Source organism: Triticum aestivum, chromosome 3B, assembly GCF_018294505.1.
Source record: "Triticum aestivum cultivar Chinese Spring chromosome 3B, IWGSC CS RefSeq v2.1, whole genome shotgun sequence".
Lineage (NCBI taxonomy): Eukaryota > Viridiplantae > Streptophyta > Magnoliopsida > Poales > Poaceae > Triticum > Triticum aestivum.
In genome coordinates, this window is record NC_057801.1 from 554,245,648 (window position 1) to 554,317,736 (window position 72,089).

Genomic DNA, 72,089 nt, shown 5'->3' on the forward strand with positions numbered 1-72,089 from the left:
AGCACCATCTCATCTCCAAACCCTAGTTCATCTCTTGTATCCAATTTTTGTCTCCTGGTCCGGATTGGTGCTAGTAGGTTGCTAGTAGTGTTGATTACTCCTTGTAGTTGATGCTAGTTGGTTTATTTGGTGGAAGATCATATGTTCAGATCCTTTATGCACTTTATTACCCCTCTGATTATGAACATGAATATTCTTTGTGAGTAATTACGTTTGTTCCTGAGGACAAGGGAGAAGTCTTGTTATTAGTAGTCATGTGAATTTGGTATTTTCGTTCGATATTTTGATGAGGTGTATGTTGTCTAGCCTCTAGTGGTGTTATGTGAACGTCGACTACATAACACTTCACCATTATTTGGGCCTATAGAAAGGCATTGGGAAGTAATAAGTAGATGATGGGTTGCTAGAGTGATAGAAGCTTAAACCCTAGTTTATGCGTTGCTTCGTAAGGGGCTGATTTGGATCCATATGTTTCATGCTATGGTTAGGTTTACCTTAATACTTTTGTTGTAGTTGCGGATGCTTGCAATAGAGGTTAATCATAAGTGGGATGCTTGTCCAAGTAAGGGCAGTACCCAAGCACCGGTCCACCCACATATCAAATTATCAAAGTACCAAACGCGAATCATATGAGCGTGATGAAAACTAGCTTGACGATATTCCCATGTGTCCTCGGGAGCGCTTTTCCTATCATAAGAGTTTGTTCAGGCTTTCCCTTTGCTACAAAAAGGATTGGGCCACCTTTCCGCACCTTATTTACTTTTGTTACTTGTTGCTCGTTACAATTTATCTTATCACAAAACTATCTGTTACCACTTATTTCAGTACTTGCAGAGAATACCTTGCTGAAAATCGCTTATCATTTCCTTCTGCTCCTCGTTGGGTTCGACACTCTTACTTATCGAAAGGACTACGATAGATCCCCTATACTTGTGGGTCATCAAGGGGCGAGGCCACCCCCAAAAGGAGACGTCCAAGGCATCCCGGCAAGGCCTGCCAGGACTCGCGGAGGCCAGATTACCTCACCGACTACTCCACCTCTACCCACATTGTCCATCAGTGTGGTGTCAAGCCGCGGAGTGATTAAGTGGCAACCATTTGCCACATGGCAGCCACTTCCTACCAAGGAAACCCTCAAATGACACCCTTCCAATGACGTGTCAAGCGAGCAGTCGTCGAGCTGGCAAGATAGCTTGGCAAGCCTTGTCGGGCTGCCGATGACGTGACACTAATCGGCGTATTAAATGCGCATTGTCAGCCTGCAGAGTTAGGTATGATAGCACTATTCGCTATCATATCAGTGTCTAATGACTGAAATGCCATTGTGGTGACCCCTTAACCTATAAAAGGAGGCCCATGGCAACCGTAGACGGGGTTGGTTCACGAGGTTGGAAAGCTAGATCACTCACACCCCCATACGCGCGTAGTCGCTGCCGCCCTGAGGCAACCCTTGCTGGGCAAGTGTACTACGCACCACCACCACCTTTCCACCATCAATCCACCAAAGTAGGAGTAGGGTTTTACGCCTCACGGCGGCCTGAACCTGGGTAAAACTGTCTGCGTGATCTCTGTCGCGCTGCCCCACGTTGGTCTGCTCTTTGTGCAACGCGACCCCCCTCCCCCCCGCCGAACCAGCAAGGGGTCGTCCTGGTCCCATAGGTGGTTGTGGTTTCTCGCGTCATAGACGTGTAGCTAGAATTAAGCATTTGCTGTCTTCAGGCATGTTAATGGCCCGTTAAGGTGCGGGCTCATAAACGAACGGTTACCAATTTGGCCCGTTCACGGCCCATATTGCAGTCCAATTTTGGCCCACGAAAGGCCTATGGATCGTACATCCCATAGGAGGTCCGTTAATCCTATGACCCCTAGATGGACCATGGTCACTACAACAGGCAGCAGGCCCATGGTTACCAAGGTCCATATCTGGCCCATGGTTATGGTGGCCACTAGCAAAGGGAGCAGAACGAAGACTAAGGAAATAAATAAGCAAGCAACTAGCGCTCGTCTATTACCGCGGTTGCACATATTACATCCACTGGGCATCAAAGTTCGCCACCAGTGCAAATATAGGGAACACCCTACACTATACAAAAATTGCTTCCTATTTTCTTCAGTAGATCGCTGCCCGTTAAGAACAATTGTTGTATCGGAACAAAACAAATTATAGCCATATAACAAAAGGAGGGTTGGCATAAAAGTTAACATTGTGGTAGATAAATGCACCATCAGAACTTCAGAAGCTCAGTTCATTTGACTGGACGGTTATGTTTTCATGATGTAGTGTCTGATGGAGCACCATAACCTTTGCCTTCATTTCTCCTAGGCTCCTGAACAACATAGCAAATGTATGATATCTGGTTCCAAAACCATGCATATCTTGATGACATCGAACAATGGTTGTCCTTGTTTCACAAAGGGTCTCTGTTCGGGATTGGACTTGTGTCTGGAGCGCAGATATATCATTCTTTTGAGCTTGCAGATCTTGATCATGAGGCAGTTTAGACGAGGTTGCCTTAGCAACCAACCTAGTATCACACAGGAAGGTGCTTTTGGCACTGTTGGTGGATGAAAGGACCACGATGTCGCCTAGAGGGGGGGGTGAATAGGCGTTTTAAAATCTTTTACGGATTTGGCTATATCCTAATGCGGAAATAAACTAAGCGCATACTTTTCAAGCACAAATCCTAAATATACTAGGCTCACTAAGTGCACCAACAACTTAGCATAAACAAGATGAGAACAACAGGATATGAGTAAGCACAAGTAAGTCACACAAACTTACTCAGTGTATATCACGAGGTATGGAAATGAATAATACACACAACCACAAGTAAGCAATACAAGCTTACACAAATTGTATCACAATATATGGAATTTAATGATACAAGCAAACTCAAGTAAGTTACACAAACTTACTTGAGCAATATCACAATATATGGAAGTTTATAACACAAGTTAGCAATTCACACTAATCACAATGTATATCAATAGTAGCAAGTATGAATTGCGGAATATGAAGTGTAGGCCTAAATAATCTCTACAAGGAAATGGCCAACACAATATAATCAACCACCACAATATAATGAGGACAACAAGATATAGTGAATGCACGGTCAAATGACCAAAGTCAACCACAAGTAAGGAGTTAGGGTTAGGGATAACCAAAGTCACGGAGACGAGGATGTATCCCGATGTTCACTTCCTTGGAGGGAAGCTAGTCACCGTTAGAGAGGTGGATGTTACCACGAAGGCACACCAACGCCACGAAGGCTCACCCTATTCTCCTTGAGATATCACCACGAAGGCAATTCTCAACCACTAGTGGTAGACCTTGAGGCGGCCTCCAAACCTTCACAAACTTTCCGGGGGACAAATCACAAGTTGATTCCTCACCGGAGCACTCCTACCGCCTAGGAGTCTCCAACCTCCAAGAGTAACAAGATCAAGGGGGAAATGCTCAAGACTTGCTCAAATCACGAATTGCTTTGGTCACAAGAGGGAGAGGGAGAGGATCTATCTTTTGATTGGAACAACTCTCAAGAACACTCACTAATCTCTCCGGGATCTAAGATTTGGTGTAGGAGAAGTGAGAGGGAGCCACTTGTGTTCTTGGGACGATTTGGGATGAAGTGCTCAACCCTCCCCCGGAGTGGGAGAGGGATATTTATACCCCCAAAGAAAATAGAGCCGTTTCCCGCAGTTGTTGACCTGCCCGGATGATCTGGACGCATACCCGGATGATCCGGGCAATGCCCGGATGATCCGGGAAGGTCAATATACAATGTGGTGAAGTAGATACCCGGATGTCCGGGGACATAGCCGGATGATCCGGGCAATTCCCGGATGATCCGGGTGGGTAGCCGGATGATCCGGCTAGCGGAATAAGCTTCTGTGATGAATTTTACGAATAACCCGGATGATCCGGGCAGGAACCCGGATGATCCGGGCAAAGCCCGGATGATATGGGAGAGGACCCGGATGATCCGGCCAAACCAAACTGCTGCAGCCTAGAAACTGAAACAGGCACAACTTTTACATCCGGACTCCGATTTTGATGATCTTGGGCTCGTTTTGAAGCTATGAAAAAAACCCAGGTCCTCACATAGAGAACCACCCAAGATGAACCAAAATGGAGGATGCAAAATATGCAAAGGTTTTATCATGTATTTGGGTAACCTATTTGGCTTTGGATTTTCTTTGGTATATAGGATATGAGTGGAATTGTGTAGAGAAGATGTTGACTTGAGCAAATCTATCACGAACCCCTTTGATCCCCTCTTAATAGTGCGGGATCCCTATAACTCAAGAATCATAAAAGGTCTACACTACATAGCTATCAATAATCCATTCTTGAGTGTATGTGTTCCTTCGGTGTTCATCACTCCACAACACTAACGTCGAAGGAACTAATACCTTTGACTCGAGCCTTTCACTTGAGCTTGAAGTTGAAGTTTCTTCTTGGATCAAGTTGAATGGCAAGACATTGGTGAAGTCTTCAAGTAGCTCCCCCATACACAATGTGGGAAGCTTTGCTTTGTATTTATCTTCATGTGTCCATCATGTGATCATCCACAAGCTTCAAGCATGTAATCCTTCGGGATAGTTATCTTGAACTTGCCCTTGTCAACCATGATCATCAACACTTGATGTCATCCTCTCATAGACACTTGAAATATCTCTCTCGATGCGAGCCCATGAGAATCTCCTCTCAAAAACATAGGCAACACATAGTATGGGTTAGTACACAAAGCGCAATTGACAAATTCTTACCATACCACAAGATCTCACGTGGCACATGATTTGCGCTTGTGTGTTGACCATCTTTGAATTCAATCTTCGATCTTCATCTTGGTCAACCTTAATCTTTGCTCCATGATTAATCTTGATGCACAACTACATGTATATGGCATTCATTCCGAATCCATTCAATATCCTTCTTGCATCACCCATGGAACAAACCTTCCTATATAACTTGATGTCATTGTTTCTTCATAGGAATTGTCATTCATTATCAAGTCTCAATGCATATATAGATGTTGATGGATTTCATCCACCAATTCATCCAATATTCTTCATGCATTGCAAATGGAACTTTCCTTCAAATGTATATCTCAGTGCAAACATTAGTCCATTAGGATTGTCATTTAATTACCAAAACCACACATGGGGACTACATGTACTTTCAATCTCCCCCATTTTGGTAATTGATGACAATCTCAACAAGAGGGTTTATATAATGAATTTTTAAACAAGCATGAAATTTATCCAAGGATAAATTGTATACTTGGGATGGTTGTACTATCATCAATACACTACACAAGCATTTGATGATAGTACACCCATAGTATATAGAGCAAACTCCCCCATAATATATGAATTTGTGAATGAACTTTGAATGTCATTGCATATATTGGTTGACATAAACTAGGAGAAGATTTCTCTATATACAAGACTCATCCATGCAATAAGAATATATAACAAGGGTAGATATGCATGAGTGACAACAAGAACTAGAAAAGATATTTATCTTAAACCCTCTAAACTTCTCCCCCATTGGCAACAAATGCCAAAATGGAAGACAAAACATCTAGCAGACCAATATAGTATGAGTTCCTCCTTGATGTGTGCATATAACAAAATGTGAGTGAAAACAAATGCACATATTCAATGATGAACAATTAAAGGAGCTCGAAATCTATAGAATGCAACCAGATACGAAGATATGAACTTTTTCATGTATAAAAATTTCTAAGTGGCCTATAATAATCATGATATGTATCCACAAAGAAACTCGTATACACAAAAAGAAAGGTTGCAATTGATAAGAACATGATATCCACAAGTGAATCCACTATTATACAACTTGAGCCTAGTCATAATAGCAAGGCACATGGCACAAAACACATGGCACAAATTGATCTCATTTGCATAACACAAAGTGAAGCAAGCAATCAAAAGATCCGATGAGCCAAAAGAATAAAAGAATATTACGATTTGGGTAAAGGAGTGTTCTAAGGAAAATAGAGAAGCTCCCCATGATTTGTGCACAATTGAATTTTTTTATTTGGATACAAGTGCACAAAATAGGATCATCACTCCCCCAAAATCAATAGGAACACACAACAATTGCAAGCAAACATAGATAAGAAAAGAAGCCTAGCATTTGCAACAAACATATGGTTGAGCAACATGTACATGAGGCAACCTAAGAATAGGCACAACCAAAATGATGTGTGTGAGACACGTCAAAGCACTTGAGAAGACTAGTATAAGGATGAGAATTAAGCATCAACATAGCCTTGAGTAAATGAGATACAAGGTGCAAGACATGTCCTTCCCACACACATGAAGTTAAGAAGGTCACACACACATCAAGAAAATGGGTTCACAAGCTCACTAATAGCAAACTAAAAATCAAAGCTTGTGACAACCCATGATGAAGATAGGAAATAATAGGCTTGTCAAGACAAGCATGAGAACAACAATCTTCACCAAACATGAGTGCACTAAGATGGAAAGAGGTAAGACATGCACTCATTCAACAAATGCTTCCATGGAGCCACCAAAAAGATATAAAAAGTGAATGAAATGGTGGACATGAAAGAATAGGGATATCAACTAGAGATGTAACTTCTCTCACGTGTATAAGATACTAGGTAGATGATATCCACAAAGAAGGATGTACACATAAAATAGTTACAAAAGGAAGGAATAAGATATCAAAACGGGAGTCATAAAATATACCAATGAGATCTTTGCTTGAAAGCATGGCACATGGCTTAATATAATCTTATTGTATATTAATGAACTCCAAACACACAACCATCAAAGACATCACAACTAGCAACAAGAGATCATTGTTGGGATGCTTTGAGAAAGGAAACAAGTATCACAGGAACGAGTCAAGAAATTCATGCCATGATGGAACCTACACAAGGTTAACCCCATTTCTATATATATGCATGAAGTAAATACTTGTTACCGAGATAGCATTGGTATGAAGTTGTAGATCAAATAAAATGTCCAAGCTTGGCTCTAATTTCCTCATAGTGCCACCACCTTCATGAATAAGCCAAGCACCCAATGCTTCTCAAATGTACCTAAAACATTTTAAGTACAATATGGTCCCCAAACTTATTGGGTCCGACGTAGTTAGCATAACTACAACACATAGGGTAAAACCACTTAAATATGTGCCTATTGATATGAATTTGAATTTCATGCACATCATAGCTATTAAGAATTTGATGGATTTACCATATATATATTGGATCAAATAAGGCAAACAAGGCATGTGAATTTACACATAGTAAATATGCATGCATAAGCCTACCAAAATCCAGGGAGATATAAATTGGACAAATGACCACATAACTGTTAATACTTCCAATAACAACACTAGTCATTCATGTTGTCCAAAATGAATCAAAGTGACAAATCAACATATGATAGCACACAAAGTTCAACATATGAACCAAGGAAAAAAACAATGAGCATATAAGATATGCATTGCACACATACTCATAGGAATATCCCACTCAAGTAGATATAGGACACTATAAACAATGAGATAACAAACTCTCATATAGAGCAATAAGATGAATTCGAACAAAATGGTATTTCGGGTTATCATTGGGTGTAGAAACCAAATAAGTACATGATCATCTATACTAACACAAGCATAACATGAGAGTTTAGGAATAACCACAATGCTTGGATAGCATAATATTAACATTCCGACTAGATAGATAATCATGAAAAGCAATAATTGGAATAGCTTTAATCAAATGATTTTCCAAATATGGTTTTAAAGATAACCATGGGCAAAACCGCACAAGAATGCCATACGTAAACAAGACATTGCATGCCACGGAGATATAAGATAATCTCAAATATAAATTCTAGGTGGCATCCCTCAATTGTTCATATTAACAAGGATTGTGATATGCACAAAGCATATCACTCCCCCATAATATGATGATCCATGTATTATCCACAAGAAGCAAATGAAACCCAACTAAGGATAATTAATGGATGAGAATTTGAGTTTCAAATGAGCTTTACATACCACATAGTACCTTGATAATATAGCACTAACAATACTAGGTGGTATCCCACATACATACACCTTTAAGGTTTGTGATATCCGTAAAACATAGCACTCCCCCATAATGTGATGATCCAGCCAAGGAAGATTCAACTAATGAAGCAATAAAGGCTTGAAACCACACACGCACAAATATATGAAGTGCATTGTGACCTACACATGCTAGATAACACAAATCAAGCATACTAGGAAGCACAACTAAAAAAGCACATGCTAGGTACAAAACCTAAACATGCAAGGGACACAGTAACTTTCAATGTAAACAATGCAAGTACAAGTTACCGCAAAGAGGAGCATTGGATTGATAGATATGATGATAATCCACTTGACTTGGCATTAACCATAACATATGGTGAAAATAGTTTTTCTTCATGAAGTAGCCAAGTCTCCAATGCCCTCCACACACCTATTGATCAAGTTTGAGCTTGATGGTCCCCAACCAAGTTGGGTCCTAAGAAGTTAGTAACAATAGGCTTGGCAACCCAAATGGTCTTGTCCACTTTCAAACTTCTCTGGGAACCCACAAACTTGGCAAACACATTGCCAACAATATCCTTCTTTAGCAAATAATGATTATTGACTATAGGAGGCTTAGATATGTTACCGTTGGAACAAGATGAAGCTATGTGTCCCTTCTTACGGCAAATATAGCAACATGTGCTCCCCTTTCTCTTCTTCTTTACCTTTTCAACTTGGAGAGCATTATCTTGGTTAGGCATGGGAAGAGGCCTTTCATTATCTTGATATTGAACTTGAGGCCACTTCCCTTGATGCTTCACACTTGAAGCCTTCTTCTTCAATGGACAAGATCTCACATGGTGTCCAACATTCTTGCACTTGAAGCAAATAATGTTGGCCGAATTCTTGACTTGATCTCGTCCCTTCTTCTTGTTCTTGGACTTCTTCTTGTTGGAGATGAAATCAAGTCCAATTTTGTCTTGAGGGTCCTTTTGCACACTCAAGATATTATCACAATATTTTTCCAAGTCTTTCTTCAAACTGGTGACTTGGGCCTTGAGCTCTTTATTTTCCTCTACAAGGTTAGTATTAACAAAAGAACTAGAGGAAGTAGAAACTTCATTGTTAGAGCAACAAGGCATGGTGAGCAATTCATCACAAGATGTACCAATATCATGTAGAGAGGAATTGCAAGGACTAGCACATGGCAATAAGGCACTTCGAGTAGAAGATGTGCTAATATCCACATGAGACTCACACGATTTTACCTTGGTCCACATAGCCTTATGAGCTAACTTTAGCCCATCATGAGAGATTATAAGATCCTCATGAGTGCCCGAGAGCTTTTCATAACTTTCTTCCAATTTCCCATAGTTGCTAGTTAGCAAATCAAGTTGAGTCCTTAGGTCAACATTTTCTTTTAATATCGATGCTTCACACAAGATAGAGTTAGTAGCACAAGCATCATTATCAATATGAGAGGAGCATGTAGAAGCTAGAGACTCCGCATGAGTAGCTTGAAGTTCCTCATGAGACTTAGAGAGTTTGATGAGCTCTCCTTTGACCTTCTTGTAGTCAAGGTCAAGGGGCTCAAAATCCTCTTTAAGTTTACAATGCGTAACTTCAATCTCTTCTTTTAAAGACCTCAAGTCACTAAGACATTGATGAGCCATAGCAAGTTCATGTTCAAGTTGTTCACTTTTTGCTTGCTCGTAAAGAAATAAGTCATTACGTTTTTGAAAGCAAGCAAGAACATCTTGGAACCTTTTATAAGTGTTATTTTTAGCTCTACGAAGAGTTTTCCCAATCTCATAGAGATTTTGAGTCAAGACTTCATCATCTTCCTCATTACAACTATCATCATTGTCACTAAGAGAAGATGATACCTCGTCATTACCTCTTGCCATGAGGCACATGTGAACACAAGGGGTTGATGATGATTCTTTTGGAGAAGAGGGTTCTTCATCAACCAAGCATGCCTCATTTTTCTTGATTTCCTCTACATGGTTAGTTTCACAAATAGAACTAGAGGGAATCACGATATTTCTATCATGGCAACATGGGAGATCAAGCATATCATCACAAATGAGCTTAACACCATCATTACAGGATATTTCTTCACTCACCATGTCATTACCTTGTGGTATGCCACATGTTGGTGAAGTGAAAGATGTTGGGGTATGCAAGTAATCGGAGGTGGAAGCAATAGAGAGCTCTTCATGATTTAAAAATGTGGAGAACTCCTCCATTAACTCCCCAAAAAGAATATTGTCTTCATGAAGATTGGACCCACCATATATATCTTCAATTTTGGTCCAAGCATCATGAGCCAACGAACAAGACGAGATTGACTTGAACACCTCGAAGGTTATAGCTTGGTGAATGAAACTTAAAGCTTCACAATCAAGATGCATATCATCAAGTGATGGAGATTGTCCATCCTTTAGATTTGAATTCCCTACAACCACAATCCGCAAAGCATTTGGACCCATGGCCCGAAAGTGACAAAGCATGCGTAATCTCCACATAATGTAATTTGTGCCATTAAAACAAAATGTGTCATCGTGCACTAGTTCACTAGTCGACATCGTTACTCTCTAGGCGGTTAAGCCTAATAAGGAGAGACCTAGCTCTGATACCAATTGAAAGGACCACGATGTCGCCTAGAGGGGGGTGAATAGGCGTTTTAAAATCTTTTACGGATTTGGCTATATCCTAATGCGGAAATAAACTAAGCGGATACTTTTCAAGCACAAATCCTAAATATACTAGGCTCACTAAGTGCACCAACAACTTAGCATAAACAAGATGAGAACAACAGGATATGAGTAAGCACAAGTAAGTCACACAAACTTACTCAGTGTATATCACGAGGTATGGAAATGAATAATACACACAACCACAAGTAAGCAATACAAGCTTACACAAATTGTATCACAATATATGGAATTTAATGATACAAGCAAACTCAAGTAAGTTACACAAACTTACTTGAGCAATATCACAATATATGGAAGTTTATAACACAAGTTAGCAATTCACACTAATCACAATGTATATCAATAGTAGCAAGTATGAATTGCGGAATATGAAGTGTAGGCCTAAATAATCTCTACAAGGAAATGGCCAACACAATATAATCAACCACCACAATATAATGAGGACAACAAGATATAGTGAATGCACGGTCAAATGACCAAAGTCAACCACAAGTAAGGAGTTAGGGTTAGGGATAACCAAAGTCACGGAGACGAGGATGTATCCCGATGTTCACTTCCTTGGAGGGAAGCTAGTCACCGTTAGAGAGGTGGATGTTACCACGAAGGCACACCAACGCCACGAAGGCTCACCCTATTCTCCTTGAGATATCACCACGAAGGCAATTCTCAACCACTAGTGGTAGACCTTGAGGCGGCCTCCAAACCTTCACAAACTTTCCGGGGGACAAATCACAAGTTGATTCCTCACCGGAGCACTCCTACCGCCTAGGAGTCTCCAACCTCCAAGAGTAACAAGATCAAGGGGGAAATGCTCAAGACTTGCTCAAATCACGAATTGCTTTGGTCACAAGAGGGAGAGGGAGAGGATCTATCTTTTGATTGGAACAACTCTCAAGAACACTCACTAATCTCTCCGGGATCTAAGATTTGGTGTAGGAGAAGTGAGAGGGAGCCACTTGTGTTCTTGGGACGATTTGGGATGAAGTGCTCAACCCTCCCCCGGAGTGGGAGAGGGATATTTATACCCCCAAAGAAAATAGAGCCGTTTCCCGCAGTTGTTGACCTGCCCGGATGATCTGGACGCATACCCGGATGATCCGGGCAATGCCCGGATGATCCGGGAAGGTCAATATACAATGTGGTGAAGTAGATACCCGGATGTCCGGGGACATAGCCGGATGATCCGGGCAATTCCCGGATGATCCGGGTGGGTAGCCGGATGATCCGGCTAGCGGAATAAGCTTCTGTGATGAATTTTACGAATAACCCGGATGATCCGGGCAGGAACCCGGATGATCCGGGCAAAGCCCGGATGATATGGGAGAGGACCCGGATGATCCGGCCAAACCAAACTGCTGCAGCCTAGAAACTGAAACAGGCACAACTTTTACATCCGGACTCCGATTTTGATGATCTTGGGCTCGTTTTGAAGCTATGAAAAAAACCCAGGTCCTCACATAGAGAACCACCCAAGATGAACCAAAATGGAGGATGCAAAATATGCAAAGGTTTTATCATGTATTTGGGTAACCTATTTGGCTTTGGATTTTCTTTGGTATATAGGATATGAGTGGAATTGTGTAGAGAAGATGTTGACTTGAGCAAATCTATCACGAACCCCTTTGATCCCCTCTTAATAGTGCGGGATCCCTATAACTCAAGAATCATAAAAGGTCTACACTACATAGCTATCAATAATCCATTCTTGAGTGTATGTGTTCCTTCGGTGTTCATCACTCCACAACACTAACGTCGAAGGAACTAATACCTTTGACTCGAGCCTTTCACTTGAGCTTGAAGTTGAAGTTTCTTCTTGGATCAAGTTGAATGGCAAGACATTGGTGAAGTCTTCAAGTAGCTCCCCCATACACAATGTGGGAAGCTTTGCTTTGTATTTATCTTCATGTGTCCATCATGTGATCATCCACAAGCTTCAAGCATGTAATCCTTCGGGATAGTTATCTTGAACTTGCCCTTGTCAACCATGATCATCAACACTTGATGTCATCCTCTCATAGACACTTGAAATATCTCTCTCGATGCGAGCCCATGAGAATCTCCTCTCAAAAACATAGGCAACACATAGTATGGGTTAGTACACAAAGCGCAATTGACAAATTCTTACCATACCACAAGATCTCACGTGGCACATGATTTGCGCTTGTGTGTTGACCATCTTTGAATTCAATCTTCGATCTTCATCTTGGTCAACCTTAATCTTTGCTCCATGATTAATCTTGATGCACAACTACATGTATATGGCATTCATTCCGAATCCATTCAATATCCTTCTTGCATCACCCATGGAACAAACCTTCCTATATAACTTGATGTCATTGTTTCTTCATAGGAATTGTCATTCATTATCAAGTCTCAATGCATATATAGATGTTGATGGATTTCATCCACCAATTCATCCAATATTCTTCATGCATTGCAAATGGAACTTTCCTTCAAATGTATATCTCAGTGCAAACATTAGTCCATTAGGATTGTCATTTAATTACCAAAACCACACATGGGGACTACATGTACTTTCAGTGGAGAGATACTAACCCACTACAGCAAGAAGTGACATTGCAGTTATGGTTGCCTCGTCAGCTTCAGGAGGTGGTGGTTCCACCATCTGTTCCAGAGCTTGCTGAAAAGTTGAGTTTGTACATTAGTAGTACCATAACAATACTTATTAATGAGGTAGCAAAATCAAACAAAATAGCTTTGGTCTATATACATAACTTATTTTGGTGAACCCACATAAAATATTAGTTGTATTTTACTATAAAGTACATAATAAAACCAGGTTTCAAACATATGACCATGTACCATGGCTAATGTATTGTGTATTTCTTCACATTGTATTGATAGCTAAGGATAAAGAGACAAAGTTTATAGTACAGTAAGCATAGTATTACATCATTCATATCACAAAACAACTGAGAATAGACAAACATGCAATTGTAACATTGAGTGGGCAAGTCCAACATGGAACTAGATTATAAAGAGCAAAGAAACATCACTCCTCTCTTTTAAACCTTGTAAGGTGCAATGATACGTTAAGACAACTGTGCATGAAATTGAAAAGAGTAATAGACATTGGCTGCAAAACGTGCAGTTCAATGCATAAGTCAGAGTAACAAGTAGTTCAAAGGCATGAGGATTAAGGAATTACAACAACGGCTTTGACTAGTGTAGTCATGCCCTTCGTGCTGGTGCGACAGTCCTTGAAGATTTCCACCGCATTTGGTTCAGTACTTTTTGGTCCTTGCTTGCTTTCCTCTGCATTTGGAAGAAGTCAATATAGATTTGATAACATGGCACTATGAAAAGAGTGAAACAACATCTAGTTACAAGAGCCTCGCAGTGTGCAATATAGCTACGAGATCATGTCGTCTGTTGAAATTTTACTTTTTAACGGTTAGCCTTGTTCTTTGAACAATTCACCTAGAAGAAGATAGATTTGTATGGCACGTGTGTAAATAGGAGTTCAACATGTGATCTAATCCCAATATATATAACATACTTGATACTTTGGATCAGACTAGTGTTTAATAAGGGCTCTCCAGTCTTCATCCGTTATATTTTCCACTGTAGATGTTTAGGCAAGTTCACTGTTAGCCTTGCCTTCGAAGTGATTTCTCCTCAGGTTATACCGATACTGACACAGAACGGACTTGAAAACATGAGTGCATGCTTGTCTGGTTGCATCATCTTGGCGATACAACTTGAACCTCATCTATTGAAGATAATGGATGTCTCATTACCAGCAACCTAGAAAGTATGGGACAGAGTAAGACGACATTACTAATTTCCATAAATGACCATACTTACAGATAAATGGTCGAGGAAGGTGTTAAACTGGATTTTGTCTTTATCATTACCGTATTGAATCCATGTTGGGAGGATACGTGCATGACATCTAATGACAACGGCTGCCTCTGATACTAACTTGGCTGACTATGTAGCATCACGCGGCATTTTTAAACCTGCCTCAAAATGGTGTCCGTTCTTCCTCCTCTAGATTTACTTAACCTGTCGAGCATTATCCCTGATGTTTGTTTCCTCTTGCGCCTAGGTGCTAGTTCAAAACGAACATGGGAAGTGTTAGTGTACATCAAACCGTGAGACTACATATAAAGAAGAATGCAACTATAACTTGACTCGATCAACTACCTTCTTGTTGTTGAAGCTCACAAGGTTCATCTGATCTTGCCAAATCCTCTTGTGTCAAGAGTGGTTCGGAAGTAGTGTCAGATGGCAAGGGAACTTGGGAACTTGCCGCTAGCTGAGTTGACAAACGAGTAACTCGTGTAGATGTTGGTATAGTGGAAGAAAGGTGCTGCAACCACTAGGGTTGTTGTTGCTTGTTTGGTGGCAACTATTCGTTTGTCTTTGGTATGTTTTGCAGCTGGTGTAGCAGGGGATACCATGTTTGTACGTTTATCCGGTGAACTTCGACCTTCTACTGCACCATCAGTACCAGCAGAATCTGCAGAGCTATTTTGCTTCTGTTTTCGTGCCTCCCGAGTACTAACACCATCCCCTATCATTCTGTGTTCCTTCCTCTTTTTGCCATCTCAAGTCAAGCCCACAAGAAAATAAAATAAAATAATAGTTCTTCCGAACTAATTGATGTGTGATACAAACGAACTGAACTTTGGTGTTAGGTAACCGCGTGATAGGAGGATGTAATATGTACGAGAAACAAGACGACATGAGATAATCATACTTGTGATGTGTAAACTAAGCAGAAGGCATTTCAATAAATTAGAAGCAATGCAATGGAAGGTAGACACCATATGAAAGATTCTACAAATATCACTCTGCCAAGTTAAAAGTGTCTCATATCATAAGTGACACTTAAACAAATGTGAAGCGATACAAGCAATAAATCATATGCAAGATGCAAACAACATCACACCACCAAGTTAAAGGTGTCTCGTCATAAGTGATTGATGAAGGATAGACACAAACAATACTTCAATGTTAGAAAATGTAATAGACAAATCTAGTATATGCAAAAAAGAAAGACATGCCATATTCACATGTATAATGTGTAAACTAAGCAGATGCAATTTAATCAAATTATAAGCAATACAAGCTAGACGTTGTATGCAACATGCAAGCCAATATCACACTGCCAAGCTAGAGAAAGCAAAAGGCATGCTGGAGTAGAATTGTTGGGCCCATCATATTTACTTGGAACTTCTATTACACTAGCACTAGTAGTACAATGTCTAGAGCGCGTCCTTACCGGTTCCACCAGAAGACCGCCATCAGCCCCTTCCTTAATGTTTTCCTTCCTATTTCTTAGTTTTTTTGCATTGTCAAGTCAAACCCACAAGAAAAATTAATAAAATTCGCTTTTCAGAACTCATTGATGCATGACGAAACTACTTTCATGCAAGGCGGCCGCATGATAGGAGGATTAAATGTGTAATATAAAAGGACAACATTGCATATTCACACCTATTATGTGTAAACTAAGCGGAAGGCATTTCAACAAATTAGAAGCAATGAACGCTAGACACCATACGAAAGATGCAACAAATATCACTCTACCAAGTTAAAATTGTTTCCTCATAAGTGCCATTTCAACAAAGTAGAAGCAGTACAAGCTAGAAAAGAATGCAAGATGCAACCAATATCATAGTCCCAAGTTAAATGTGTCTAATGATAAGTGATTGTTGCAGGTTACACAATAGTAGTACTTTGATGTAAGAACATGGTGTGATAGACAGATATTGTATGTTCTAGAAATAGGAACACGTGCCTTATTTACAAGTATAATGTGTAAACTAAGGAGATGCAATTCAACAAAATTAGAAGCAATATAAGCTAGACATCATACGTAACATGCAACCACATATAACAGTGCCAAGTTAGAGCGAGAACCTGTGATGGTGGAGTAGGAGAGATGTGCTCATCATGAACACAACTACGTTGAGTGTCTATGTATGTGTTGTCTTACAAATCTTGTTGGGAGGACAGCAGAGTAGAATCTGTAGACACCCTCCGTTTCAGTTGCTCGGAAGGAGCACCATCATCCACTGCCTTGCTAATTTCCTTCCGCTTTATTGATTTTGCATTGCCAAGTCAAACCGACAAGAAAAAGGAACATAATTCACTCTTCATAACTCATGCATGCATGATACTGACAAACACTACTTTGATGTAAGGCAAACACATGATACGAGGATGGAATATGTACGAAAAACAGGATGACATGACATATTCACACCTATTTGTGTAAACTAAGAAGAAGCCATTTCAACAAATTAGAAGCAATGCAATCTAGACACCACATGAAAGATGCAACCAATATGACTCTGCCAAGTTAAAAGCATCTCATCATAAATGGTGTTTCAACAATTAGAAGCAGTACATGTTATAAATCACATGAAAGATGCAACCAATATCACACTGCATATACTAAAGGTGTCTTGTCATAAGTGATTGATGCGGGATACAAAAGAACAGTTGTGTTTATGCAAGGACATGCTTAATAGACATATGTAGTAGTTTTTTTTACATCTGTGCCCCTGGTTCCTTAGCTCTACTCATTCATCCCCACGCTCTTAACTTTTGCTCACTTTTCCCCAATCCTTTGTCTGAAACCCTCATAAATGGTCACAAACGATGGATGCCGTTGGGTCAGTGCTTTGACCGTAAACTCTGACGAGTGGGGCCGCGCTGGACTGCGTCGCCCGTTGGACCTGACAATTGGGGCCGCGTCGGACGGTGCCGCTGTTCACCTGTTGGGTCGTGGTTAGATTGTTGGGCCTTGCACGCCGCAACGACATGAGCCTGCTATGCATGCACGTAGCTAGCCTGCCTGCATGCGCTGATGTCCGCCGTCACGATGCATCGACCTCCTCTCTTTCTCATGCAAGCCGCCACGGACACTGACCGACCACTTTCTGCACGCGAGCCGCCACGGACGCAGGGGCGGTCGCTGCTGCTGGTTTGTCTCATCTCGCACACTTGTCTCCTCGATCCGCTCACATCTATTCAACGTGGCAATTAAAGTGGCATATCAATCGACACCGCTCGTTTGAACGTAGCAAATCCAAAGCACGGCCGGTGCCATTCCCCTTCCCTTCCCCTTTCTCTATTTAAACCACCCACGCCTCCACCTATTCTCCACACATCCATTTGCGCCGCCCCCTTCTCTTCTTCACCCAAACCCAGAGCACTCTCAAAGCCAGGCGAGGATGTAGTACAACGGCCCCACCTTCCAGCTCCCACTGACCGTGCCAGAGAGGCGGTATCCCGTCGGTGTCGTCGTGGAGACGATGCTCCGCGTGTGGGTGTTCTCACGCTGGAGGGGTGGAAAGGAGTTTGCCCAATGGTTCCTTGGTGCGGGCTACGCCCGCCGGATGTTCCGACTGGAGGAAGTGCGTCCAAACTCCACCACTCCAGCGATAGGGCTCATCACCAACTTCACCAACAGATTCGATGCGTACTACCTCCTCGGCAAGGTGTTTTGGTGTGGGTGCGAGTTCATCGCATTCACCACCTACAACATCTTCACGGACTTCGATAGCATCTTCCCCACCTGCAACGGTATGCACAGCCTCCCCTACTACCTCGGCGAGGACGGCATGGAGGAGGAGCACTGAAGAGAAGGCGCAGTGAAGATGGTGGTGAAGGCCCAACCGGTCTCGTGAAGCTTGTCTTGCTTGTTAGGGCTTTTATATATTTTTATGTTATGTCGTTGGTTGTATCGTGAACTCTTTTATGTACAACGTGTTATATATATTTATATATTATGTCGTTGGCTACCCTCGAAGCTGAACTATGTGCGTGTATGGAGGGTTTGTCATTATCTCTTCCCGTTATGATCCAGATGGACTCCCTTGTTGCAGTGAAGTTGATCCAGGCAAAAGAGGTGGATAGATCTATCTACGCATCGCTTATTAAGGAGATTAGATACTTTATGTCTCTTTTCGTGAATCTTGTATTACTCATATCAATCATAGCCAAAATAAAGTTAGTGATAGCTTAGGTAAGTTTGCTCGTTTAGAAGGCAGAACTATGACTTGGATAGGGTCGGGGCCTTTGGTAGCGAAAGAGCTAGCTGTCATTGATTGTTTGAACCTTTCGTGATGAGTAATACATTATTTCACCCACAAAAAAATGTTTTAGGGCACCCTATGTTTTATGTAAGAACTATGCTATGGTTGCTACTTTCTGTGTTATGGATGTATGCTTGCCACGTGAGATATCGGTAGATGGATATGGTGCCGTAGGCGAGCCCTAGACATGCTCTCTAGATGGATATGGTGCCGTAGTCGAGCCCTAGACATGCTCTCTAGATGGATATGGTGGTTAATGGTGCCACCAGACTTTATTTTAGACATGGTTTCAGATGGATATCATGATCTACATAATTAAATCTGACATGCTCTTAATAACAAAAACAAAAACAAAAAATCGTGTATACAATATTTTCTTGCAACAAGAACATGTTTATAATACCCACATGTCAAAAAATCAAAGTGTTGTTCCATAGGCTATATACAGAAGGAAATTGCCATGATATGTACAAATAAATTTGACATGGGCAAGTTCAACAAAGAATTGGGACCCTAAAGAATTTGTCATGGTATCTACACTAACAATGACATGGAAAAAGTTATTCTTAAGTTCGCCATGGCAATTATATGTACAAAAATGCCATGGATAAAAGTTGTACTGCTAACAATAAATCGATTTACCATCATGCACTATTTTTGTTCGGCATGGCAATAAATGGATTTACCATGACAATAATCAAGTAAAAAATAGAGCCAACACATGCACTATTTTCTAGGCCTCTTTTATCTTCGTGGGCCTTCGACAGTCAACGCAATGCGACGGCCCAACCAGAGCTTAGTTTCAATTTGGGCCCTAGAACTACGTTCTTTTTCTTCTACGATCGGTGTTGTCTGACAAAACTGAAAGTGTCAAAAACTAACACCTACAGAGATTCAGAGATGGAGATAGAGACATAGTTTAAGCAACACATAGAGCACATGATCCACAAATTAAGCAACACAGAGAGCACATGATCCACAAACCCTTAAGCAAATCGTAGAGCACATGACACGACACAAATAACATCTCTAACGAGTGATGACTACTAAGTAAGAAATTCCTAGAGCAACTATACAAAAATAAAACCCTAAAACTATCAGATTCGCCTGCTTGTTCAATTAAATCATCTGCTTCAAGTTCTTGTTCATCTTCTTTAATTCCCCCTTCAGATCTGCATCCCCAACTATAGAGCAACACTTTCAGGGACCAAATTCGTTGGTGCTGACGGCAGAATGAGCTCCCGGGTTGGGGCCCCATTGAATTGAATCTGCTTAACGTAGTCATCCAGCCATTCAAAATGTGTGCATTTCTTCATGATCTGAAACGAAAACATGAACCCTAAATCCCAGATCTAAGGAAAAAGAATTAAAAGCAAATAGAAAAAGAAATCAGAGAAAAATCATGAGATCTAACCTGCCCCTCTGGCTTGCTCTCGCATTTCACGAACTCACGCCCATAGTTGCCATTCTTGACCTCCTTCGAAGTCAACCGTATCAGTGGCGTGCTGCGTGGGCAGTCAAGACATCGCTCCATGGGAAGTGGATCATACTAGGTCCATGAGGGGCAGGAGGTTGAAGTGGAGCTCGACATATCGCCCAAAGTCGCCGAAGAAGAAGAAGCAGAGGAGTGGCTCCTCTCGCCGCCAGAGAAGAAGAAGCAGAGGAGTGGCTCCTCTCGTCGCCACAAAATAAGCAGCAGAAGAAAGGGAGGCACAACCAACAAGTCTCGCGGATCGTCTCGCGGATTGCCCCACGATCCAACGATGCGGAGCCGTCCATGTGATCCAACGGCGCGGAGCCTGCACGCAGCCTGCCCTCGGAATTCCTCCTAGAAGACCACATCTGAGGCTGTCGCTTGGCGCTAGGGTATGATCAGACGGCTGACGCTCGGAGCTATGGTTAGGCGAAACCCCACGGGGTTTAGAGGGGTTTTGAGCTGGCCAACGGAGTTTCCAAGGCTTTGACTGAGCATAACTAATTTAAAAAAATCAAAAAAATATAAAACCTTCGCCATTAGTCGTTTTATAAGACACACTAACGAGGAAAAATACTAAACTTGGTATACGGGCATTTACAAAAAAAATCTAGCTGGCACGATCGAGGTCAAATGAGCACCATTAATTTAAAAAATCAAAAAAATATAAAACCTGCGCACAATGTTGTCTTCTATGACATGTTACCAACCAAAAATCATAAATTTTGTCTATGAACATTTTCATGAAAAAACCTTCACACATATGAGCTATCACGTACAACATTTCATAAAGACCAAGGAGAGGAGGTAGTGTTTCCCTTTGGTTTTTGAATATTTTTAAAAAATCACCAAAGCTTGATTTCAAAGTGAATAAAAAGATCTGAACTTAGTTTTCCATTTTCATATTTTAAACGTGTTTTTAATGGTTTTCTATTAAAGTATTTTTTCTTCAAAAAATATAAAAATATAAAGATTAATTTGATAAATAGTGATTCTTCGAATCTACACTATATAGATTGAATAGGTGTTAATAAAAAATATTTGGCTCAATTGGAGTAGGTCCAAAAGAAACTTGATTACAAATGGGGGCGTGCGATAAAAACTTGAGGTACCCTTAAGTAGCGATTCCGCTCTAAAAAAAAAAAGCAATGCCTCGTCACGGCTATTTTTTACGGATCAGATTGTGATGGCTCCCGAAGATCCCCCACTACGTCCATCATTTCCTTTTTTCACACCTAACTCGGGGTCGAACCGGCTCTCGCTGTCGGGTCATAGCAGGCGCGCTCGTGCCTGTCTCCTCCTTCTCCTACCCAACCAACGTGCCGCTAACCTTGGGACCACCCACACGGCTGGCCCGCCTCGGCGTCGGCGTCGGCGTCGCCGTGGCAGCCTTAGTTAATCCCAGCCTAACCCTCCAATTATACCACCACCACCACTAATCTCATCCTCCCTCCCTCCCTCCCTCTGCTCTCTATACACTATACAGTACGCTCGCGGCTCGCTCAGCTTTTGCCTCCTTCCCTTCCCCGCCGTCGCCGCTGCTTCCTCCCTCCCTTCACTCTGCCATATAAAAATGGCCCGCCGCGACACCTCACACTGACACTGCCTCGTCCCGACGAATCACGCGCGCACATTCACACTGGGCTTGGACTCACCGCTGCTGCTGCCGCTTCCGGAGCTAACAAACAGCAACGGAAGCTGGTTCCGGTGGATCCTCGCCGCCGCCGCCGTAGCCGCAGCTAGCAAGCCGAGCGGAACTGGATCCGGCGCGGGAGCAGGAACCGCGCGCGCGCCGGGGCTATCTCGAGGGAGAAGAAATGTAAGCCGCAGGTACTTCAAATTTGAGTTCCTTCCTCTGTTGCTGTTTCCACCGGTGCGCTAGCTAGCAATCCGTAGAGCGGACGACTGTTTCTCCTTCTGGGTTGTGGAGGCGTCCCTCTTGCTTGGCCTGTGGTCTACTGAACCGAGGCGTGCTCTGGAGGCTTCTCTTCTGGCTTTCTGCTTTGCCAGATCTGACTGAGTGAGAGCCGTCGGCATGGCACGCGTGATCTTGTTCGGTTTCTGTTCAGAGCCTGCCTTTTTCTCCGCTGATTCGTTGGGACCCGGCTGCGACTGCGAGAGCCGCCGGCAGATCTGGAGCTTCGGTGGGTGCGGGCACCATTAGATCCGCTTCTCCCCGCGCGCGCTGCTGCTACTCCTACTACCATTAAAGGTTGCGACGAAAGAAATGGAAAGAGTTGCCATTTTTCTCCCCTCGCTGAGCCGTACACGGTTGGTTTCTTTTCCCATCTCGGCTGCTGGCCCGGGTTGTACTTGGTACGCTGTGCATCATCAAGCAGGAGCATGGGCAATCCCAATTCTCGCATGTTATGTCACCGATGACAGTTATTTCTTCTTCTGCTGCCGAATTGATTACTGTAGTAAAGCGCACAGCTCATCTCAACCTTGTTTTCCCTTTTCCTGCCGGCGTCTAACAATAAACAAAATCAAAGTATCATCAAGCAATTAGAGAAAGTTTTTCTCTCAGTCCTGGACGTAGTACTCGCTGAGCCATTATTGAGCCATGATGGGTTACTCTATCCGAATGACCAATAGAATGCACCTTTGCTACAGTTTTGTTTTGTCCCTTTTCTCCAAATTTCATCATTTTATTTCAACGAGTAGAATGTGTATGCTTTACTGCTCTTTGCTAGCTTGGTTGTTTCTTCGCTGCTGTTGAATTACTCATGCCTCATTTTGATGAAGAAATTATTATTCCCAAGCGTGTATTTCCAATGTATATGTAGTACCGGCTACGAACTCATTGAACAATTTCAAATCATGATGGACTTGTTTCTATCTTCTGCAGATACCGTCGATCAGCTGAATTACAGGCCATCTTGAGAGCTGGATAGTACTGAAAATGGGTGTATGGAGCTTCAAGAGGAAAGCTCTGATGTCGGGGCTTTGGTCTCAGCACCATCAAGGAACCTGTCATCCTCTTCCTCCACATTTGTTTCTGCCAACCAGTCACCTTTCTTCACACCACGGTCACTGTCTGCTTGTCGCCCGGAGCATGCTCATGTCGAGCACAATAACTCCCCGACTGGCATCGCGCTGAAAATCGGTGATATTCTTTCCAGTGACACTCTGGTACAGCGGGGGCAGTTACCATCATCAGCCAACATAAGGTTATTGCTAGACGATGCTTCTCCTGCTCCCAGCCTTTGCACTTCAAGTAATTTTGGAACTCCAGCAATTGTCTATAACAATCCCAGCTTCATTTCAACCTTCAACGGCCCATACCAAGGTAGTTCGTCCGCGACTCCAACTAGCAATTGTGATCGTTCAACTCGAAAGGAGAAACAGAAGAGACAGGTAGGAATATATCGGAAATCTTCGTCCTCTCAACCTACGCCATCAGCAGCTTCTGTCAGTAGGCTTCGAACCTATGATGTGTACATAGGGTTTCATGGTCGCAAGGCTTCACTGCTGAGGTTCACAAATTGGCTTCGTGCAGAATTTGAGATTCATGGAATCAGTTGCTTTGCTTCTGATCGGTCCAGGTGTCGGAATTCACACAGCCATGATGCTGTTGAGAGGGTAATGAATGCTTCCACATATGGAATTGTCATCCTTACAAAAAAGTCATTTGGCAATCCTTATACCATTGAGGAGCTCAGGAACTTCTTCGGCAAGAAAAATCTGATCCCTATATTCTTTGACTTGGGTGCTGCTGATTGCCTTGCCAGAGATATCATAGAGAAGAGAGGAGAACTGTGGGAGAAACATGGCGGTGAGCTGTGGATGTTATATGGTGGAATAGAGAATGAATGGAGGGAATCAGTTGATGCTCTTTCTCGGGTGGTAGATGTGCAGTTAGAAGCGAATGATACCAATTTGAGAGCCTCCATACTGCAAGCAGTTATTCTTTTGGCCATGAAACTAGGTAGGAGAAGTGTGGTTGATCGGGTGAATAGGTGGAGAGCAAGGGTGGAGAAAGATGAATTTCCTTTCCCTCGCAATGCTGATTTCGTCGGGAGGAAAAAGGAGCTCTCGGAGTTGGAGCTCATCTTGTTTGGTGATGTCAGCGGGGAAGGGGAAAAGAAGTATTTTGAGCTCAAGACAAAGCAACGAAGAAAAGGCCCTGTGAGTGGCTGGTCTGCTAACAATTATGAGCAATTAAATGCAGATACCATCAAGGGAAAGGAACCGGTTATGTGGAAGGAGACTGAGGAAGGCATTGAGATGCAGAGACTGGGCACTCCACTGCAGCATGGCCGACAACAGAGAGTGAAGAACGGTGGGAGATATGGGAGGAAGAAAAAAACTAGGAAGATACTCTATGGAAAGGGCATTGCTTGCATATCAGGGGAATCTGGAATGGGCAAGACAGACTTGGCTTTGGAGTACGCATACAGGTTCTCCCAGAGATATAAGATGATTTTGTGGGTCAGAGGGGAGAGCAGATACATTCGACATAATTATTTGTCTCTGCGGACTCTTCTGGAAGTAGATTTAAGTGTTGATACCCGCTTGCATGAGAAAGGAAGTGACCGATGCTTTGAGGAACAGGAAGAGGAAGCCATTGCCAAGATAAGACAAGAACTGATGCGGGACATACCGTATTTAGTTATCATTGATAATCTGGAGAGTGAGAAGGACTGGTGGGATAAGAGAGTCATAATGGACCTTCTCCCACAGTTTGGTGGAGAGACTCACTTCATCATAACAACACGCCTTCCACGGGTGATGAACTTGGAGCCAATGAAGCTTTCTTATTTATCTGGTGCTGAGGCAATGACTTTGATGAAGGGGGCTGTCAAGGAATACCCGCTAATGGAAATTGATGCGCTCAAGGTCATTGAAGAAAAGCTTGGGAGGCTAACTCTTGGCCTAGCTATTGTTGGAGCTATACTCTCGGAGCTTCCAATTACTCCAAGTAGGCTTCTTGACACGTTGAATCGGCCATCACCCGTAAGAGATTTTTCTTGGAATGAGAGAGAAGTAATCAGCTTGAAAAATCATGAAATCCTTGTTAGACTCCTGGATGTCTGCCTATCGATATTTGAGCATGCAGATGGTCCCAGGAGTCTGGCAATTCGTATGGTTCAAGTGAGTGGTTGGTTTGCACCATCTGCAGTTCCAATTCATATGTTGGCTCTGGCTGCACATAAAACCCCAAAGAAGCATCGGAGGGGTCCCAGGTGGAGGAAGTGGTGGCGAACACTAACTTGTGGCCTTGCAACTTCAAGGATGCAGAGATCTGAAGCTGAAGCAGCTGCAATGTTGATGAGGTTTGGAATTGCCAGGTGCAGCGCAAAGTCTGAGTATATCCAGTTCCATGATATGATCAGGTTATATGCTCGCAAGCGAGGAGGCACAAGAACGGCTCAAGCTGCGGTCCAATCAGTGTACCTTCGAGGATCAATCAAACATTCTTCTGAGCACCTATGGGCTGCCTGCTTCATGGCTTTTGGATTTGGTTCTGATCCTTTTCTGGTAGAACTGAGGCCATCTGAGTTGATGTTCTTTGTGAAGCAGATTGTGGTGCCACTTGCGATAAACACATTCATCACATATTCCCGATGTAATGCTGCACTGGAGCTGCTGCGCCTGTGCACGGATGCATTGGAGCGTGCAGCTGAATCCATGCTCTCTCATGCTGGCAAATGGAGAGAAACATCAATCTCCTGCTTTAGGCCAGTTCAGTCAGAAGCCCAGTACACCTATCTTTGGCAGGAGCTGGCTCTTCTGAAAGCTTCTGTACTAGAAACACGGGCGAAGCTGATGCTCCGAGGCGGACAGTATGGCATCGGGGATGACCTGATACGGAAGGCCATATTCATCCGCACTTCCATCTGCGGCGAGCACCACCCCGACACGGTCTCGGCTCGAGAAACCCTCAGTAAACTAACAAGGCTTCTTACAAACGTCCACCTTAGTTGATTCATATAGCTTAGGACTTCACCCATATATTCTTTTTAGTGTGGCTTTTTCATAATCGCCGTACAAATACCCCCAGAATATCAAATAACAAAGTATATTTGTCTTCATCATTCACTTCTTTTTTCTTTTTGCTACTGTTACTAAATGTACCCTATCTTATTTCATCCCTGTTAGGACTCTCTTCAAGGTTCTACCAATACATGTTGCCTTTGGTGTAAGCTACTATGTTGTTACTAGATTGTACTAGTACTTCCAACTGCATGCACAGAAGGCTCTGAACTGATGCTTGTAAGTTCTGTCCTGCCTGATGATAAGATGCCATGATTTTGTTCGAAACTGTGATCCAGAATCGGCTATGATGAGAGATGATGTCGAATTGACGCATGAACTATTTGCGTTTTTGCCGTGCCTGTTGATTTGAGCGCTGAGCATTGTTGCTATGAATGATGCCTTTTTTTTTAGCAACGTGAATGATGCCTTTTTTTTAGCAACGTGAATGATGCCTCTTGAGCTTGCACGGTCGTATGCTGCCACTGGAATTAGGTTGAGGAGAACATGTGGCCCCTGAACCGGCACCATCCTGTTGTCCACTCAGCCCATGTTCCCTCTGATCAATGAATTTACAAATTTCATCTTATTTGTCCTATATTGGTGCACTGGTGCTCACTTTTAGCATTGTAGTTCGCGCAACTTAGTGACTGATATTAAACTATCTAGAAATAATGTTATCTGAATGCTAGAGTGACCTACTAACATGGAGCCCTAGCTGCAGGCACATCACTACCTGTTTCTTTCGTGCAGTAGCTACCTGTTGCTGAAGGGGGGCTGGAGAAACATAAAAATTCCAGATTCGTGAAATCTAGTGCTGAATTATGGGGTGAGCTAACAACAATAGCATATAACTTTTGAGGATTTACTTTCAAAATCCTCCTCTAGATGGCTGGGCCCTCTCTTGTTCCTGATCTTGCTGCTAGCCAACTCGTATAATTTCCAAAAGTTATACGAGTTGGCTACAAAAGGTGTTATACACATTCAACAATAATCTGCAGTATGCCACAACCTCGAAGCATCTTTTTTAAACAGAGGCAAAATATTTGTCTCATCCATTAATTAAGTAGTTGGACAAGAGTTTAACAAAAAAAAGACTAATTATTGCAAGGCTATTACTATTCTGTCATGATTTGACCCAGATATTCCACACCCGCAATGATCAAAAGACTTGCCTCTTGGTGACATCAAGGTGGATGAATGGAGTAACAACTAACAAGCATAGTGAGTGAAAGCATTGCCCTTTTATGGATTCTTTGGCGTGGTGAGTTCAGTGGAGGATCTGCTTTGATGATAGATGGTGTCGATTTGACAGATGACCTATTTTCGGTTTTGCCGTGGTTTAAGTGCTCAGCATTGTTGCTGTGATGTCTCTGTCTTTGCATAGCCGCATGCTGCCACTAGAATTAGGTGGAGAAGATGCGACCCCCGAGCCTGCACCGTCTTGTTGTCCACTCGCCCATGTTCCTCTGAATGGTAGAGTAACCTACTAACATGGAGAATTCTACTGAGCAGCTCATATGATCTCCGAACAAAGCACTAGCATCACTCGGAATTTGTATGAAGGTGCCGCACGCATTCATCAGTCCGCTACAGCCTCAAATCATGTTACCTACCTCCATTTCCATTTTGAGTTTTCAGAGAGAGTTTCCATCAGTTCACTGACGTTCGGTTGGACCAGGAAAGATGTTACACAGACAGGCGAAATGTCAAATCTGTCTAGACGATGTCAGGGAGAGACTAGAGAGAGAACACAGAAACAGTACAGCAACAGGGGCCTGGGCCAGGAGCTTCATGGATGGGGATGAACGGACTTGGATTAGCGGCAGGAAGGAACAGATGAGCTGCACCGCGCCGCAGCCCAGTCCATCGACAGCAAGGAAAAAAAAACAACGAACAAGAACAGATGTCTCTCTTTCTCTCTCTCAGGTTCGTAACAGGGCTCGACGGCGTTATTGCATCTTCCGGCGAAGACCGCGCGCGCGCGCGCGCTCACTTCATCTTGGCCTCCGTGAAGAGGACGTGCTTGTTGACGCGGGGGTCGTACTTCCTGAACTCGAGCTTCTCCGTGATCCGGCGAGGGTTCTTGCGCTTCACGTAGAAGAACCCCGTGCCAGCGGCCGACACGAGCCTGATGAAGATGGACGCCCGCTTCGCCTTCCCCATCCCGACGAGATTTCCTCCTTGCCCCGGCGAAGATAAAGCTGGAGACGATCGGATCAGAGCGCGGATATCATTGTGATGCAGGGCACGAACCACCAATTTTGGGATTAAAGCGAGGGAGAAGATCGGGAGAGAGGAGCGGCTTACGAGGTGGCGGGATTCAACGACGAGGAAGGGCACGCCGGATTGTCGCTTCCCTTTTTCCGGTTCTTGGGGCGGCACGGCGGCTAGGGTTCTAGCGAAGAAGCAGGAAATGGTTGGGGAATGCGGTGTGCGTACGGGACTACGGGGGAGGCTATACCTTCCGTGGGCTGGGCTGGGCTGTGGCGACTGACCTTCGTGTGGTCGGCGTACTTTTGGGCTTCCAGCTCTCGGATAGCAAACGAGTTGGGGAGTGCGGTGTGCGTAAGGATTTTTTTTAGTCAACCTCGCAAAGCTTTATTACGTCGTCACAATGTTTACATGACGAAAGGTATACCTTCGCGCTGGCCTAACCAAACATGGTGGCCAACACTCAAAGTTAAAATATGCTTTGCTAAGTTGTGAGCATCAAAGTTTGAGCTCCTAGACTGATAAAATATGTTACAAGAAATATGCCGGATGTTGATGCTGCTGTAGGATGCGAGTTATTTACCCAAAACCACCACATTATGGGCTAGGGTAACAGATCGGTACCACATTATGGGCAGGGCACACAAAACCACCAACAATGGGGCTAATCTGTAACGGGAGCACCGACGCTGCATTTTAGCTCAGAAAACAGCGAATCCGACAGGTGGGTCCCGCCTGTCGGGCTGACGTGGCGCGTGCTGAAGGACGCCGTTAGACTGTGAGAGACGGCCATTTTGGCGCGCCCGTTTAAGTGGCCCGTGCCGGTCGGTGTTCGAACCGGTCCGCCAGTTCATCACTCTGTCGCTCTCCTCTCTCTCGACCCCGACGACCGCCGGCGCCGGCACTGTCGACTCGCCGCCTTTCTCCGCTCCGCCATGGTTTCTTGGAGCGAAGAGTCCTCTAGCTCTTATTCGGATGGCGAAGAAGTAACTAGCCAAGTATGCGTGTTCGCCTCTCGCCTCCCCCACAGATTAGGGTTCATCCCGCTAGGGTTAGGGTTCATCATTTGGGGATTTTCATCCAGCTCGCTGATTTGTGCAATTTGTGTGCTGGTTAGCTTCCTAGGACTATCTCTTGCTATGAATGGAGTGGCATTGCTCACGATCTGTCGTCTCGTTGTCTGCATCAACAACCTTGCAACAGGTTTGTTGCATTTGAATCTGTGGACACAGTGAGACGTTTTCTTGCGTGTGCTGAGGAGAAGGTATGATGGCTAGTACTGTAAGTAGATTAGCTTAGTTAGTTTCTGGTCCATTCACTTGTCAGTACTCCAATTTTGTGTATCAAAGTTTTTCTGTTGCTTCAGTTGATGTAATAGTTGTTGCCCATAATCTATGCATATAAATGTTTCTGCCCAGAATTTGTGCATACAATCTTATGAGTGTTTGTGCCCATATGAGTGTTTCTGCCAAGTTGATGTAATAGTTGTTGCCCATATGTTGTTTTAATTGTTTCTGCCCATAAACTATGCATACAATCTTATAGATGAAAACAATTATATATGCTGTTATAATTCTTTGCAGAATTTGTGCATGCAATTTTCACAATATATGTATTAATTGATGATGTAATATTTGATGCATAGAATATAAGTCAGTGGATAGAACTAAACTATAATTCAGTGGATATCACTGAACTACAATTCAGAACATATTTCTTATTGAGAACATATTTATTTAATTGTAGGCAGAACTAAAGTGCAATTATCTGGAGTGGATAGACACAGAGTGGTCAGTGGCTATGCAGTTCTCCCTCACTGAATTGTGGAGCATGTATGACAAAGATATCAAGGACAGGCACACAGAAAATGTTGAGCTTGCTGAAAGAAATTTCAAACTAGTTGGAGAAAAGAGGAAGATGGAGGAAGATCTTAGGTTTTTCAAACTGGACTTTGCTAAAATGGTTGCTGACAAGGAGGATGCTATCACAGAGTTGGGCAATGTTAGGTTGGCTCTAAGTGATCTCAAAGAGGAGATGGAGAAGAAGAAGTTGGCAGACCATGGCTGTACCAATCTTCATCAGGTACTTAGGGCAAAGGCAGAGAAAGAGAGGGACCAGCTAGTGGTAGAGAGAGACCAAGTTGTGACAGAGAGGGACCAACTGAAACAAGAGAAGAAAAAACTGGAGTACATCATTGCAGATCTGCTCAAACAGAAACATGGGTACAAGGACAAGATCAAGAAGATGAAGGAGATATGTGATGATTTTTAACTATGTATTGTGGTGTGGTTTAGGGTAGCACCGCAGTTGATATGAATGTGCTCTTATGCACTTAATAAGCTGTAATGCTTTATGTATCTTTATGTCCAAGACTTGTCTTGTGTACTCTGAAGACTTGTGTTGTTTACTCCCAAGACTAAGGTCCAACTTATTAATGCATTTTGTTTGTATCAACTGAAATGTTTGTGGTTGTTTTGCCATAATATTTGCAGAGAACATATATTCTAAAGTGATATGTTACCATTTACTTTGCACAAAAAATATATTCTAAAGAGAACCATAATGTTTATGGTTGTTTTGCCATGATCTGTTTTGCACAGAAATATTTTGCACACATCATATATTGCACACACGTCACAGAAAACATTTTGCACACACAGAAAATATATTCTAAAGAGAACATTTACACAGATCTTTTTTGCTCAAAATTTATTTTGCACACAACATATATTGCACAGAACATATATTTGCAGAGAAATTACTTCAAAGTGCCATATATTCGCACAATGCCATATACTTGCACAGAACATATATTTGCAGATAATTTTAACAGCAGGAGATAAACATAGATAACTTCACAGTGCCATACATAGGTTCATAATGCCATACATAGGTTTAACAAACATAGGTTCTGACTGCCATAGTGCCATAGTGCCATAATGCCATACATAGGTTCATAATGTCATAATTAAAGTGATGTAATGCCTGATTTAGCACACATGCACTTGCATACAGACTTCAAATTTGAGCATTTAGTAGTTCCCACTGGCATAGAAGTACCCCTCCATCCTCTTGCTCATGTACTTTGTCCTCTTTGGCCTACTGCCTGCAGGCTGGCTAGTAGAAGCTTCTGCAAAACTTCTTGGAGGCTTGAACATTTTTGCCCCCCCCACCAGCAGTAGTGGAAGATCTTGCACCTCTCCCAGCAGTAGGAGAAAAAGTAGCACCCCTTCCAGGAGTAGAAGCAGAGATTGCTCCTCTTCAAGCAGCGGCAGATGAAGTAGCACCCCTTCCAGCAGCAGTAGATGAGGCTGCTCCCCTTCCAGCAGCAGGAGCTGAGGCTGCTCCCCTTCCAGCAGCACCCCTTCCAGCAGTAGTCTTTGCACCTCTTGCAACAGCAGGAGAGGAGTTTGTAGTAGATGATGATGGTGCACCCCTAGCACTTCCAGCAGCTGATGAAGTTGCACTATGGTGCCATTCAGGTACAGTCCTGTTTTTCTATAATTAAAACATTAAACAACTTTATAATAACCAGTCAATACAAATGAACACTCAAGTAATTTCAAAATGAAAATACCATGTGCTTGTTTCTCCTGATTTGCAAATCAGGCCTTAATGGCTTAGAACAACTTGTGTACTTGTGTCCTTGCAGCTTGCAGTTCCCACATGTTATAGTAGCCATCCTAGAAGTTTGTTTTGCTTGAGGTGGCTCAAACTTCCCTTTTTCCTTTTCTCTTCTGCTGGCCCCTTCTTGTCATCTTTGAACTGTGGTGGCTCAATGTCAGGTGTTGGAGTTTTCACCCAGCTATCTGGACCAGGAATAGGGTAAATTACTGGCTTATATGCCTCCAAGTACATAGATTTCTTGAAGAACACATTGATATGATCCTCTGGCAGCTGTTTAGAACTATAGATGGCAGAACAAGCATGGTTGCAAGGAACTCCACTGATGTCCCATTTCTTGCACCCACATATCTGTAGGTTTGTGTCAACACCATAGGTCTTGTCTCCACTAGTGACTTGGAAAAGTCATTGGCCAGCTATCAGTGCTTTGCAATCCCTTGCATACTTCTTGTTCATCTCCAACTTCTCTGCATAGGTTGGTGCAATCTCCCATCTAGCACATTTTCCACCCTCTCTCTTCTGGTGGAACCTCACTAGGAACTTGTCCTTGATCCCTGAAAGTGCGTTATATCGACTAGAGGGGGGGGGGTGAATAGGCGATTTTTATGAATTCTTCACTGAGGAATTTGCTGGTGAGGAAATTCCTAAATGAAGAACTACTAGCAGTGGAATAAGTACTCAGAAAGGAACATAACAGAACACAAGCATAGTCATCATGATGAAACGAAGACAAGCACAGATATAGAAAGCGTAAACACAGGATAACACAAGATGAAGACAGACTGACTGAAGAAATTGAACTGAGGAAATTGAGAAAGTCTTCAGTCAAAGTCTTCAAACAGATATGAATAGGCACACAACAACATGCATGAGGAAATGAAAGAGTTGAGGAGATAGAACCAGTTAGCTCGGTGAAGACAATGATTTGGTAGACCAGTTCCAACTGTTGTCTCAGTTGTACATCTGGTTGGAGCGGCTGAGTATTTAAACTCGAGGACACACATTTCCGGACACACAGTCCTCACCGTATTCTCCTTGAGCTAAGGTCACACAAACCTCACCCAATCACTCGTGGTAAGTCTTCAGGTGACTTCTGAACCTTCACAAACTTGGTCACTCGGCGATCCACAATTCCTCTTGGATGCTCTAGACCTTGACGCCTAACCGTCTGGAAGAAGCACAGTCTTCAAAGGAAACAAGCATCGGATCCACGCAGGATCAATCTCTTCAGTGATGCTCAATCACTTGGGGTTTTGTAGGTTTGGGATTGGGATTTCCTCACTTGATGATTTTCGCTCAAAGTCCTCGGAGGATGGGTTGCTCTCAATTGGCAAGTGTCAGTTTCTCTCGGAGCAGCCAACCAGCTAGTGGTTGAGGGGGCGGCTATTTATAGCCTGGGGAGCAGCCCGACATGATAAGACATAAATGCCCTTGTCTGATATGACCGTTAGGTGGGTGGATATATTGGGACAGCTAGCGCGTAGCACAGCAACGGTCGGAATTTTGACTATCAAAATCCTCAGGGCTATCATGTTCCTCACTGTATAGGTAATTCACACTGGTGAATTCCTAACTCCTCTGTCAGAACAAATTCCTCAGAGATCAGAAGAACATCGTCTCTGTCACTGAAGAATATGACTGAATTGTATGAGATTTCCAATGGCTTCACTCGAAGGGATTGGTAGGTGTAGGATTTTGAGTTGAGCATCACATGGAAATTTTTCCTTAGTATTTCCTTGACCCCCTTTAACAGTACGGTGTTTCCTATGACTCAAGAAAGAGAAAATGAAACTATAAAAACAAAAGTCTTCACGCTTCATGTTCCTCGAATGAATACCAAGTCTTCAAGGTCACACCAATTTCTTCACTTTCAAAGTCTTCAGAAAGTCTTTAGAAATCCAAAGTCTTTAGATGAAGAACTTCATTTTTAGGGGTCGACATTCTCTGTAAATATCAAACTCCTCATAGGCTTATATACCTGTGTACACTCACAAACGCATCAGTCCCTTAACCTATAAGTCTTCAATACACCAAAATCACTAAGGGGCACTAGATGCACTTACAATCTCCCCCTTTTTGGTGATTGATGACAATATAGGTTAAGTTTTCAACGGGGATAAACATATGAAGTATAAATACTGATATTGAGGAATTTGATTGCAAGATATAGAAGAACTCCCCCTGAAGATGTGCATAGTGAGGAATTTGCTTTTGAAGCAATGCACACTTGAAGAGTATAATCATGGAGATCTCCCCCTATATCTTGTAATTCATACACGCATTTGACATATAATATGAGGAATTTGAAATGCATGATGAAATATGGTGACTGATGTAATTCAGCATGCGTGCATTAACATAAATGAGGAATAAGCATGCAGAGGAACACAACAAAAGTATCAAGCCACCATAGAGTTTAAGATTACAACTCGATCCAGCAAAGTCATCAGAAGAACGAGAGTTGTAACTTAGCAAAAAAACGCCCATATATAGACCCGCTTGAAGACTAACTCAAATTTCTCCCCCTTTGTCATCGAATGACCAAAAGGGTTGAAACTGAGGACTAACGCCCCTGAAGAATATCATGATGATGGAGGAGCGCCAGCATTGTCAGGGTCTTGAGTCGTTGTAGGGCCTGCTGCAGTGTCGTCCAAGTCTTCATGCTCGTCCGTGTCGCGCGATGAAGAATATGAGCTGGCCACCAAGGGAGGAACCTTGACCTTCTTGTATCTCTTCGGAGGAGGAGTAGACCAGTCAAAGTCTTCCTTGAAGCCCATTTGCTTCAAATCTTCTTCACCATATAGATGTGACAAGATAGCCCAGGTGCGATCAAATACTTCATGGAGGTAGTAGTGGTTTTTCTTCACTGCATTATGTGTGGAAGTCATGTTGTGAAGAATAGAACCAAACTGACGCTTAACCCACTTGTGATTTCGATCGACCTTCTGGTGAAGACTTATAAGCAGTTCACGGTCAGTCATCACACGAGGAGCAGTAGCTTGAGGACTTGACTTTGGAGCATTGGCAGCAGAATCATGTGTGGCAGAGTCATCATTGGTGGAGTAGGATGCAGCTTTGCGGAACTGACCATCCAATGGACGAGTGCCTTCATCGATCACAGCTGGTGACTTGCCCTTCTCATTAGATGAGGAGATTGTCCACTTGAGGACTTCAATAGGGGGCAAGTAGCTGAGGTGATTCTGAAAATCTGCCTTGTAGTTGAGTGAAGACCTTGTTCTGAGGAATCTCATGATCCACGGCGCGTAAGGCTTCAGCTCAAATGGTGAAAGTGCAACATTCGCCAGAGTCCTCATGAAGAAATCATGATAATTTATGGGAATGCCATGCATGATATTGAAAAGCATATTCTTCATCATTCCGACAATTTCTTCATTGGATGAGTCATGGCCTTTGATGGGACTCATGGTCTTCGTCAGAATGCGGTAGATGGTTCTGGGCACATAAAGCAATTCCTTCACGGGGAATTTGGTCCTTGGAGCTTGTCCTGGCTTCAACGGCTTCATGAGCACTTGCATATAGTGATCAGTAAGTTCTGGTTCATCATACAGACAACGAGCGCCGTCAGGTGGAGGACTGATAGGTAAGGCACGAAGCACTTCAGAGGCTGGTGCCTTGTAATGAGTATTTTCCGTCATCCAGTCCAATACCCACCAGTTGACATCAACAGCATCGCCTGTGATATGCAGAGTTGTGTAGAACTGAAGAATAAGCTCTTCATTCCAATCAACTATGTCAGTGACGAAATTGAGCAAGCCAACGTCATGAATCATGCCGAGGACTGGAGAGAAGCAAGGCATGGATTCCATGTCCACATGAGGAATATGCTCATGATCGAAGACTTTGTCCTTGTTGTAAAGCACTAAGGAATAGAAGTTGGCCTGGCTGGCAGTCCAGAAACGCTTCCTTCTGAGACGAGCATTGTCATAGGGGTTGAATTCCGTGAAGAACACGTGCTCTCCAAAGAAATCACCAGCCTTGAATTTTTGCTTCTTAGAGAAGAGATCCTTTGGCTTGGGCTGAGGAGTATCAGTCAATTGCATTACTACTTCAGGGATCGCAATCTCAGGTTCCTCAGGCTGAGGAATTTCAGGCTCTTCAGTGGCTTCAGCCTGGGTTGTCAATTCTTCATTGACAATTTCTTCAGCGCTAGTGGCTGGAATTTCTTCATGAACACTTGGGGTTGCATGAGGTTCTTCAGTTCCCATTTGCACTTCAGTGGTGGCAGGGGACTGAGGAATAGCTTGAAGGGGAGTGAACATTGGAGTGTTGGGATGTTGACTTTCCCAAAATTCATCATTAAGCACATGTGTGGTACAGCCAATGTCCATGTCCTCCTCTTCAATTTCTTCAACACCTGCCTCTTCAGCAGTAAACTGAGGCAAAGGTGAGGAAATGACTGGGGTTGAAGGGATCTCATCCACTTCAATTTCTTCGTCCAACTGCTCTGAAGCAGCATAAGGAGTTTCTTCATTTGATTCATCAGGAATCACATATTCTTCACCAAAAGGAACAAGGTCCTTTGATGGCATTGAAGAGACGGGAACGGCATCAATTGGATTGTCAATTGAACTGATCAGAGTCTTCATCTTCTTCGGGGCTGAAGAATTTGAAGAGGTTGATGCCTTCCTCTTTTTCATCGCTGCATGCTCTGCAGCCTTGGTCTTCTTCACATCTAAGGCAGATGGAAGGATAGGAGTCGGTGTAGGCATAGGAGGTGCATTTTCTTCAGGCGCAACAGTTGTAGTTGCCCTGACTTGTTCACTTTCTTCAGGCGCACCACTAGTGGGTGCCCTGGCAATATCTTGAGCGGCTGGAATGGAGTCATCAGTCCTGGAACTCTCATTTTCTTTAGCTGCCATACTGACATCAGCTGTGCTGGCATGTTCCTCCGTGGGCTGGGCAGATTCTTCAGCATGAGGAATTTCAACATGCACCGGTGCAGAGGCAGTTGAAGAGAAAGTCTTCGTCAAATTGACGAACCGAACCTTTGCTCCCTTCCAATCAGCATGATACCGATTGAAATCATCACTCAGTTGCTTGAAGCTCGTACAACAATGAGTTGATCAGGGGTGAGGGTGAGGACATTGTCCTTGAGGTAGCGCTGTTTCTTGTATTGCGCTTTCTTCAGCCTTTATCCTTCTTCATATTTCCACTTTTCTTCCTCAATGAAGTGAGTGAGGACGTGACTTTGACCAGGAGTGAGGTTCATCTCCGGCAAAGGTGTAGCGGGGTCCTTATGCCATAAGTCAATGAAATCGAGGATCAGCTTGGGATCCAGAAGAAGTGGCACAGTGCTGCCTTTGGCTCTAGCGGCCCTTGCTTGCCTGTCTCTGATGATTTCAGCGAGTTCTTCATCATCAGCCTCATCGTCATCAGAGGGCACTTGGAAGGCGACCTGCTTCTTTTGAGGACTTGGTCGAAGGCCTCGTCCAACAGTGGCCTTTTTCTTCAGTAGTGAGGGACCAGCCGAGGAAGGTCGAGCAGCTGAGGAGCTTGCAGATGCTCCTGAGGCAATAGAGAAGCCTTGAGTCCTTTGGCACGTGGCAAGGTGCACAAGTCCCGAAGTTTTGTTGGAGCAACTGAAGACTTTGTCGGAGGAGGAGGAGCAGACTGAGGAATTGGCCGTGAGGGTTTTGAAGAAGCTGGCCATGAGGGCATTGAAGGAGAAGCACTTGGCTTGTGAGCGGGCTTCTTAGGCATAGCCTTTTTGGGCTTACTACCAGAGGCCTCAGCAGCGTTAGCAGCAGCAGCAGAATCTTCATTGAATTTCCTCACTGCTTCTTTTGTTTGCTTGGCTAGTTTGGCCTGGTGCCTAGCCCATTCAGTAGCATAGTCCTCACCATGCTTGCAGCTGGTGGGATCTGCCAGTTGGCCAGGTCTCAATGGAGGTCTTGAGCATGGAGGGTTGAGCGCGAATTTCTTCATGTACTTGGGAGTAACATACCTATACTCCCTCCATTCGCGTGCCCATCTCCTCTCAATTCGTTGTATGCGCACCTTGCGCTGATTCTTGGTCTCCTTACCAAACTTGGCCTCATCAGGTGTGCAATAGCCTGCGTAAATGTCCTCGGGGATCTCAAAAGCAGTCATGACCTCAGGCTTCTTTCCTCCCTTCTGTGGCTTCTTACCATCTGTCATTTTCTTCAGTTGAGGAATTTGAACAATCGAATTCTCTGAAGAAGTATGCAACTTTTCTTCGAGGAACGCTGCAAATGAGTTAAGTTGATGAGAACCTAGTGATTCAGCAGCAGACATTTGTACCTGTGAATAGAGTGTAGTTGCGAGGAATTTGGAGAGATCATATGCATTCTCAGAGGGTTTTTCAAAAGGAACAAGTTTGAGGAATTTGACCAGATGAGTCTTGAGGAATTTCACTAAGCGTTCTTTGTCTTAGGTTCTAGAGTTGTATAGATTGAAAATCCACACAATTGAGGAAGCTTGAAGAAAATCATAGCTTAGAGAAATAAATCAAGAACAGATGACATGTGAGGTGTTCATGCGTGTGAAGATTTGAAGAATAAACACCTTTGAAGATTTTTAGGAAAACACATGAATCAAAGAGGGTAATAAAAGCAACTTTTAATTACCCGAAGTAAAGAACACGACGAACTGGGAAGCATTAAGGTGAAGTTCGTCCGTTCAGATCTTCCACGCCCTAACTTGGCGGAGGAAGACAGCAACGGCAGCGGCGGAGTGAAGATTTCCGCGGCCGACACAAGTACGACGGCGACGAGGTCGAGGCAGTGAAGCTCTTCCTCACTGGCGACGATGAAGTAGCGGCAGCGCTAGGGTTTGGGAAGCTCGAGCGGGAGAGAGAGGTCGAGCGGAGTAAAAATGAACTGAGGAGAAGACAGGGGTATTTATAGCGGTAGTGAAAAACTGTGCGCCCGAGGATTTCGGACGAACGTGCCCCTGGCTTTTCCCATTCACATGACATGTGTCACCCACGTACTGTGAGGTGGCGATTGTGTAGGATCGTGGGTGAATAGATAAGTATTTGTCGTGAGAAGCGGAACGGTTTGAGCGGCAAAGCCGAAAATTTAGATAAGATAAGTTTTAAGTTACCGTTCGCAATTTCTTCAGCTGTCAAGGACACAATGAAGATTTTGAACGAGTTTCAAATCATAACGCATATGAAGAATTTGTGAAAAGATTAGATTGAGTTTAGCATAGGGGGGAAGGGTCCGATCACATTCACTTAGCGGAAACAGTCAACTTGAAGAATTAGCAATAAGTGAATGTTGTAGAGGACATAAAACTCATATATATATATATATATATATATATTTATATATATATATATATATATATATATTCAAATGAAGACAAACAACGGAAAAAGTGAAGACATTGCTAGTTGAAGAATTAAAAAACTGAGGAATTTCAAAAATTGAGGAAAAACTCAAATTGAAGATTTTCAACTTTTTGTGGTGGCGTAACCCACCGTATAAGAAAGTTGGCTTCAGACACTGCGTACAATTGTCGTAGGGCTCTAAGAGTCAATTTCTTCATTAATTTCTTCACACTTAGAGGGTTAGTCTTCATTGATCAAGTCAGCATAAGTGTTAGGATGTGTGTCCATTTCAGAGAACATTCGAAGATTCTAAGATATTTAGCTCACACCATAACTTGCTAAATCTCTTCTCATCCAAGGGCTTAGTGAAGATATCAGCCAATTGATCTTCAGTGCTGACGTGATCGATGGAGTTGTCGCCCTTCAACACATGATCACGAAGAAAATGATGACGAATCTGTATGTGCTTTGTCTTCGAGTGCTGAACTGGGTTATGAGCAATCTTGATAGCACTCTCATTGTCGCAGTAGAGAGGCACATTCTTCACGTTGACGCCATAGTCCTTGAGTGTTTGCTTCATCCATAGTAATTGAGCACATAAGGATCCAGCAACAATGTACTCAGCTTCTGCAGTGGAGAGTGATACGCAGTTCTGTTTCTTTGAGGACCAACAGACCAAAGATCGTTCGAGGAAATGACATGTGCCCGACGTTGACTTGCGGTCCACGTGATCGCCAGCATAGTCAGAGTCTGAATATCCGATGAGATCAAATGAAGAGCCCTTGGGATACCATAATCCAAGTGTTGGTGTGTGAGGTAGATATCGAAGAATATGCTTCACAGCCTTATGGTGTGATTCCTTCGGTGTAGCTTGAAATCAGGCACACATGCAAACACTAAGCATAATATCCGGCCTAGATGCACATAGGTACAATAATGAGCCAATCATGGAGCGGTATACCTTTTGATCAAAGTCTTTACCATTTTCATCAGTGCATAGATGACCATTTGTGGGCATCAGAATTTTGACCTCTTTGCAATCTTGCATGCCGAATTTCCTCAACACGTCCTTGAGGTATTTCTCCTGAGATATATTCCATTGCGTTGTTGACGAATTTGAAGACCTAAAAAGAATTCAAACTCTCCCATCATAGACATTTGATATTCTTCACTCATCATATAGGCAAATTCATCACTATAGCGTTGGTCAGTACAGCCAAAGATAATATCATCAACATATATTTGGCACACAAACAATTCACCATCATAAGACTTAGTGAAAAGAGTTGGGTCGAGTGAACCGGGTTTGAACCCTTTCTTCATGAAGAATTCCTTCAAAGTGTCATACCACGCCTGAGGGGCTTGCTTGAGGCCATACAGGGCCTTGTTGAGTCTGAAGACTTTGTCGGGATTCTTTGGATCTTCAAAACCCGGGGGTTGAGCAACATATACTTCTTCCTCAAGCTTACCATTGAGGAATGCACTTTTCACATCCATTTTATATAAAGTGATATTATGATGGTTAGCATAAGCAAGTAATATGCGAATAGCCTCAAGTCTAGCAACAGGTGCAAAAGTTTCATCGAAATCAATACCCTCAACCTGTGTGTAGGCTTGAGCTAGAAGCCGTGCCTTATTCCTCACCACAAGGTCATTTTCATCTTGCTTGTTGCGGTAGATCCATTTTGTGCCAATAATGTTATGCTTGCGAGGATCTGGACATTTGACCAGTTCCCAGACGTTGTTGAGCTCAAACTGATGTAATTCTTCTTGCATAGCTTGAATCCACTCAGGCTCCAGAAATGCTTCATCTACCTTAGTGGGCTCTGACATATGGCATAACTTTGATGATGGATATGTTCTTTGATACCACATGGGTCACCCTACCAACTAGTCATGTTCTTTGATACTAAATGAACAACTAAATGAACATGTAAATGAACAAGTAAATGCACAAGTAAATGAACTAAATGAACAACTAAATAAACAAGCAAATTAACTAAATGAACTAACCTTCTGTCTATCAGACATGAATGTGTACTTTCCAAACTTGCCCTCTTCACTTCCTCCTAGAGCATACTTGAGTTGTGTTAAGAACCAGGACCAGTTAACTATATCTTCAACTCCAACCACTCCAAAGGCAATGGGGTACATATTGTTGTTTGCATCCCTTCCAGTAGCTGCTAGTATTTGTGCATCACTTGTCAATTTGATGAAGCAGCCATCTAGACCTATGAATGGCCTACATCCATTCAAGAAGCCCTCACAACATGCATTCAAACTAAAAAATAGTCCATGGAACCTTGGTCCAGCAGTAGGATTTTCTCTGGTTTTGCCACTAATAGTAGTGACAATGCACCTAGATCCAGGATTTGTAAGCTTCATAGTCTCCAAATAGTCTCTCAGCCTCTTATATTGCTTCTTGTGATCACCAAGCACAATCTCTTTTGCTTTCTTCTTAGCCCTCCATGCCATCATCCTAGGAATCTCAAGACCAAATTGCCTCTTTGCCTTGTCAACAATAGCAGGTACAGTAGTGTTGGGATCTGATCTGATAGTTTCAAGCATTTTGTTGCCAAGCCACCTTGAACTAATCCTAGTTTTCTCAGACTGGTGGGACATATGCGCTCCAACCTCATCTTCTTAATGCAGAAAGTGGGCTCATTTCTTATCTGTGCTGCTACCATGTAGAACTGACAACCATCTCCCTCATAGCAAACTATTATCCTGTCACTGCAGTTTCTGTGATATTTATATCTTCTAAGTTGTTTCACATGCAAATTGACAAGGGCCTCTCTGAATTGGTAAACATCTTTGAAACAGAGCTTTAGCTAGAATTGCTGTTCTGGATGCATCCTGTCCTCATCATACCAGACCCTGGGTGGTCTTTTCTTAGCCCTACTCCTTCTGCCAGAGCTGATAACAAAGGACATTGGTTGATGTCTACTACACAACCTTCTTCTTGTAGACGTTGTTGGGCCTGCAAGTGCACATGTTTGTAGGACAGTAGCAAATTTCCCTCAAGTGGATGACCTAAGGTTTATCAATCCATAGGAGGCGTAGGATGAAGATGGTCTCTCTCAAACAACCCTGCAACCAAATAACAAAGAATCTCTTGTGTCCCCAACACACCCAATACAATGGTAAATTGTATAGGTGCACTAGTTCGGTGAAGAGATGAAGATACAAGTGCAAAATAGATAGTAGATATAGGTTTTTGTAATCTGAAATAATAAAAACAGCAAGGTAACTAATGATAAAAGTGAGCGTAAACGGTATTGCAATGATAGGAAACAAGGCCTAGGGTTCATACTTTCACTAGTGCAAGTTCTCTCAACAATAATAACATAGATAGATCATATAACAACCCCTCAACATGCAACAAAGAGTCACTCCAAAGCCACTAATAGCGGAGAACAAACATAGAGATTATGGTAGGGTACGAAACCACCTCAAAGTTATTCTTTCGGATCGATCTATAAAAGAGTTCGTACTAGAATAACACCTTAAGACACAAATCAACCAAAACCCTAATGTCACCTAGATACTCCATTGTCACCTCAAGTATACGTGAGCATGATTATACGATATGCATCACACAATCTCAAATTCATCCAACCAACATAAAAGTACTTCAAAGAGTGCCCCAAAGTCTCTACCGGAGAGTCAAGAACGTGTGCCAACCCCTATGCATAGGTTCCCAATGTCACGAAACCCACAAGTTGATCACCAAAACATACATCAAGAGGCACATGATATCCCATTGTCACCACGGATAAACACAGCAAGACATACATCAAGTGTTCTCATAAAAGACTCAACCCAATAAGATAACTTCAAAGGGGAAACTCAATTCATCACAAGAGAGTAGAGGGGGAGAAACATCATAAGATCCAACTATAATAGCAAAGCTCGCGATACATCAAGATCGTGCCATAGAGAGAACACGAGAGAGAGAGAGAGAGAGAGAGATCAAACACATAGCTACTGGTACATACCCTTAGCCCCGAGGGTGAACTACTCCCTCCTCGTCACGGATAGCGCCGGGATGATGAAGATGGCCACCGGTGATGGGTTCCCCCTCCTACAGGGTGCCGGAACGGGCTCCCGAGAGGTTTTTGGTGGCTACAGAGGCTTGCGGTGGCGAAACTCCTGATCTATCTTCTGTTTTGGAAGTTTTAGGGTACGTAGGTATATATGGGTGAAAGGAGTACGTCGGTGGAGCTACGGGGGCCCCACGAGGCAGGGGGCGCGCCCAGGGGGGCGCGCCCCCCACTCTCGTGAGCACCTCCCGTATCTTCTGACATGGGGTCCAAGTCCATCAGGTGGGTTTCCTTCCAAAAATAACTTCTCCAGTTGATTTCATTCCGTTTTGACTCCGTCTGATATTCCTTTTCCTCGAAACACTGAAATGGGCATAAAACAACAAATCTGGGCTGGGCCTCCGGTTAATAGGTTAGTCCCAAAAATAATATAAAAGTGGATAATAAAGCCCAATATTGCCCAAAACAATAGATAAAGTAGCATGGAGCAATCAAAAATTATAGATACGTTGGAGACGTATTAGGCATCCCCAAGCTTAATTCCTGCTCGTCCTCGAGTAGGTAAATGATAAAAAAGAATTTTTGATGCGGAGTGCTACTTGGCATAATTTCAATGTAATTCTTCTTACTTGTGATATGAATATTCAGATCCGAAAGATTCAAGACAAAAGTTCATATTGACATAAAAATAATAATACTTCAAGCATACTAATCAAAGCAATCATGTCTTCTCAAAATAGCATGGCTAAAGAAAGTTATCCATACAAAATCATATAGTCTGGCTGTTGCTCTATCTTCATCACACAAAGTATTTAATCATGCACAACCCCGATGACAAGCCAAGCAATTGTTTCATACTTTTGACATTCTCAAAACTTTTTCAATCTTCACGCAATACATGAGAGTGAGCCATGGACATAGCACTATAGGTGGAATAGAATGGTGGTTGTGGAGAAGACAAAAAAGGAGAAGATAGTCTCACATCAACTAGGCGTATCAACGGGATATGGAGATGCCCATTAATAGATATCAATGTGAGTGAGTAGGGATTGCCATGCAACGGATGCACTAGAGCTATAAATATATGAAAGCTCAACAAAAGAAACTAAGTGGGTGTGCATCCAACTTGCTTGCTCACGAAGACCTAGGGCACTTTTGAGGAAGCCCATCATTGGAATATACAAGCCAAGTTCTATAATGAAAAATTCCCACTAGTATATGAAAGTGACAACATATGAGACTCTCTATCATAAAGATCATGGTGCTACTTTGAAGCACAAGTGTGGTAAAAGGATAGTAGAATTGTCCCTTCTCTCTTTTTCTCTCATTTTATTTTTTTCTTTCTTTTTCTTTATTTGGGCCTTTCCTCTTTTTTTATGGCCTCTTTTTTCCTTTTTTTTGTAAAGTCCGAAGTCTCATCCCGACTTATGGGGGAATCATAGTCTCCGTCATCCTTTCCTCACTGGGACAATGCTCTAATAATGATGATCATCACACTTTTATTTTTCTTACAACTCAACAATTACAACTCGATACTTAGAACAAAATATGACTCTATATGAATGCCTCCGGCGGTGTACCGGGATGTGCAATGACTCATGAGCGACATGTATGAAAGAATTATGAACGGTGGCTTTGCCACAAATACAATGTCAACTACATGATCATGCTAGCAATATGACAATGACGGAGCGTGTCATAATAAACGGAACGGTGGAAAGTTGCATGGCAATATATCTCGGAATGGCTATAGAAATGCCATAATAGGTAGGTATGGTGGCTGTTTTGAGGAAGGTATATGGTGGGTGTATGATACCGGCGAAAGGTGCGTGGTATTAGAGAGGCTAGCAATGGTGGAAGGAAGAAGGGTGCGTATAATCCATGGACTCAACATTAATCAAAAGAACTCATGCACTTGTTGCAAAAATTTAGAAGTCATGAAAAACCAAAGCACTACGCCCATGCTCCTAGGGGGATAGATTGGTAGGAAAAGACCATCGCTTGTCCCCGACCGCCACTCATAAGGAAGACAATCAATAAATAAAATTGTGCTCCAACTTTATCACAAAGCGGTTCACCATACGTGCATGCTACGGGAATCACAAACTTCAACACAAGCATTCTTTAAATTCATAATCACCCAACTAGCATCACTTTGATATTATCACCTCCATATCTCAAAACAATTATCAAGCATCAAACTTATCTTAGTATTCAACGCACTCAAAAGAAAGTTTCACATATCTTGAATACCAAGTATATTAATATTAAGCAAATTACCATGCTATTAACGACTCTCAAAATAATCTAAGTGAAGCATGAGAGATCAATAGTTTCTTTAAAACAAATCCACCACCGTGCTCTAAAAGATCTAAGTGAAGCAATAGAGCAAAAATTATCACGCTCAAAAGATATAAGTGAAGCACTATGAGCAATAACAAAAACTACTCCGAAAGATATAAGTGAAGAACAATGAGTAGTCGAATAATTATGCAACTATGTGAAGACTCTCCCATTTAATAATTTCATATCTTGATACTTTATTCAAACAGCAAACAAAGCTAAAGAAAACTACATTGCAAGGATAGCACTACTCATGTGAAGAAGCAAAAACTTAGGCTCAACCGAAACTAACCGATAGTTGTTGAAGAAGAAAGCTGGGATGCCTACCGGGGCATCCCCAAGCTTAGATGCTTGAGAATTCTTGAAATATTATCTTGGGGTGCCTTGGGCATCCCCAAGCTTGAACTTTTGTGTCTCCTTAATTCCTCTCATATCATGGTTTCTCTTTTTATCAAAAGCTCCATTCACAACAAACTCAACAAGAACTCATGAGATAGGTTAGTATAAACCAATGCAAAACCTTATCATTTTCTACTGTAACAAATCACTAACATTATTATTCAACATTGAATACTAAACGCCTCTGTATATTTAATACTCATATCCTCAAATAGAATCATTAAAAAAGCAAACATATGCAAACAATGCAAACATAACAGCAATCTGCCAAAACAGTACAGTCTTTAAAGAATGCAAGAGTATCAATACTTCCCTGACTCCAAAAATTATGAACTAAAATTCCAACTGTAATAAATTTATCAGAGATTAATATGCAAAAAGATTCAACATTATACCACTCTCTGACTTTTATAGGGAATTTTTTCAACAGCGGTAAACTTTCTGTTTTCAAACAGCAACATGTATACTAGCAAAATAAGCATGGCAAAGGCTATCTTTGACATTTTTATTGAAACTAAAGATGCAAAACATTATTCTAACTAACAACAAGTAAAAACTAACAAAAGAAAATGACGCTCCAAGCAAAACACATATCATGTGGTGAATAAAAATATAGCTCCAAGTAAAGTTATCGATGAACAAAGACGAAAGAGGGGATGCCATCCGGGGCATCCCCAAGATTAGGCTCTTGTTTGTCCTTGAATATTACCTTGGGGTGCCTTGGTCATCCCCAAGCTTAGTCTCTTTCCACTCCTTATTCCATAGTCCATCGAATCATTACCCAAAACTTGAAAACTTCAACCACACAAAACTCAACACAAAACTCGTAAACTCCGTTAGTATAAGAAAATAAAACCACCACTTAGGTACTGTAATGAACTCATTCTAAATTCATATTGGTCTAATATCTACTGTACTCCAACTTATCTATGGTTCATACCCTCCGATACTACTCATAGATTCATCAAAATAAGCAAACAACACATAGAAAACAGAATCTGTCAAAAACAGAACAGTCTGTAGTAATCTGTATCAAACGTATACTTCTGGAACCCCAAAATCCTACCAGATTAGGAAGTCCTAAGCAATTCGTGTACCAATCCATAGCAAAAAGAATCAGATCAGAAGCACGTTTATGTGAATTAACAAAACTAATTTACTGGGTGGAAAAGTTTCTGATTTTCAGCAGGATCAACACAACTATCACCATAAGCTATCCTAAAGGTCTTAGTTGGCACTTTATTGAAACAAAAGCTATAAAACATGATTACTACAGTAGCATAATCATGTGAACACACAAAAAATAGTAAGGATAAGTATTGGTTTGTCTCCCAACAAGCGCTTTTCTTTAATGCCTTTCTAGCTAGGCATGATGATGACAATGATGCTCACATAAAAGATAAGAATTGAAACATAACGGGAGCATCATGAAGCATATGACTAGCACATTTAAGTCTAACCCACTTCCTATGCATAGGGATTTTGTGAGCAAACAACTTATGGGAACAAGAATCAACTTGCATAGGAAGGTAAAACAAGCATAACTTCAAGATTTTAAGCACATAGAGAGGAAACTTGATATTATTGCAATTTCTACAAGCATATATTCCTCCATCATAATAAATTTCAGTAGCATCATGAATGAATTCAACAATATAACCAGCACCTAAAGCATTCTTTTCATGATCTATCTGCATAGAAAATTTTCTACTCTCCACATAAGCAAAATTCTTCTCATCAATAGTAGTGGGAGCAAACTCAACAAAATAACTATCATATGATTGAAAATTAAGATCAAGATGACAAGTTTCATGGTTATCATTATTCTTTAAAGCATACGTGTCATCACAATAATCATCATAGATAGGAGGCATGATTTCATCATAGTAAATTTGCTCATCAAAGCTTGGGGGACAAAAAATATCATCTTCGTCAAACATAGCTTCCCCAAGCTTGTGGCTTTGCATATCATTAGCATCATGGATATTCAAGGAATTCATACTAACAACATTGCAATCATGCTCATCATTCACATATTTCATGCCAAGAATTCTATGTAATTCTTCTTCTAGTACTTGAGCACAATTTTCCTTTCCATCATACTCACGAAAGATATTAAAAAGATGAAGCGTATGAGACAAACTCAATTCCATTTTTTGGTAGTTCTCTTTTATAAACTAAACTAGTGCTAAAACAAGAAACAAAAAGATTCGATTGCAAGATCTAAAGATATACCTTCAAGCACTCACTTCCCCGGCAACGGCGCCAGAAAAGAGCTTAGTTGACGGGGTGTGAGTGGGTGCCCTTTACCTAGCCTCCCCGGCAACGGCGCCAGAAAAGAGCTTGATGTCTACTACACAATCTTCTTCTTGTAGACGTTGTTGGGCCTGCAAGTGCACAGGTTTGTAGGACAGTAGCAAATTTCCCTCAAGTGGATGACCTACGGTTTATCAATCCGTAGGAGGCATAGGATGAAGATGCTCTCTCTCAAACAACCCTGCAACCAAATAACAAAGAGTCTCTTGTGTCCCCAACACACCCAATACAAGGGTGAATTGTATAGGAGCACTAGTTCGGCGAAGAGATGAAGATACAAGTGCAAAATAGATAGTAGATATAGGTTTTTGTAATCTGAAATAATAAAAACAGCAAGGTAACTAATGATAAAAGTGAGCGTAAGCGGTATTGCAATGATAGGAAACAAGGCCTAGGGTTCATACTTTCACTAGTGCAAGTTCTCTCAACAATAATAACATAGATACATCATATAACAATCCCTCAACATGCAACAAAGAGTCACTCCAAAGCCACTAATAGCGGAGAACAAACGTAGAGATTATGGTAGGGTACGAAACCACCTCAAAATTATACTTTCGGATCGATCTATAAAAGAGTTTGTACTAGAATAACACCTTAAGACACAAATCAACCAAAACCCTAATGTCACCTAGATACTCCATTGTCACCTCAAGTATCCGCGGGCATGATTATACGATATACATCACACAATCTCAAATTCATCCAACCAACATAAAAGTACTTCAAAGAGTGCCCCAAAGTCTCTACCGGAGAGTCAAGAACATGTGCCAACCCCTATGCATAGGTTCCCAATGTCACGAAACCCGCAAGTTGATCACCAAAACATACATCAAGAGGCACATGATATCCCATTGTCACCACGGATAAACACGGCAAGACATACATCAAGTGTTCTCATAAAAGACTCAATCCGGTAAGATAACTTCAAAGGGGAAACTCAATTCATCACAAGAGAGTAGAGGGGGAGAAACATCATAAGATCCAACTATAATAACAGGCTCACGATACATCAAGATCGTGCCATAGAGAGAACACGAGAGAGAAAGAGAGAGATCAAACACATAGCTACTGGTACATACCCTCAACCCCGAGGGTGAACTACTCCCTCCTCGTCATGGATAGCGCCGGGATGATGAAGATGGCCACCGGTGATGGGTTCCCCCTCCGGCAGGGTGCCGGAATGGGCTCCCAAGAGGTTTTTGGTGGCTACAGAGGCTTGCAGCGGCGGAACTCCCGATCTATCTTCTGTTCTGGAAGTTTTAGGGTACGTAGGTATATATGGGTGAAAGGAGTACGTCGGTGGAGCTACGGGGGCCCCACGAGGCAGGGGGCGCGCCCAGGGGGGCGCCCCCACCCTCGTGAGCACCTCCCGTATCTTCTAACGTGGGGTCCAAGTCCATCAGGTGGGTTTCCTTCCAAAAATAACTTCTCCAGTTGATTTCATTCTGTTTTGACTCCATCTGATATTCCTTTTCCTCGAAACACTGTAATAGGCATTAAACAGCAAATCTGGGCTGGGCCTCCGTTTAATAGTTAGTCCCAAAAATAATATAAAAGTGGATAATAAAGCCCAATATTACCCAAAACAGTAGATAAAGTAGCATGGAGCAATCAAAAATTATAGATACATTGGAGACGTATCATTGGTTCATTGCCATCATCATCTACTTCAAAGCCTGTATCTTCCTCTTCTTAAGATGGAAACCAATCAGGATTAATGGTTGGACCAGCACTAGAGTGAGACCTACTTGTAAGACCTGGCCTCTTTGCCTTCTTCTTAACAGGCTCAGGAACTGGGATCTCTTGGGCCTCCTCAGCATCTTCTTCCTGGTCCATGTCATATATATCTTCAGGATCTGTGTCCCCCTCACAGTGTGTACTTGACATGTATTCAGCTCTCTTCCTCTTTATTTCAGAAATAGTTTCATCTAGCTCAGGTTCCTCTTTCCTCCTATTTGCAATTTGTTCTTCTACATACTGCACTGAATCCGAGTCATCTTCTTCTTATCCTGCATCTAAGTGGTCAACATCAACTACAAAATCTTCATCACTGCTTAAACCTTCCTCACTAACAACATTGTCTTCCTCATCTGTGTCCATGCCTACAGGAATTTCTTCCTCACTAACTGCATTGTCCTCCTCTGAATCAAACTGAAAATCAGCATAATTAACACTTACTTCAGTGTTAAGTTGTGTCCCAAGAGGTAACTGATAGTTAGGAGGAACTGAATTGAGTGGCAAAAAATTTACACTTTCTTGTGTCCCAAGATGTAACTGACAGTTAGAAGGAACTGATTTGTGCACAACACCTGATTCAGCAACAACAAAAACAACAGGTGGCTCTGCATCTACTTGCTGTGCATCTTGATCTTCTCCAATTGGTGGTTCAATAACTACCTTTCCCTTCTTAACTGTCAGTGACAATGTCTGTGTGCTCTCAAATTGTCTCAGCATGTGAACTACTTCAATGTTGCCTTTAATGACACAAACACCTTGCAGCCCTATATCTTCCTCTTTCAAGTAGCAAAGACTGCTTACAGTATCCATTGTTGACCATTACATTGACCAAACTACCATAAGTGATTTCTCTTTCAGACATCTTAACAACAACATACTTCTTCCCAGGAAACTAGAAATAGATTGACCATAAATCTTCAGGCCTAAAATAGATATACAAATGAATATTAACAAGTCAATTGTATTAACATAACTGACCATTATATCTGACCATTATAATGCACTATTTTAAATTATAGTAACATGACAATGCAGTGTAAGCAATTCAGGCCTAAAATAGACATAAAGTGAATATTAACAAGACAATATCTTCAGGCCTAATATAGCTCAGACTGGTTACAATGCATTGTAAAGCAAAATTACAAAATTACAATGCAGTGTAACAATAACATAAATGAACAATACAGTGTGATTTTCTCCAAAAATTTAGAACCATACAATAACTAACATAACTTAACCCTAACTAAAGATGTGATATTCGACAAATATTCAGGACTACAATCACTTCTAAATGACTAATCCGCGGGACCAATCACTACAATCACTTCTAAATGACTAATCACTTCTAGATCCTGCAGTAAGGAGGGAAGATTGAAAGAACAGATCCTTCACATTACCTAGCTGAAGATGGAGCGAACAGGACCACATTCGCGGGACCAATATGCGAAGCTACTTCCTCGGTAGCACGCTCTGGCGACAGGCCCGCCGCCGCGGCCGACTTTGGATCTAGGTCACCGTCGCAGCCGCCATCAGTGTGGGGGTGATGAATACGCATTGCGAGCGCAGCAGCTTCTGCCCTGACGTAGTACCACCGCCCTCGCCGCTGAGTGCGCCGTCGCCGCTTCCGTCGACTCTGTGTGCACCGTCGCCGCCGGAGCTGGTCGCCATTGGAGCGGAGCGGGGAAGGACTGAATCGAGGGAGCAGACTGAATCGAGTGGGGGAAGGGAACGGCTTGACCTAGTAGACGGGCGCGCCGAAAAGGCCGTCTCTCGCCGTCTAACAGCGTCCGTCAACACGCGCCATGTCAGCCCGACAGGCGGGACCCACCTGTCGGATTCGCTGTTTTCTGGGCTAAAACGAAGAATCAGTGCTCCGCGTTACAGATTAGCCTCATTGTTGGTGGTTTTTTGTGAACTGCCCATAATGTGGTACCGATCTGTTACCCTAGCCCATAATGTGGTGGTTTTGGGTAAATAACTCGTAGGATGCAGAAGCCGTTTTGGAGCTGTGGCGGCAATATGACGGGACTAGGAAGGAAGCTTTCTTGCGGCGTCGGCCTTTATTTTCAAGCATGTCAAAGATCCAGCCACTCTAGAAGCTTTGGCGATAAGAGAGGGCCTTGATCTTGCAGCATATTTACATATACCAAGGGTACATGCAGCTACAGATTGCAAGGGTGTGGCAAGTGAGATCGACAGGAGAAGTAGTGCGGTGTTTGGCGCAGTGATTAGGGAGATCGAGATGCAAGCTTCTTATTTTATTTCTTGTAACGTAGTTTATCAGTCTAGGAGCTCAAACTTTGATGCTCATAACTTAGCAAAGCATGCTTTAACTTTGAGTGTTGGCCGCCATGTCTGGTTAGTCCAGCGCGAAGGTATTCCTTTCGTCCTTGTAAATATTATGATGGCGTAATAAAGCTTTGCGAGGTTGCCTAATTTTTTTTCCTTTTAGATTGCTCAAAAAAGGTTGTACCTTTTTTAAGGAAAAAAGAAGAAGCAACCCTATCATTTCTTGGAGCCACGCTCAACCGCTTAGAGCATCTCTAGCCGCGCCCCCAACAGGCCTCCCCAAGGCGTTTTTTTAGTGTCGGCGCCCGAAAATCGGCCCAGTCGTGCCCCCAGGATCTCATTTCGCGCCGGTTTGAGCCAAAATAACAGCCGGCGAACCCGAGCCAAACCCAAGCGCCCGGGGGTCGTGTGGGCGCGCCGGCATAAGCGAAAAGGGGCATGGGACCGCTTTGTTGGTGAGAGGAGGCCCTCTTCCTGCCGTTTTCCCCCGCTTTCCCCCCTCGGCTTCCCTCCCATTCTCCATTCCTCCTGCCAATCGCCTCCTCCTTCCCTCCCAGCTGGCCGCCATGCCGCCGAAGAAGTACTCGGCCCCCCGCGCCGCGACGGCCGAAGAAACCGAGGCGGCTAGCGTGGGGATGATGAATCCACCCGGCGTCCACGGCCAGTACACATCCTGGAGCCAGCAAAGCATTGGGTCTCCGGCCGGCTTCTCATCGTCGCCACAACCTTGAGGCTGCACGCCGTCGCCGGGCTACGCCGATGGCGACGCGCACGGCGGGTTCAACCCCAACATCACATTCCCACATGGTCACCCGGCCCAGTGCACGCCCTCGCCCGCCTTCGCCGGCGTGGAGTACCCTCCGTACACCTACTCGCCAACGGCCCACGCAACCTCCCACATGCCACCTCTCTGTCGTGGCGCGCTGCTCTTCTCACAAGTCTCCTCGTCGCATCTCGACTACACCGATGTGACGGAGGCCAACATGAATGACATCATCACGACCGGCTCGGCCGCCGCCGCCGCCTCCCCCGGGTTCACTGCCCAAGACGACACAATGGGCCTCAACGGTGACATGGAAGGCGAGCTCGACTACGGCGAGGAGGAGCCAGAGGACATCGAGCAGCTCAAGGCGTGGTACCTGGTGGAGCGCGGCCTCATCCTGAACCAGATGTCGTGATGGCGCCGCCAACTCCCACGCCGCCACCAAGCCCGAGCGATGAGGCCTCCACGACGCCCAGCAGCACAGAAAGCCGCGCCGATGCCGCCTCCTCCTACGCCGGAGGCCGACACTGCTGTTTGATGCATTGCCTACGCGTCCTTTCTTTTTGTACGCCGAGCTTTTCATTTGATCGCCGAACTATGGCAAGGTGATCGCCGAACTGTGGCGCTGATCGCCGGACTTGTGGCGTTTTTTGGGAGCGGGAATGGACCAAGTTTGAATTTGCGACGCCTTGGGGGCGGCATCTGGGGGCGTGGCTGAGACATAGATCGCCCTCAGGGCCTAAAAATCACCGGATGAGCGCCCGATAGAGCGCTGGCCTATGCGCTGGGGGGCCGAATGAGTGGAGATGCTCTTACTATGATGAACAAGACCATATTTTCCCCTGGTTTGCCATCCAGAACCTAATTTGGACCGTGGATCACCTTGAAAGGAGAGTTTAGGATAATTGTGAGCTTTGTCCTCTTTGTAAAAGAGCAAATGGGACGGACGCATATCTCTGTTGATTGTCGACTCATGTTGAGAGCGTAGACAATAATCAAGGATTGGCTCGGGTTAGACATGTTAGACTTGTCACTATGGCCCATGAAAGAGGCATTAGATCTTGGTGGACTTGCATGTCGCCCCAGTGTTACAAATCAAAAAAGGCAACGAACCATGCTTGTAGACTCTATGGAACGAAAGAAATACCTCTGTCATTCGAAAGAAATCTATGTCGCCTCATGTTATATCCCACAACTCATCAAGGAGGAGGCCAAAATTTGGGTCAGTGTAAGGTCGCCTCATGTTATTGCTCTGTCACCTCTCTTCTCAATTAATTAACTAAGCAAATCTTTTGCCTCTGTTTAAAAAAGGCTATCATTTCTAAGTTACAGAAAAAAACGCCGTCCGCCAGGGAAACCCTTACCTTTTTTTCTACTATGCTTCCTCAGTTCCCTCACCTCTAATGGTCTTTAGCATGGGAAGGTTAGAATCAGAGATCAAGTCTAGGGTATACCTTTTTATTTCTTTTCACGAGAATTTTTTTTCTCGAGAAAACAGCAGGAGCTCTGCCTTTGCATTAAGAAGAAGAGAATTGACCAATTTATAAGGAAAATTGGCCGAAAACCGATACATCGACACACACCAGCCCCGAGGCTACGTACCTAACGAGCCGACTCCCCTGTTGCCCAAACAACCAGAGTTGCCACTCCACCACACGACCCGGAGCCGCCACTCCGGCTTACAAACCACAAAAAAACTCACACACATCGGCCCCGAGGCCGCACTCCATACGAGTCGACGACTCTGCCGTCCACACGACCAGAACCAACACTCCACAGCACATGGGTGCTCTCCGGAGCCGCAACTCCGACTTCCCCGCCGGCCCCGAGGCCGCGCTCCACCTGAGCTGATGACGCTGCCGCCCACGCGACCAGATCAAACACTCCACGACAATGCTCTTCGGAGCCGCCGCTCCGACTTCCTCACCGGCCCCGAGGCCGCGCACACGCCTGGCCGACGAAGAACCCACAAAGCCACCCGAGCCACCGCGAGTTGACGAGGACCAGACCTCCAAGGCGTCGCCCCCAAGAGGAAAGCGACAAGAATGCCGCCGATGCCCGTTCCGACCAAGGTCAAAACTTGGGTTTTCACCCGGAGAGCCCGAGACCGAGGCGACAATGGTGGTGAAGGGGCTCCACGACGACGCCTCCAAGGAGGGAACGACGTCCGAGGACGCCGTCGACACCGGCAACGACCGAGGTCGAGCTAGGCTTTCGCCCGGAGCTCACCAAAACCATCCTCACCGCAGCCTGCCCAGCAAACCGTCTCCGGGATCATGCCGACCGTCCTCGCCCAGCCACATGACCGAGCAGACAAGGCAGCACGTCGCCGCCAACCACCACCGGCTGCAGAAACCACTACAGCCCACCTTCCTCCGCAACGGCGCCATCGAGACCGCGGCCGCCCAGCACGCAAGGCAGCACCACCGCTGCCCTGACCCCACGCACCTCCCCGCCACCCCGGTGGACCAGAGCAGGCGCGCCTCTGCCGGACCGCCGCCACAGGCCGACGGCCCGCCTCACCACCAGATCCGGGCGCAAGGGCCCCGAATCCACCGCCTCGCAGGCTGCCGCCGGACAACCTCCGTGAGGGAGGTGCACGACGACACCACCACGTCCTGGGGCCGCCGCCCCAGCGCTCCATCGCCGGCGAGCAAGGCGCAGCCGCCGCAGGGAAGCCAGATCCGGGCGGATCCGTTCCCCAAAAGCGAGCAGCAGCCGGCGCCGCACGTCCGCCACCAGCGCAGGCCGGCAAAGCCGCTGCCCACCGGAGCCCCAGACGCGCCGCCAACCGCCGTCCTCCGCCCACCGCTGCGCCACCCGCCGCCCTCCGCCGCGCCGTCCAGAGATCCCCGCTCGTGAGGCGCCGCCCGTCGCGGAAAAAACTAGCCCCGCCGCCGCCTGCTCCACGCGAGCTTTGCCCCCGGGAGGCGCCGGCGACGGCGAGGGAGTGGATGGGGTGGGGCGGCCGGAGGCCTTGGCTGCTTGGTCGCCGCCCGTGTCGCCCCTGGGGAGGGAGCGACGCGAGGGCCAGGTCAGTAGTAAAAATGGGGCCGTTTTCACGAGAATTTTGTGTTTAAATGGAGACCCCTTTTTTAGTGGAGATCGTGCCACACATAACTATTTTAGAACCCAATCCATTTTCATGTGGTTGTCATGGCAGGCAACCCCATGGAACTTATGGTGGGTTTTCCGGCAGACCACTAGCTCCAAATTCAATGGATTGTTATCGCATGTTTCGTCCTATCTTAGTGGTAATGCAAGTATGTTTTGGTTAGGAGTTATTTTGTGCTTTTCATTTTCTGTCTCAATATTATGGTGACAAGCTTACCATGAAAGTAGTATATCCAAGTCCATAGCATGTTCAACGATATTATCACCTATTGAGATGGACATCTCACACAACCTTTTCTTAAACCTTCAAGATTAATATAGCTTATGTTTGGTCTCATGCGGACTCTAGGAAGCTTTTGGCTATTGGGTGCAACTGATGAGAGACAGTAGCACCGATAGGAGAGGGTAGTACGGGTAATCTACAACCAGTTTGGATGGTGATTCAATAACAGGAAATGTGTTTAGTCATCTTGGCCTATTTTTCGCCGGTTGTGGCATTTTTTGATATTTCATTTTTGTTTTTGTTCTCCTTCTGCGAGCCTTTGCTGGACTTAAGACTTTGTTTTCGAACTATGCATCAATAAAATGGCTGCATCCATCACTCTGATGCAGAGGCCGGGGGCATGCCTCCTTTTCGAAAAACAAAATGTTTGGTCTCCCTTAGTTTCGCAAAAATCATGGTGAAATATTGAGATGTTGACTTTGAAGAACACTAATCTAATTCATAGTTTATGTTCGATCTTTAGTTCTTTGCCATCCATTTTTACTCCAATTTGTTCAGTTTGATGTCTATACTTTGTTTAGTTAATATATAATACTAGTTGCCAAAAGAAGAAGCAAACAAGCTAGCCGCACTTAGCATGCACATTAGGTGATATCATCTTTCTCTAGACTCTCTAGACAAACAACAATAGCTAAAGTTGATAAACTTTCTATGACTTGCAGCAATAGTTATTTCATCAACATATTATAATTTACGTAATAAAAAATGCCTATGATTACCGTGTTGTACCGCATAAGCTAATGAGTATACAAGATTTGCCTCAACGAATCAACACAACGTCTTAACAAGATGGGAAGAGCAAGAGAGTAAATACTAAGGTCAAAATGTTTAACACCTCCGCTAGGATTGGGAGAAACCGTTTGTTTTCCTCACTCTTACTATTCTCTCCATTTTTATATACAAGGCCACAAATCATATTACAGATATCAAGATAAAATTTAATGCCTTGCTTCGTAAACTAGTTTTTTCTTTTCGTTTACTGAGATCATTAATACACTACATGCATGCAAGAAAAGGATAGAAAGCTGATTGAAGTATCATTTTGACTGCAGTACAAAGTTGAGTCATCTATTTTGAAACGGAGGGAGTAGTAAATATGTTGCTAGTTCGAGAAAATATCATCAACTTATTACTGTTGATGGCCTTGTATATATGCAAAGTGTATTTTTCATAGTGCCCTTGTATAACTAAATGGAGGGAGTATCTTGTTTATCATTTTTTAACTGAAATAATAGAATGCAAACAGCTTAGCTACTACAGTGGTGCCAAGAAACTGCACTGATTACAGCTAAGGTTAAACAATCGGCAACTGCAACAATACGAGCTCAAAACTCAAATGGGTAAAAGTATGACTGAAGGAAGGGTACACAAACTGAGGAGAGTCATGAACCCGCCGGAGATCAATGGTTAGAAATCGCAAATGCTAATAGCTTTAACAGTTATTCCCTCCGTTCCATATTAGTTGTCGCTCAAACGGATGTATCTAGCACAGGGAGTAGAAGCGTTCAAATCAAATAATCTCATACTGGGGACCGCCATAGCCAGACAGAGCCGTGGCCTCAGCAGTTTCAGTCAAAAAGAATGAATTTACATCAATTTCAGAAACAGAGGAACTCATGCATATATGTGAGTTCGAAACAAAGTTCATTCTTGGTGCTTCATTAGGGGGGTGACTGGCCTACAAGCGAATTACAGCACCTAGGTATAGACACAATCCAGTTTGACCGTGACACAGAGTTTAAATTGCCCACATAGATCAGATCAAGCCGAATTGTTTAAACGACCAAGTCCCAGCACAGAAAAACATTAGGTCAGTCAACAGGCACGTTCTATGCTAGTCAGCTTCATTTCTTCCGGATGTCATACTCTCCGCTCCGCCACTGGAAGTAGTAACTGGTTTCTCGTTCAAAATGAGGCTGACATGTCTATCATCTTCTGAAACTGAAACACTGCAGGAGTTCACAGATCCCATATCCAATTGATGCTGCTGTCCAATTTCAGGTGCCTGAGAACAATAGGAAGATTCCTTATTGGCAGGAACTGAGTCAACTTCATCATTCCCAGCAGCTGAATTCTCATCAGGGCATTCTGTCTTTACAGTCTCCAGTCTTATGTCTGAAGAAGGCTCGTCAGGCCGACTATTTTCTCTGATTATGGTTGCTGGAGGAATCTCCACACAGATATCAAAGAGAGATGGAGCTTCTGATCGAGTAGTACTTGTTTCGTCAGCTTGACAATCCATGGAAGCGGACGGATCTAGGTTTCCTGTAACTGAGGATCTCTGATCTCCAGGGTCAGATAATGCTTCAGGATCGGCATTCAGTTCCACGTTGTCGTCGTCTTCATCCGAAGCACCATAAAGGCACTCGGTCGGTACAGTTTCCACATCTGCTTCCTGTGAAGATACATGAGGTTCAACTCCGCTAGTAGTCGCTACGAGAGTATCCCTTCTCACAACATTGAATAAAATACCATTCTCAATCTTTTCAGGCTGCAGCAAGTCACCTTCAGGGACCATGATACTTGTGGAAAGACCAAATGGAGACCTAGGAACAGGAGTATCATGAGGATCGCAACCTGAATTGCCTGAGGTCCTACCAGGAGTAACAGGCCCTGGATGGTTATCAACTGGCTCTCTACCAATTGGGTGACCAGCAAATAAGTTACTATTCGGTGTCACAATATCACCTTCACTTCCCCTTGGTGAAATTGTTCTGAATTCTGTGTCAATCTCAAGGTTCTGAACAAAGCTGATGAATTTATTAGCTGAGGCTGTTCTCATGAGAGGGCCACCACTTCTCGTCCATGAGTTCAAGTCTATACTCTCAGATTCACTGTCACTGCTATCATGCATACTATGTTGGAGATGGTGATTTCTGTTAGATGGCCCAGCAATCCCTCCAACTGCTTGATGGCTCGTAACAGTGGGAGATGCGAGCATTTCCTCATCGAGAGAACCGGTTGAATTTTCTCTTGCTATGAGATTCCATGATGGAATCCTTCTAGATGGACAGAGTCTAATTGTAGCACCATATCCTTGTGAAGCGGCTGCTCTTTCTGCACTTCTCTTCAGCCTACGCATGTGGTTCAGGAGGGCAACACATTCATCTAATGCAAGCTCAATAGCGCAGTTTGCCCTGATGGCAGAGAGCTTTTCCCAAGTGCATCGCCTACCCTGACTTGCGGCTTTCTGAAGCTCAGAATACGAAGGATTCTGTATGATCTTCGAATACTGGTGATACAGAGAGAAAAAGAACATTAGTAAGACTACTGATTAATGTCGTGAAGATTTGACATGTACACGAAAGAATGGATTAAGAAACATTCAAAACCTGAGCAAGTGTGGCTGGCATAACAATTGTCACATCACCTTCCCAATGTTGAGCAAACAACTTAGCTATTCCTCCTAATGGAAATCCAAGTTCCAAAACTTGATTGAACCTATGCTTAACTTCCATCTCAGCAAGTTCAGCAAGCTACATACAAAAAAGATCAGAAGATCATATTAGACAATTGAAAAATTACTTTACCACGTTAATATTTTTTACTTCACCACATCATTCCAGGGGATACTTTGGTAAAATGGATTACTTGGCCATACAGTTCAGCTAATATTTAAGGTCAAATATGCCTTGGTGAGCATAGTGCTATGCTATGCGATGCTACTAAGCCATCAAATGACACACATTGCTGACAATGAAAGGTATTATCAGAAAGAAATGTAAGCAAAGGAAACATCCTTATGTTCGCATTAATGGGAAGCATGGTCACATCGAAATTGCTCTGAAATCCGACAGAGACTAAGCAAATAATAGAAATAAAGACTATGGAGAAAGCATTTCACGTACCTTTGCAGCAAAGCTGCCTCCGTAAGCCCTGATGATCTCCTTTAGTCTCAGTAATGGAGCAATGTGAGGATTTGCTTGGCTTACTATGAAGTGATTTACGTTGAATAATTCCTTCAATTGCTTCATGGGCAAATCACTTTCTAAGCTCCCATCTCTCCAGCGCCGTGTAGCCGCGTCAGCTCGTTCCTCCACACCCAACAAGAATGGAGCATGAAAAGGAACTGTTTCTCCGAATCTATCTTTGGCCATCAACTCCTGGGCCTCAAAAAGTCCAGGAAAAGCACAGGAAGCAGTTACTGCACTCCAGATGAGAACATGAGGTGATGTCAAATAGTTCAGGCATCGAGGCGGCTCATGTTTTCTTGGAGAACACACAGTAACAACGAGAACCCGACCAGTCATGTCATATGCCTCTTGAAATGTCAAATTGCTCGTAAGATTTCTCAACTGCGTCTGCAAGTGCCTAATGTCGTGAACCGCTCCATGCGTCAAAATTCTTTTAAATACAGGAAAGATTCCACCCATCTGGTCAAAGAATTTCAAGGAATGCCACTCCTCAAAAAAACTCTCCAGTTCTGGCCATGACCGTGTGGCTACAATAGCACACATTATTGCGCCAACGCTTGATCCTGAAATAATCCTAGGTAGAAGCTTATGCTCTACCAAGGTTTTCACAACACCCACATGAAAAGAGCCAAATGAAGCACCTCCACTTAGCAGTAAGGCCGATCTACCAAAGGCATGTCTTGTCTCATGCATAAATGCCAGTTTCTCTTCGAGGGGTAACTCTTCTGAATCAGAATTGCAAACCATTTTCAGTTGAGTAGATACCTCCTCAATGTACTCCTTGATGATTTTAGGCACCTAGTAGATCATTAACAATAAACATTTCAGGTGACACTCAAATGTATATACATATATTGACATATGTGAACGAATCGTCTGACAAACAAGCAGGCTTATTATTCATGATTAACATGTCAAATACGTGGACCAAGTTAAAGATTTACCCAACTGGATTTACTGACACTGCAAATTTCGAGTGCTTTGACCACGGGAAAGGGGAAACAATTCTACTACTCCGGCAACAAACAGTACTGTGATCAAAGCGAAAGGGATCAGGTGGCATCGAAAATTCTGGCCAGATGGGCAGCGCAGTACCTGCAGCCTCAACTTGTGGAGCTCGGGGTTGCACATGTTACCAAGGTTCCTGAGCAGGTCGGCGCGCATGCAGAAGACGATGTCCCTGAGCGAGCCTTCCTGGCGGCGGTGCCTGAGCTCGCGGAGCTTGTTGCGCACGAGCTCCTCGTCGTAGAGGTCAGCGTCGGTTGCGCGGCGCGGCGTCTCCCGCTCGAGCATCCGCGCGGCGTGCGCCCACTCCTCGTAGGTGAGCGCGGCGCGCATCATATTCCGCCAGAACTTGCGGCGGTAGGCGGACTGCACCCGCGCGCGCACCCCGGCGCGGCCCCCGCGGCCGCGCAGCAGGAGCGCGACGGCGCAGACGGCAAGCAGGATCCCCCGCGTGTTGTGGCGCGGGTGGAGCCAGGCCGCCGCCAGGGGCGCGGCGGCGCGCAGCGCGGCGGCGAGGCGGTGCCGCAGGCGCGCCAGCGAGCCGCAGAGGAGCACGCGCAGCGCGAGCGCGCGCCCCGCCGCCGTGGACGGGCCGATCGCGAACGCCCCCACGCGCGCCTCGTTGGTGATGACGTCCATGGGCCACGGGCGGGCGGACGGCGTGGCAGGAGGGAGAGGTCACTGGGTCACCGCCGCGGCCTTGGATCGGAGCAGGGCCGGGCCAAGCTAGGGGACGCGGAATAGAAGGCGTGCGGTGGGGCTTGGCTGCACGCACCTGCAGGCGCGGGCATGGCGCGCTGGGATCTGGGAATGGGCAGACGGAGGGGGTCAGAGGAAAGGAGGACGAGCCGAGCTGGGCTTCTTCTTCTCCGTGCCGTGCCGTGGATGGGACAAATGCGGCGTCCCGGTCAGTCGGGGAAGGAGATAAGGGGAAAGGGTACACGACGTACCAACCAAACTAACTGCGACAGAGGGAGGCCGCCATGTTTCGCGGTTATGTTTATCTCCCGCGCCGACGATGGCCGCGTCATTCAGCTTGACTCCTCGCCGTCGTGGATCGAGGATGGGGACAGGGGAGCGGGACCGCGTGACGTGCGCCGATCTGGATATGGTAGACGTGGCCACGTGGGGGGATGGAGACGGGCGGTGGCTCCCCTCGGTCGGTGTGCCGGTTTGGACTTTGGAGCAACGAGCGGCCGAGTTTGCTCGGTCGCGCCGCGCGCGCTCTCTCTATACGTTGGCCGGCCTCTCCACGTGGGGGTGTCGACCGTTTTCACCGTGGTTTGTGGCTTTGGGTCAACGTAGCTGCCATCTTCGTCTGACCGAAATAGGGCGCATTTTCGGAACTGCGAGGGTGACATTATGTCATCGCATCGGAGCCGAGCAAACCTTGTGTGACGCCCCGTTTATAATCGTGCACTAACCATACATAAATCATGCACAATCATGAACGGTGACTTATGTCAATATCACAACACAACTCTACAACACAAAAAATTAAACATAAATCTTTGTATTACAAGCCCGGGTCACGAGGACCCAAAACTACATAAGTCATCAAAAAAATATTATCTTGGTACAGACATAGTTAGACAAGTTTTGCCTTAGGAAGGTTGGACAAAACAACGACACTAGATCGAAAGGCAAGTTCTCCTACCTGGGACCTCTGGACTACTCCTGGTCATCGGTCTCCGATAGTACGCTCCGGCGGGGAAACCTACATCCGCGGTGCTACCAGCTGTTGTAGCAGCCGGGTCGAATGAAAAGAGTAGCAAAGCAACCACGAGTACTCATCCAAAATACTCGCAACATTTACGGTCTACACTAGATATGCGTCAATATCAAAGGATTGGGATAGTATATGTGGACTATACTGCAGAAATGCCAGAATAAGGGGGAGAAGCTTATCATATCGAAGACTACATCATCTTGCAGCCATCATCTTGCAGTAGTAGAAGAGAGGAGCATTTATTGTATCATCTTGTATATACGTATGGCAATAAATCTGCTCGGAGATCCTCTCCTCGTTTCCCTGAGAAAAGCGATCACCAGGTGTATCTGTCTCTTATCTAGGTGTGTCTTAATAAGTATCCGATTTTAGTTGTAAGAGGTTATGATACAACTCCAAGTCGTTCTGTTACCGTGGACAAGGCCATACGAATAGTTTAACATCCCTGCAGGGGTGCACCACATTACTCGATATGCTCGATTACCTCTGTCTGGATACACTTTTCTAGGTAATGCCCGAACTCGGATAATCAACACGTCGTAGTCCTACCTAGCTCTCCAGAGAGGTCAATACATCGGTCTAAATCCTAAGCGTGAAGGGGCCATGGGCCAATCGCCCTAAGCACTCCTACATGCTGCGAGGACGGTCGGGACCAATCCTGGCTACCTCTTTATACAAAGCAGACGCTTACAGATCACCCGGGCGCGTGTCACTCAACTGCGACGTCTATAGAGCTTTCGGGAGAAACCATACGGTACCGAGGGCCCCACAAACCATTACCCCGCATGACGATTAATGCGTATATGCCAGTGGCAGTCTCAGATCAAATACGCCAAACCCGTTAAGCGTGTTATTAAGAAGTAACCGCGGACTAGGCCCACCTCTCTCCTACGTGGTCTCCACCTGCCCTATCGTTCTGCCACATTATCTCTCGCGGGTACCCTTGGGTCCGACCCGTCTTTATCATTGTAACAGTCGAGGTTCAGGTCCATACCATCAAGGTGAAATCAGAGGAATCACCCTCGATAGGTTTACCTTGATATACCGTGATATGTCCATTTTGCATCATGTTTTCGTACTATTATTTATGATGTTTTTGGCCAATATAATGCTTTGTAGTACCATTCTAATGCCTTTTTCTCTTAAATTGCAAGATTTACATGAAGAGGGAGATTGCCGACAGCTAGAATTCTGGGCCTGGAAAAGCTATGTCAGAGATACCTATTCTGCACATCTCCAAATGAACTGAAATTTCACGAAGAATTATTTTGGAATAAATAACAAATACTGGAAGAAAGAAATAGCATAGGGGGCCACCCAGGAGCCCACGAGGCACCAGGGCGCGCCCTGGTGGCTTGTGGGGCCCCTGGCCAGCCTCTGGTGCCCATCTTCTAGTATATAAGCCCATTTGCCCTAGAAAAAATATAAGGAAAGGACTTTCAGGATGGAACACCGCCGTCTCGAGGCGGAACTTGGGCAGGAGCACTTTTGCTCTCCGACGGAGCGATTCCACCGGGGATACTTCCCCCCGGGAGGGGAAAATCAAAGTCATCGTCATCACCAACAACCTTTTCATCGTGGGAGGACCGATCTTCATCAACATCTTTACGAGCACCATCTCATCTCAAGCCCTAGTTCATCTCTTGTATTCAATCTTTGTAACAAAACCTCAGATTGGTACCCGTGGGTTGCTAGTAGTGTTGATTACATCTTGTAGTTAGTGCTAGTTGGTTTATTTGTTGGAAGATTATATGTTCAGACCCATGATGCTATTTAATACCCCTCCGATCTTGAACATGAACATGATTTGTGAGTAGTTCCTTTTGTTCTTAAGGACATGGGAGAAGTCTTGTCATAAATAATCATGTGAATTTGGTATTCGTTCGGTATTTGATGATATGTATGTTCTTGTTTCCCTTAGCGGTGTTATGTGTGTTGGGGAACGTGGTAATTTCAAAAAAAAATCTACGATCACGCAAGATCTAACTAGGTGATGCATAGCAACGAGAGGGGAGAGTGTGTCTACGTACCCTCGTAGGCCGAAAGCGGAAGCATTATGACAATGCGGTTGATGTAGTCGTACGTCTTCATGATCCGACCGATCCGAGTACCGAACGTACGACACCTCCACATTCAGCACACGTTCAGCTCGATGACGTCCTTCATACTCTTGATCCAGTTGAGGCCGAGGGTAAGTTCTGTCAGCATGGCGGCGTGGCGACGGTGATGATGATGCTACCGGCGCAGGGCTTCACCTAAGCTCCACAACGGTATGATCGAGGTGCGTAACTGTGGAGGGGGCACCGCACACGGCTAAAGGATCAACTTGTGTTGTCTGTTGTGCTATTTGGGCGCCCCCTGGCCATGTATATAAAGGAGGGAGGGAGAGAGGAGGCCAGCCAGGTTTGGGCACGCCAGGGGGGAGTGATAACCCACAAGTATAGGGGATCACAACAGTTTTCGAGGGTAGAGTATTCAACACAAATTTATTGATTCGACACAAGGGGAGCCAAAGAATATTCTCAAGTATTAGCAGTTGAGTTGTCAATTCAACCACACCTGGATAACTTAATATCTGCAGCAAAGTATTTAGTAGCAAAGTAGTATGGAAGTAACGACAATGGTAGCAAAAGTAATAGTAGCAGTTTTGTAGTAATTGTAACAATGGCAACGGTAAAGTAACTAAGCAAAGATCAATATGTGAAAAGCTCGTAGGCATTGGATCGGTGATGGATAATTATGTCGGATGCGATTCCTCATGCAACGGTTATAACATAGGGTGACACAGAACTAGCTCCAGTTCATCAATGTAATGTAGGCATGTATTCCGAATATAGTCATACGTGCTTATAGAAAAGAACTTGCATAACATCTTTTGTCCTACCCTCATGTGGCAGTGGGGTCCTACTGGAAACTAAGGGATATTAAGGCCTCCTTTTAATAGAGTACCGGACCAACGCATTAACACTTAGTGAATACATGAACTCCTCAAACTATGGTCATCACCGGGAGTGGTCCCGATTATTGTCACTTCGGGGTTGCCGGATCATAACACATAGTAGGTGACTATAGACTTGCAAGATAGGATCAAGAACTCATATATATTCATGAAAACATAATAGGTTCAGATCTAAAATCATGGCACTCGAGCCCTAGTGACAAACATTAAGCATAGCAAGGTCATAGCAACATCAATCTTAGAACATAATGGATACTAGGGATCAAACCCTAACAAAACTAACTCGATTACATGGTAAATCTCATCCAACCCATCACCGTCCAGCAAGCCTACTATGGAATTACTCACACACGACGGTGAGCATCATGAAATTGGTGATGGAGGATGGTTGATGATGACGACGACGACGGATTCCCCTCTCCGGAGCCCCGAACGGACTCCGGATCAGCCCTCCCGAGAGAGATTAGGGCTTGGCGGCGGCTCCATATCGTAAAACGCGATGAATCCTTCTCTCTGATTTTTTTCTCCCCGAACGTGAATATATAGAGTTGGAGTTGAGGTTGGTGGAGCACCAGAGTGCCCAGGAGGCAGGGGCGCGCCCAGGGGGTAGGCGCGCCCCCACCCCCGTGGACAGTGTGTGGGCCCCCTGGTCTTGATTCTTTCGCCAGTATTTTTTATTAATTCCAAAAATATTCTCGTGGAGTTTTGGGTCATTCCAAGAACTTTTATTTATGCACAAAAATAACACCATGGCAATTCTGCTGAAAACAGCGCCAGTCAGGGTAAGTTCCATTCAAATCATGCAAGTTAGAGTCCAAAACAAGGGCAAAAGTGTTTGGAAAAGTAGATACGATGGAGACGTATCAACTCCCCCAAGCTTAAACATTTGCTTGTCCTCAAGCAATTCAGTTGACAAACTGCAAGTGATAAAGAAAAACTTTTACGAACTCTGTTTGCTCTTGTTGTTGCAAATATGTAAAGCCAGCATTCAAGTTTTCAGCAAAGATTATGAACTAACCATATTCACAATAACACTTAGGTCTCATGTTTACTCATATCAATGGCATAATCAACTAGCGAGCAATAATAATAAATCTCGGATGACAACACTTTCTCAAAACAATCATAATATGATATAACAAGATGGTATCTCGCTAGCCCTTTCTGAGACCGCAAAACATAAATGCAGAGCACCTCTGAAGATCAAGGACTGACTAGACATTGTAATTCATGGTAAAAGAGATCCAGTCATAGTCATACTCAATATAAATTAATAGTAATGCATGCAAATGACAGCGGTGCTCTCCAACTGGTGCTTTTTAATAAGAGGATGATGACTCAACATAAAAGTAAATAGATAGGCCCTTCGCAGAGGGAAGCAGGGATTTGTAGAGGTGCCAGAGCTCGAGTTTTGAAACAGAGATAAATAATATTTTGAGCGGCATACTTTCATTGTCAACATAACAACCAAGAGATCTCGATATCTTCCATGCTACACACATTATAGGCGGTTCCCAAACAGAATGGTAAAGTTTATACTCCCCCACCACCAACAATCATCAATCCATGGCTTGCCCGAAACAACGGGTGCCTCCAACTAACAACAATCCTGGGGGAGTTTTGTTTGCAATTATTTTGATTTGATTTGAGCATGGGACTGGGCATCCCGGTGACCAGCCATTTTCTCGTGAGTGAGGAGCGGAGTCCACTCCTCTTGAGAATAACCCGCCTAGCATGGAAGATACAGACAACCCTAGTTGATACATGAGCTGTTCGAGCATACAAAACAGAATTTCATTTGAAGGTTTAGAGTTTGGCACATACAAATTTACTTGGAACGGCAGGTAGATACCGCATATAGGAAGGTATGGTGGACTCATATGGAATAACTTTGGGGTTTATGGAAGTGGATGCACAAGTAGTTTTCCCGCTTAGTACAAGTGAAGGCTAGAAAAAGACTGGGAAGTGACCAACTAGAGAGCGACAACAGTCATGAACATGCATTAAAATTAATCAACACTGAGTGCAAGCATGAGTAGGATATAATCCACCATGAACATAAATATCGTGGAGGCTATGTTGATTTTGTTTCAACTACATGCGTGAACATGTGCCAAGTCAAGCCACTCGAATCATTCAAAGGAGGATACCACCCTATCATACCACATCACAACCATTTTAATAGCATGTTGGCACGCAAGGTAAATCATTATAAACTCCTAGCTAATTAAGCATGGCATAAGCAACTATAATCTCTAATTGTTATTGCAAACATGTTTCATTCATAATAGGCTGAATCGGGGATGATGAACTAATCATATTTACAAAAAACAAGATAGGTCGAGTTCATACCAGCTTCTCTCATCTCAATCAGTCCATCATATATCGTCATTACTGTCTTTCACTTGCACGACCGAACGGTGTGGATAATAATAATAGTGCACGTGCCTTGAACTAAGCTCGAATCTGCAAGCATCTTAATACACATGAGAAGACAAGGTAATATGGGCTCTTGGTTAAATCAACAATAATTCATATGAGAGCCACTCAACATTTTCATCATGGTCTTCTCCTCTCGACCCCCAAAGAAAAGAAAAGAAATAAAACTATTTACACAGGAAAGCTCCCAACAAGCAAAAGTAGGACGAGGAATCTTTTTGGGTTTTCTTTTAGTTACTACTACTACAAGCATGGAAAGTAAACTAGCTAATTTTTTGTTTCTCTTAAGGTTTATCAAACACACAAGAAGAAAGCAAGAAAAGGAAATAAACTAGCATGGATAGTACAATGAAAAAGTATGAGCACCGACAACTAGAATGAGTGTGTGAACATGAATGTAATGTCGGTGATAAATACGTACTCCCCCAAGCTTAGGCTTTTGGGCTAAGTTGGTCTAATCCCATGGTTCAAAACTGCCTTCTCCAGTGTGCAGAGGAGTGTCATCTGGGTGCCACTGGTTGGTGATCTCCTCCAGATCCCACTGATAAACGGACTGTCAATAAGGGTCAAGTGGTGGTTCCGGCTCAGGCTCTGGAGCTTGTGTCAGCCTCCAGTATGCATAAATGGCCTCGGGCAAGATGAGGTACGTGCCTGAAAATATGTTAAACAAAGAGGGTGCAGGCAAGATAATGGTCTCGTAGTGAGTTTTATTAAATATCAGCTTATACTTAAGCATCTTCTTCTTATTTTTAACAATAAATTCATGTGCTACCATACTCTTATAATCTAGAAAAATAGGGTGCATCAAATTTTCCTATTTCTCATAATGCCTAATAGGTATCTTAAAGTGTGCAGCAAGGCGCGAAGCAAAGATACCACCGAAGATGGGGCCCTTTGTACGGTTCAAACTTAATTGCTTAGCAATAACAGCGCCTAAACTGAAAGTTGTATCACGAAACAAAGCATGGAGCAAAATAATAATATCTAGGGCACTAAGGTTTCCACAGTTCCCACGACCAATTAAGCATCTACTAGAAAATATTGCAAAGTAACGTAGAACAGGAAAGTGTATGCTAGTAATTCTTGCATCGGAAACCTTTCTCGTCTCCCCTACAACGATCATATCAATAAATCCATCCACATCACTACGATGTGGTTCCTCTATACTGCCCACAAAGGGTATCTTGCAAACCTCACAAAAATCATATAGTGACATCTCCTTAACCCCATCATATAAATGAAACTCCACTGAAGGTGGTGATTTCATAGCATGAAAGTAAAAAATTTGCACAAAATTATTAGTGAGTAGGAGATACTGATCGAGCTGGTCGTGGAGGAAGTCGGTGAGGCCTGCATTCTCAGCCAAATAATAAAAATCATCATGAATCCCGACTGCTCTCAAGAACTCATCACAAGGCCATTCACACGGTCGAACCTCCGTGGTGCGAGGGAGATTATATTTGGGCTTTTTATCCTCTTCACTTTGCTTATCCTTCGAACTTCAGCTCGAAGAGCCCCTCAAAAATCTCTTCATAATTTTCTAAAATTTTGAGTAACTCGAAATAAAAGTGAACCAAACTCAACAAAATTGATAGCAACTACTCTCACAAGTGTCTGGAGACTAAATCATGCATTAGAACTACTTTTGACCATATAAATTTGACATGAAAGCTCAAGAACAGGGTCACCTTAGCAGCAAAAATTTGCAATGAATAAAGCATTAAAACAAAAACTAATTGGACCATTGGAGGAGTCACATACCAAAGAACAATCCCCCAAAGCGGTTTTGTGAGTGGATCTTTGAGCAAGGAGATCGAAAATGGCAGCAAGATGAGCTAGAACACGAGTTTGAGCTGTGTGGTGATTTTTTGGGGAGGAAGAAGGAGTGTGTGGGTGCAGGAACAGGTGGAGGGGGGCCACCAGGGGCCCATGAGGCAGGGGGCGCGCCCCAGGGTGGTGGGCGTGCCCTGGACCCTCGTGGCCAGGTGCTGGCTCCCCTAATGTGTTCTCAGTGCCAAATATTCTCAAATATTTTAGAAAAAAAATCATATTTCATTTTCAGGGCATTTGGAGAACTTTTATTTTTGGGGTAATTTTTATTGCAAGGATAAATCAGAAAACAGACAAAAAATACTATTTTTTCTTTATTTAATCTAAATAACAGAAAGTAAAAAGAGGGTACAGAAAGTTGTGCTTTCTAAATTCATCCATCTCATGCTCATCAAAAGGAATCCACTAACAAGGTTGATCAAGTCTTGTTACCAAACTCTTTTCGAATAACATGGAACCGGAGAAATTTTGAATAACACTAGGTTACCTCAACAGGGATATGTACATCCCCGATAATAAGAATATCATATTTCTTCTTGACAGTAGGAAGGGGAAATTCAAAACCTCCAATAATAATCGATGGAATTTTTCCAATAGAATTGATATTGTGGACTTGAGGTTGTTTCCCCGGAAAGTGTACCGTATGCTCATTACCATTAACATGAAAAGTGACATTGCCTTTGTTGCAATCAATAACAGCCCCTACAGTATTCAAAAAGGGTCTACCAAGGATAATCGACATACTATCGTCCTCAAGAATATCAAGAATAACAAAGTCCGTTAAGATAGTAACGTTTGCAACCACAATAGGCACATCCTCACAAATACCGACAGGTATAGCAGTTGATTTATCGGCCATTTGCAAAGATATTTCAGTAGGTGTCAACTTGTACAATTCAAGTCTGTGATATAAAGAGAGGGGCATAACACTAACACCTGCTCCAAGATCACATAAAGCAGTTTTAACATAGTTTCTTTTAATGGAGCATGGTATAGTTGGTACTCCTGGATCTCCTAGTTTTTTAGGTATTCCACCCTTAAAAGTATAATTAGCAAGCATGGTGGAAATTTCATCTTCCAGTATCTTTATTTTATTTGTAACAATATCTTTCATGTACTTAGCATAAGGATTCATTTTAAGCATATCAGTCAAATGCATACGCAAAAAGATAGGTCTAATCATTTCAGCAAAGCGCTCAAAATCCTCATCATCCTTTTTCTTGGATGGTTTAGGAGGAAAAGGCATGGGTTTCTGAACCCATGGTTCTCTTTCTTTACCGTGCTTCCTAGCAACGAAGTCTCTCTTATCATAACGTTGATTCTTTGATTGTGGGTTATCAAGATCAATAGCAGGTTCAACCTCTACATCATTATTATTGCTAGGTTGAGCATCAACATGAACATCATCATTAACATCATCACTGTGTTCATGTTCATTACCAGATTGTGTTTCAGCATTA

General features: G+C 43.8%; 3 protein-coding genes across 5 annotated transcripts; 1 reads left to right on the forward strand and 2 right to left on the reverse strand.

The window, feature by feature from the left end:
* Window positions 1-21,788: 21,788 nt before the first annotated feature.
* Window positions 21,789-26,608, forward strand: LOC123070857 (uncharacterized). Of its 3 annotated transcripts, none has more exons than XM_044494235.1 (2): window positions 21,789-22,153; window positions 23,183-26,608. In XM_044494235.1, the coding sequence occupies exon 2, from the start codon at window positions 23,245-23,247 to the stop codon at window positions 26,260-26,262; it is 3,018 nt and encodes a 1,005-aa protein (XP_044350170.1). In that variant the 5' UTR covers window positions 21,789-22,153; window positions 23,183-23,244; the 3' UTR covers window positions 26,263-26,608. The 3 variants fall into 3 exon arrangements, with proteins under 3 accessions (XP_044350170.1, XP_044350169.1, XP_044350171.1); XM_044494234.1 differs by having other exon boundaries at window positions 21,790-22,164; XM_044494236.1 differs by lacking the exon at window positions 21,789-22,153 and adding an exon at window positions 22,311-22,605.
* Window positions 26,609-27,999: 1,391 nt separating this feature from the next.
* LOC123070858 (50S ribosomal protein L33) lies at window positions 28,000-28,514 on the reverse strand. Its single transcript, XM_044494237.1, has one exon. It carries the CDS (start codon window positions 28,474-28,476, stop codon window positions 28,303-28,305), a length of 174 nt encoding a protein of 57 aa, XP_044350172.1. The 5' UTR covers window positions 28,477-28,514; the 3' UTR covers window positions 28,000-28,302.
* A 29,735-nt stretch (window positions 28,515-58,249) lies between these two features.
* On the reverse strand, window positions 58,250-62,682 carry LOC123070859 (triacylglycerol lipase SDP1). The gene is made up of 4 exons (XM_044494239.1): window positions 61,763-62,682; window positions 60,602-61,465; window positions 60,086-60,229; window positions 58,250-59,985 (listed from the first exon to the last, which is right to left on the reverse strand). Exons 1-4 carry the CDS (start codon window positions 62,309-62,311, stop codon window positions 58,588-58,590), a joined length of 2,955 nt encoding a protein of 984 aa, XP_044350174.1. The 5' UTR covers window positions 62,312-62,682; the 3' UTR covers window positions 58,250-58,587.
* Between the last annotated feature and the right edge of the window lie 9,407 nt (window positions 62,683-72,089).

Coding starts and splice junctions, on each gene's coding strand:
- LOC123070858 (XM_044494237.1), bottom strand. CDS start 28,476: ATGGGGAAGGCGAAGCGGGCGTCCATCTTCATCAGGCTCGTGTCGGCC.
- LOC123070859 (XM_044494239.1), bottom strand. CDS start 62,311: ATGGACGTCATCACCAACGAGGCGCGCGTGGGGGCGTTCGCGATCGGC. Junction 61,466..61,762: donor TCCACAAGTTGAGGCTGCAG/GTACTGCGCTGC, acceptor ATGATCTACTAG/GTGCCTAAAATCATCAAGGA. Junction 60,230..60,601: donor GAGGCAGCTTTGCTGCAAAG/GTACGTGAAATG, acceptor TTTTGTATGTAG/CTTGCTGAACTTGCTGAGAT.
- LOC123070857 (XM_044494235.1), top strand. CDS start 23,245: ATGGAGCTTCAAGAGGAAAGCTCTGATGTCGGGGCTTTGGTCTCAGCA.